The sequence below is a fragment of the Phaseolus vulgaris genome, chromosome 6 (assembly GCF_000499845.2).
Source record: "Phaseolus vulgaris cultivar G19833 chromosome 6, P. vulgaris v2.0, whole genome shotgun sequence".
In the NCBI taxonomy this organism is placed as follows: Eukaryota; Viridiplantae; Streptophyta; class Magnoliopsida; order Fabales; family Fabaceae; genus Phaseolus; species Phaseolus vulgaris.
Window position 1 is genome coordinate 10268160 of NC_023754.2, and position 72089 is coordinate 10340248.

Consider the following 72089-nt stretch of genomic DNA (forward strand, 5'->3'; position numbering starts at 1 on the left):
GACTAATAATAATAGTAATTGCAAAGAGTTTATACCTCTTTGATAATATTTATTTGTTTTACATGCATCAAACTTAACCATTGAAGTGTGAATGTATGGTATGAGGAGTTGAATAAGTTCAAGCTTTTATGCACTTATAAATAGGGAATGAAAGTTTAATCTTGCAGGCTGCTGGGAGTTGTGTCAATTTCTCAGGTTTAAACGACAAATTAGGCATAGTGGCAACCAAACAAGTACAAAGTTTTTGAATAGCTGCAGGATTGTTGACTTTTCCAAACACCTGAGCAGCTCCAGCACAACACCTTGGACTTGGAATCCCAAAGTCTGGATTAACCAAATAAGGCACACATGGTGAAAATAATGGATTATACTCATCACAGCTAGCAGGCATTTGACCTTCACTCAATCTTGTTGGCCAAACAATAACCCATAACAAACATCACCATAGCCAAAACCTTCATCTTTTCTCTTTATTCTCTATGCTTCTCTGCTTTCACTCTTATCAACACATCTCTTCATCATTCTTACCATCCCATTCCTTATATACACACTTAATAATACGCATCTTTTATAACTCATCAGTATTTTTTTATTTCCCTTTCCATCTTAACGTATAACTACTTTAGTCAAGCTACTCCTTTACTATTTGCTCAAGGCTTGCTTTTAAATATTAATTCAAATATATGTTAATTCATTTCTACTCTTATTTATTTTTTAACATATATATAACTGTTTATATATTTTTAAATCTTAAAATTAACTGAAAGTGACGCAAATCACAATACATACCAATGTAATTTTACTCTGTTAGTATGCGTTAACGTTGAAATTGGTCTAATCAGGTTTTACATGCTATCAACGTAATACTAGCTTAGTCAAATGTTGAAAATATATTAATTGTTAATAATACTTTTTAAGATATTTTGTTGTTGTTATAAATAATAACGAATTTTGTGAAGAGAAATTGAAGTTTGGGATGATTACCAATGTCATTTTATAACAAAATTATTATAAGTTGTCTTAAAAACATTGTCATAAAAGTTATTATAAAAGTAAATTAGATGAATATTTTTTATGCCATTAGTTAGTTACTAATGCATGTGTTATAAAAGGGTTAACAAAATGTATTAAGTAAAATCAACCTTTAATAGCAGAAATAATGAGTATAACAACAAAAAATTACAAAAAGATGTTGCTTAAATATAATTTTTATTTCATTCGATCCAAAAGGTAGTGCTACCAATATTTTTGGTGGACCACTTAAAGCAAAGTATACGATATTTTAAGCATATTTAAGCGTCAAATATGAACTCTCGCTAGGTTCATCATCCCTAACCTAAGGTTCTTAGAAGAAGAAGTCTTATGCACAAGGTTCCGTTGGAAGTTAAACTTTGTCCATAATTCAATCATTCCAAACGGTGGAACTTCTCCATAGCATGGACTACACTCCATACATTTACCTTATTTTTTATTTCTTGTGGATTTGGCGCCTCACTACTCCCTAAACCTTAAACACTAAACCCTAAACCCTACCTTTAACTTGTATTCGAAGTATTCCATGAAAATAAAGCTAGCTAGTCATATAGGTGCCAATTGAATTGGTGGTTTCACATGGAGGCTTTTACCTTTCAATGAATTACTATTCGCTACATAATTGGAATTTCAATTTTTAGATTTGCAAAAACAAAGGCAACAAAGTACCTTCATTGTAAACAAAGAAGTAAATGTCAGTTAAAATTTAAACAACCCCCTCCCACAAACCAAATATACATGAAAAGAAATAGGGATTAGGAAAAGGCAGAATGTTAAAGAGGAAGGGATAGAACCTGGAGGAAGATGACGGTGGACGACGAAGACAAATGGTGTTGTTGGCAGTGGAGGAGATCGGCAGATGGCACACAACACACACACATAGGTCTATTTTTTTTAGCGATTGAAAATAAATATGATGAGAAACTGAGAAGATATATTGATGTGAGTTGATTTTAGATGCTTTCATTTACGGTGACACTTTTACTTAAGATTGGTATTTTAACAATTAAGGCTGAGAACCTAAGGAAGATTCCCACTGGACATGAACTTAACCAAGTAGTTAAGTTTGAAGGTTCACTTCTATAGAGGCAAAGATCAAAGATATAGTGAGGATGAGATGCAATTGCATAATTCAAATGGGCACAAGGTAAACATCAATGGTGGACATAGCCTCCCAAATGATGCACCATACTCATGATTATGAGTGAAACCCAAGAGCAACTAATAAGAGAACTAAGAGACAAAAACATAAAATGGAATGGAGAAAATGGAAGGAAATGGAATGAAAAAACTTATGATGGGTGGGTGAGAAATGTTACGCCATTTGGAGGGTGATATGCTCCAAGATGAGTGTGTTGGCCGCCACTTGAGAACTTTCCAAATCACTCAAGATAAGACCTCAAACCTAAGAGGACATAAGCCTCACTAAGAGCTCACACAATTTGTGCAGAGTTTCTGGTGGAAACCGTCCAGTCTCACACAACCATATAATAAGGAGGATGAAGACCTAGAGGTTGTTTATTGATTTAATTGCAAATATGGGTCTAATTGTGCTTTTGTTTATTTTTGTAGGCCCAATCAAGAGGAAAAATCTAGGTTGAAGGAATGTACAAACATATCCAAGAAGACCTTCAACTCATCAAAATATAAACAACTACTAGAACAGGCCCAAGCACAAGCCCAAGTGCAAGCCCAACTACTAGCAGATCAGGGCCCACAACTAGGTCTATGGCGAACAGAATTGAACAATTGAACAAATGAACCGAACCAAAACAGAAATTAAAAACAAAAACAGAACATAGTGCTGGAAAATAGAAAAACCGAAACTAAACAACTCAAGAACACAAGGCAACATGAACAATTGAAGAAGAAGAAAGGAAGGAGAAGAGAATGCTCATGAAGATGGAAGGAGGATGGATGATCTTGCCACTAGAAGTGTGGAATGCTCCTAGATGAGAGTGATGCCGCCACTTGAGGACTCCATTGATCCATCAAGATAAGACTAGAGAAGAAGGCTCCAAAAGCTCTCCAAAGGTCACTCAAAATTTGAGTAGAGTTTTCTTAGATTAATTCCAATCTGAATTTTACAAAGAGAGCACCTCTATTTATAGCCTAAGGTGCTGAAATGTAAGCTACACAAATTCAAAAAAACTCCCTCCCAAAAAGCTTCTAGAATTTGCGCCTAAAACAAGGCATGAGGAAGGTGTGATCCTTTCTCTCACTTTGGCACCTCCTTATTTACTCCTACACCTATCTACTAATACACCCCCCTAAGACTCTTAACTAAAGACTAAAAGATGCTTTAACAATAGAGGTTTCTAATGTTTCCCTCTAAGCACCTTTCTAAACAATATTTATTTAAAACTTGGCCTTGCCCTTCATGGGATGGTCTTTGGGCTTTTGTGGGCTTTGGCCTTCTTGGGCTTGGGCTTGGGCTTGGGCTTTATCTTTTGCAAAGATTAACAAGAAAAACTTTAAATGTGAAGGCGAATGATCTTGTTCTTCATTATAAAAAGCCACCTTTAGTTGATTCTCATCAGGATACAAGAGGACTGGGATGCTGCTACTGATGGTAGAGAAACATTTCTCTACATGTTTGAAGAAGCCTAGATCTTAGTTTGAATAGTGTAGAGTAGATTTTATTTTCTTGTCAAAATTAGATTAGGAACTTTATTTGTAATTTTTCCTTAGATGAAATTTAGCACCTAAACACCAACCTAGGTTAAATAAGGGTTTCTAAAACACCTAATTTAACCAAGGCCGGTTATGATTAAGCCATGGAGAAGAGTACACATTTTCCACATGTTCCATATGATACATGTGCTAAACGTTTTCCATCACATGTTAAATATGCTTCATGTGCTCCATGTGCTAAGTCCAAATTAGGCGTCAATTTCAAATTCATTTTTATTTGAATATTAGCTCCAAAATGTTCAACACTCTCTCCTATACATTGAGGTGTTTGGCTGATGATTTGGCTAAGATTAATAAAGAGTGAATTGCTACCAAAATTGTGCCAATTTCACTCATTGTCTTCTATCTCCATAGGATAGACACTTGGTCTTCATTTTTCACCTATTCCAAGTGAGATGGCCTCACCACCCACTCTCCACACCTAGCATGCACCTCCAATGTAACCAAAACTCCATGGATCTCATATAGGCTTTGTTTTATCCCTATATAAACTTTTAGCTATCTATAATAGCTACTCTACGTGAGCTCCTTGTTCATCTTCCTTCATTGACACTTCTGCCATTCCTCCAAAGAAAATGCAAATCGGATGAAGGCATGCTCCATTAGTTTTTTTACTTCATTCAAATTCAACTTGTAAAATACAATGGGTATGCCTCCTATTTATAGGTGAAGGAGCGTTGGAAAACAAGCAAGAGGGGTAGGATGGGAAAAAGGAAAAAAAAAAAGCGGCAACCTTAGGGTTTGACTAAGTCAAACCCGCATCCTAGGCTTGTCCTTCTAGAAACTAGGTCAAAACTCATTCTTAAAAGGCTAGGAACAAGCTAAAATGATAACTACACCCCCTATTATGCTAAAGGCACCTTATTCTAACCTATCTTTGCTATTTGGACCCCTAAAGTGAGCCCAAAATTATTTACAACATATTCTATCTCTTAAGAAGATCAAAAGAAAGAACAGTTGGTGCTCTGGTTTATGCCCATCTTCTCTGGTCGGGTCCATGAGATCCTTGGTGGGGTCTTGAATTATTTGTTGAGATCACTGCTCGCCATGTGCTTTGTCTTTTGCTTCCTTGGTCATCTTCATAGCTACTTGGTTTGTATCATGCCCCCCAAGTTCGAGAGAATTCAACCTCGAATTTAGAACTCTTATAGATAACATAGTTAGTTTGTTCACATATAAGATAGTGCAAGGATTGAGATGTGAACTCAACTTATGTTCTTTAAGTGTGTGGAGTGCATAAGATGGGTTTCTATATAGAGACCAAGTTTGAAAAGAATGTTTGGGAATGACAAATCTTTGTGATGAAAGTCCTCTTAAAACGTGGAAATCTTTAGGAGGTGTTTGAAAATCATTCCTAAATGTCTTAAAGAAAGATGGTAAGTAGATAGAAACATTTGGTAATGAAAAAAAGAAGGAAGAAGTATATCGTGAAGGCACAATTATTTTTGCGAGGTCTAACAAGATGAGACCCTTTTTACTTTCCTCGGCTTTTTCATTTTCTCTTTTTGTTTTTATTTGAATTTGGTCTTGATTTACCTCTTGTAACATTATCGTTCTTTTACTTGGACAATTGACATCAATGTGCCCAAAACCTAAACATTTAAAACATTTTATGCTTGAAGTTTTAGTGGGTGACTTAGGGGTAGAGGTAGAAGGATTGTGTTGAGAAACTTTTTGGTTAGAGGTGATGTCTTTTGAAAAATGGGAAAGAGAAGTTTTTGTATAAATGTTGTTTGCACCCTTCCCGGAAGATTTGTAGAAACCATCATTAGGAGTGTTTTTGAAAATTGTTTTCTTTGAAATTTGTGATTCCACCATGATGGCTATGTGAACCAACTTCTTTAAGGAAGAGTACTCATATATTTCGACAACATCTCGAATTTCTCTCCTCAAACCACTCACAAACCGAGTTATCTTTGACTGATCACTATTAGGCATATTAAATTTAGTAAAAGTTGTTTCTAACTCTTCAAAATATTACTTTACCGTCCTAGGTCCTTGATGAAGCCATTGGAGCTTCAACAAGTGTTCATTCCTATGAGAAGGAACAAACCGCGCGCGCATACATTCTTTCAAATCATACCAAGAGACCACGACTGACCTCTTGTTTAGCCCAATGTCCATTACAGTTGTTGCCACCATTGGATGACATAGTCTAAAAAAACTAGGGAAGCTAACAAAACCTTTTGGTCCTCGGTGACATTATACACATTAAAGAGATGTTCAACTTTAGCTTCCCATTCTAAATACAAAGTAGGGTCAATTGGTTTGCAAAATCAAAAGAATGTTGTGGTTGTTGTAGGTGTTGATGATGCCGTTTGTCAAAATTGTGCACTCGCCAATCATGTTCTTGACTCCCATAGTGCATGGAATGTCTAGTTGTTCTTGGCGGCTACCGTTTCCTTTCTTGATTTTTCCTTGCTTGAGTTTCTTCTACTCTTTGCAATCTTTTCGCTAGTTGGCTTATTTCCTCATCTTTGTGGACCATTCGCTTCTTAACCTCCACAAGTTCTCCCAAAAAGTGGGCTTGGTGATGTGATTGCGGTTTTGAAGATTTACCTAAAGACAAATGACCCATAATGTTTGCACAAAGGAATTAAACAATTAGTGAAAAAGAAGCTAGAATACACTCTTTCAAGTTTGCGTCACTTTTGGTGAAAAGAAATCAAGAGGAGAACACTCAAAGCATTCAAAAAGAATTTTATCCTCTCTAAAGGTCTTTCTTGGTGTTAAAAAAAATTCTCAAGTGAAAGAGGACAAAGCCAAAAACACTGGATCTCAAAGAATCACAAAAAACCTTAAGAAATTTTGAAAAGACAATCAAGAAAAGCTCAAAACAAGAAAGCTAAAGCAAATTTGTGAAAAAAGATTATGACAAAACTTGAAAAGGAAGACAAGCAAGAAAAAGACACACAAAAAGACTTTAAGATACTTACTAAACTTTTAACAAAGAAATTCTAGAACTCCTAGAACATATAAAGAACATATGACTAAAGAACATATGACTCAAGGAAGAGAAGTAATAACAAAAGAAGACATAAAGGAATATTCAAAAAGTGAAACAAAGCTATTGAATAAGGTAAAATGCCGAATTTAAAAGCAAGAAAGTAAAGGGCTGAAATTAAAAGTGCTTGAAAGTAAAGACAATAATTTAAAGGTACTTGAATGTAAAGACAAGGAATTAAAGATGCAAGAAAGAAAAGTACCAATCAACTCTAAACAAGATAAGCTAAAATACAAAAGCTCTGAATAGAACATGATGTGAGATGATTTTAAATGTTTTCATTTATGGTGACACTTTTACTTAAGATTGGGATTTTAACAAGTAAGGGTGAGGACCTAAGGAAGATTCCCACTGGACACAAACTTAACCAAGTGGTTAAGTAAGTGTGAAGGTTCACTTCACAGAGGCAAATATGAAAAACAAGATATAGTGAGGATGAGATGCAATTGCGGAATTGAAATGGGCACAAGGTAAACATCAATGGTGGACATGGCCTCCCAAATGATGCACCATACCCATGATTATGAGTGAAACCCAAGAGCAACAAATAAGAGAAGAGACAAAAACATAAAATGGAATGGAGAAAATGGAAGGAAATGGAATGAGAAAACTTTTGGTGGGTAGGTGAGAAATGTCACACCAATTGGAGGGTGATATGCTCCAAGATGAGTGTGTTGGCCACCACTTGAAAACTTCCCAAATCACTCAAGATAAGACCTCAAACCTAAGAGGACATAAGCCTCACTAAGAGCTCACACAATTTGTGTAGAGTTTCTTTACTTCATTCAAATTCACATCCTAGGCTTGTCCTTCTAGAAACTAGGTCAAAACTCCTTCCTAAAAGGCTAGGAACAAGCTAAAATGATAACTATGTTAGAATATATGGCCTTAAACGAGAGGCGGAGTGAATTGTTTAAGAGAGGTTTTTGAAATCTTTTTAAAGTTTAACAAAATTCTTTGTGTGAATCCAGAACAAAAATCAGGTTATCCAAAAATATAAGCACTAAATCAGCAAAGCAACAGAAAAACAATCGGTTGTTTCTTCGAAACAATCGGTTGTTTATACCAAAAAAGTTTAAAACAAAATTTAAATGAGTTTAAGGTAAGAGAGAGATGCACCAAAAGTTTATACTGGTTCACTCTTAAGCCAAGAGCTACATCCAGTCCCCAAAAAACTACTGGGTAACCCACTAAGTAACCAAACCAAATTACAATATACAAACCACCAAAGTAGTGACCTTGAACCCTTCAAGAAACACACTCCCTTTGGAAAATCACACACCAAAAGTATTGATCTTGACCACCTCAAGAGCACACAACACTCATTGGCAACACAACACCAGAAGGTTGAGAAGGGATCACACTTGTTTACAGAGCAAACTGAAATCAATACAATTGCAATCCTATTCCACTCTCTTTGAAAACCCAAAGTTTGATGTGAATGTTCAAATCTTGAAATCAACTTTTTCTCAACTGAAAAACTCAAATCTATATTTTCTTCTTTGTTTGAAAACATAAACAAACTATTTATATTTTTCAAAGATTGGTCAAAGCATTTAATGAAGGAGCGTATTCAATTGAAAATCATTTAAAGCACATTCAACCACCAAAACAAAATTATGTTAGGATTTTCAAAGAAACAATCGGTTGAAACCACAAAACAACCGATTGTTTGGTTTGACAGTTAAGTCAACCAAACTAAAACAGTTTTCAACCTTTTCAAAAACTCCTAAGAGTAAAACAGCCGGTTGATTCGACAAAACAACCAGTTGTTTTTCACTTAGTTGGAAAAACACTTTATTTTCTAAAAGGTTTTAAATCACATTAGTTTTAGATTCAACAAAGGAGTGGATCACATTTTATTCTACCCAGATCTCTCCCAAAACATAGCAGCAACACCAGCCTTGCATCAAACACAAAGGATTTGGATTCTTCAAAGCACTTGATCACTCTTGATCAATAAACTCCCCCTATTTGATGAAGACAAATCCCTAGTTGCTTGTGTTGATCTTGATTGAATCTGAAACTGTACCTGCAAAACAAAAGTTATGCAATCCAGAACATCTTTCATAGCAGGTTATGATCATACATCAACTAGTTTTCTGCATAAACATAAGAGCAGAAAAACCAGCCCAAAAACATAGCAAAAACAACTTCATACAAACCAATAATGCATCATATATTAAAAACTGAATAAAAGCATAGTTATAGCAGTTTGTAAGACAGCACAAACACCATATTCTCCCCCTATTTGACTTCACAAATAGACTATAGGAAGAGACTAAACTAAAGTTCAAAATAAAGCAATACAAAGATAGAAAGAACAACAAAGCCTTGTCAGTCAAGCTTAACACCTCTAAAGTTTCTCTTTTAATTTATTTATTTTTTGCTGATAAAAAAAATAAAAAAATTTATAATACTAATACTAATAGTAGTAATTAACAATAATTAATATTATTAATAATATAATTTTTATAAATTAATAATAATATCAATAATAATTAAATAATATTAATATTTATAATAATTATATTATTATTGATAATAATAATTTAATAATAATATATTATTATTATTATTATAATTATTAATAATAAATTAATGATAATAATCATAGTAATAATAAAAATTATAATAAGAAAATAATAATTGTAATGTAATCACTAAGTTTATCTAGTGTGTGGTGGTGGTTAAAGATATTTTTTTATTTATAGATTTTCTTACAGTATAATTTAATTATAATAAGGATTTAATAATAATAATCATGAAAAAAACATGAAATTATAGTGTTTATGGGTAAAAATCCGTAAAACATTTTGTAGATAATTTGTGATTATCTATGAATTTTTGGCGGTAAATAAATACAATGTATTTAGTTTACAGATCCAACAAAAGTACCATCATTTTGACAAATTGTTTTCATCAGACTAATTGTTAAAAGGAAAATTTCAAAATATTTTATCATCAAACTTGCTTTTTATTTTTAGTAATCTACATTTACTATTTCAACCTCAAACATATTCAGATAATATTGTTAGAATTAATCACTTCATCTAAAATATTATTCGTTTTGGAATTCAAAATTATGTGAAAGTTTTATCCTTAAAAACATCTTAATGAATTAAGAAATATATATATATATATATAATTAATTAATTAATTAAATAAATAAACATTAAACTCGACTCCAAAACTATATAATACTATTAGTACCGGAACATTCATATTTTTCTATCACTTGATTAGACCATATTTAAGAATTGTTATTATTTTCTTTAACTTTCCACGTTTTTGTTCATAGTTATTCCTCTTATTATTCCTTGGCACAACAAATTAAAAGATGGATTAGATTTACTTATGTTTTACCAACTCAACTTGTCATAAATTATATAAGAAGTGTTAGAGGACACACAATTTTTCCTATAACATAAAGTCCTAAAGATTTATAAATTGGTATCTAAATTAATTATTAAGGTTTTAGTAATTAAAATTTAAAATTCTAAATTAGTGTTTAGAAGACTAGTAAAGACTAATTTAGAATATAAAGTAGTTAGTAGCTAATGGTTAAATACTAATTTAAAAATTATTTTATAAATTTTTATTAATAATAGAAGCTATTTTAAATAATAATAATTTTATAATTTATAAGACAATCTTTAATTTATTTAATATAATAACTAATTATTTTGGTATATAAAATTAGTTTTTATTTAATAACTTTTTTTTTGGTAGTATTCACTTACTTAACCTTCACCACAAAACATAAATATTTATTTTTTATTATTCTTATTTATCTTTTTGCAAGATATGATTAGTTTTATTAAATAGCCACACAACTAATATTTATATTTTTGCAAGATATGATTACGATTTGTTTGAGGTTATATATTTTTGAAAGTATTCACATATCTTACTTTGGTTGATTAGCTACCATGTACCAACTTATTAATCTTTACCTCAAATGTGATACCCATAAGACTATAACGGGTATCACTTCCCTTTCTAAAACTGTCCATCCAGAACAAACGACAAACAAAATCCAAAACCAAGAAGACCTTATCCTCAGAGAGCTTCTATACACTAATACAGTAACAACCTCCTGCCTTTGGAAACATGCAAGATATGATTATGATTTGTTTGAGGTTATATGTTTTTTAATTTTTAAGTATTTTCATCTCTTACTTTTGTTGGTTAGCTACTATGTACCAACTTATTAATCTTTACCTCAAATGTGATTTTATATGTAAGTGAAAACATCCAAAATACTTTATTTAATTTAATTAATCACACAATTAATCCACACAAAATGCATAAATAAATAAATAAATAAAAAGTTGTAGACTAATAATAATAGTAATTGCAAAGAGTTGATACCTCCTTTGATAATATTTATTTGTTTTACATGCATCAAACTTAACCATTGAAGTGTGAATGTATGGTATGAGCAGTTGAATAAGTTCAAGCTTTTATGCACTTATCAATAGGCAATGAAAGTTTAATCTTGCAGGCTGCTGGGAGTTGTGTCAATTTCTCAGGTTTAAACGATAAATTAGGCATAGTGGCAACCAGACAAGTACAAAGTTTTTGAATAGCTGCAGGATTGTTGGCTTTTCCAAACACCTGAGCAGCTCCAGCACAACACCTTGGACTTGGAATCCCAAAGTCTGGATTAACCAAATAAGGCACACATGGTGAAAATAATGGATTATACTCATCACAGCTAGTAGGCATTTGACCTTCACTAAATCTTGTTATGACCAAACCATAAACCATAACAAACATCACCATAGTCAAAACCTTCATCTTTTCTCTTTATTCTCTATGCTTCTCTGCTTTCACTCTTATCAACTTATCTCTTCATCATTCTTACCATCCCATTCCTTATATACACACTTAATATTATGCATCTTTTATAACTCATCAATATTTTTTTATTTCCCTTTCCATCTTAACGTATAACTACTTTAGTCAACCTATTTGGTCAAGGGTTGCTTTTAAATATTAATTCAAATATATGTTAATTCATTTCTACTCTTACTTATTATTTAACATAATATATTTTTAAATCTTAAAATTAACTGAAAGTAACGCAAATCACAATGTTAGTATGCGTTAACGTTGAAATTGGTCTAATTAGGTTTTACATGCTATCAACGTAATACTAGCTTAGTCAAATGTTGAAAATATATTAATCATTAAAAAATATTTTTTAAGATATTTTGTTGTTGTTATAAATAATAATGAATTTTGTGATGAGAAATTGAAGTTTGGGATGATTACCAATGTTATTTTATAACAAAATTATTATAAGTTGTCTGAAAAACATCGTCATAAAAGTTATTATAAAAGTAAATTAGCGATGAATATTTTTTATGCCATTAGTTAGTTACTAATGCATGTGTTATACAAGTTTTAACAAAATATATTAAGTAAAATCATTGACAACCTTTAATTGCAGCAAGAATGAGCATAACAACAAAAAATTACAAAAAGATGTTGCTTAAATATAATTTTTGTTTCCGTCGATTCAAAAGGTTTTTGGTGCATCAGCTAAGGATATGATATTTTAAGTATGTTTAATCGTCATATAGCCAATTTTTTTTTATCAGCAATGAATTAATGAATTAAAGGAACACTTTAGGGATGTCCCAACCGATATACAATTTTTTTTTATCAGCAATTAATTAATATAATAAGAGAGACACTTAAGGGGTGTCCCAACCCTGATACAAAAACCTCTCCTAGCTTAAGCAATCAGCATAGCAACAGAGTTAAAAGATAAAGTAGTTATCACAATAAAGCTTAAGGTACTTAGGAGCCCCATAATAGACTTGAACTGCATGTATACTAGAAAAAACCAAGATGCTGGTAGACACAACTACAATAAGCTACTGGATATTGAGGAGCTTGAGCCTCCTCCCTTCCCTTTACATCAGTCTGTTACCATCTATAACATAGGGATATGATGAGAAGTGCACCTGCTAGACATCTTCTAATCCTAGAGACACAAACCCTCCAGTCACAAGGGTGATCTCGCCCACCATGATTCCTTACAGCCAAAACCAAAACGAGTCCCAGAGCGTACTGCAGAATGCTCACAAGTGAGGCATCACATTTTGCATAACCCAACCTGGACATTAAAGTGAGCAGCTAACCAATCCATAAGAGGGAGGATCATTGCTATTCTGAATTCGCAAGGCCTGCATACACCCTGCATATAAGCACGCACAACCTAGGGTACCAATAATACATTTGCATCTTGGCACCCTTCGTAGCACCAAGACCATGTACCAACACGACAGAATCAGCTCCAACATTTCCTTTGTTCCACTACTATCCCCTTAGTGACCTTCATGAAAAGAACCACCACCACTCCAACTCCCTACTCCATTAGACCGACCTTACGATTTCATAGTCTAGGAGTCTTGACCACCCATATAACAGTTTTTGGCTCGACAAATGATGCCAAGCAACTAACAGAAGAAAAGGAGCGAAGGCCACCTCTTCCTTGAGCCACCTAGCTCTATACAGCCCTGCTGTAAAACAGTTATATTAGCCCTCACCTTCTTCCTCCTCTATTGCAGATTAAAACTTCCGATCCCCCTTACTTATAAATCTTGATGCAAGACATTGGATTCAAGATCCAATCCACGAATGAGTAGTTAAAGTTGTGTACCTTATGCTTCATCCACAACCACGATTTAAGTTGAGCTTTTTGGAACACCTCTTATGCGTCTACTACTCTTTGTTTGAACACAACCGAGTTCCTGTGCTCCCATATGCACCTTACAATAGCTGCCCATATACCTTTCCAAACCATGTTTTGTTTATTGTTGGCCTGGGCCAAGAAAAAACTCTCAAAGTGGTTCTTTAAGTCATTGTGTTGGACAACCAAGATACCAATCCACCTATAACATAGAGCCCACACGCGCAGAGCCACATCGCATGCCATAAAGAGGTGTTGACATGATTCAGTTTTGTCTTAGCATAAGACACATACGGTAGATTCCAGCGCCACCCTTCTCCTACAGATGACACTCCAAATTAAGCATTATCCAATGCAGGCAAACTAAGTGACAAACCACTTAAATCCATAATTACAGAGCTTTTAGGGAGTTACCTCTTCCTTTACTACCCCAAAACTGGTTCAAAAAAGGAAAACCAGCAACCATAGACCATTAAATGCCAACTAGTTCCCATCACCCTAATAACCCTATACAAAACCGTTATCATTATGCACCACTACAACACCTTCTTTTGAGAGCACGACCCTTCCAGCATCTCCTTTTGTATACAAGATCACATCTGATAGAGATACATACATACTTCTTTCCTTGACAAAGAAATGAATTCTAGGATTCATATACACATACATACGATGCCCCCAACAAACACTCAAGACCTGATCACAGATTTTGCTCTAGCACCTAAAACCCCTCTGATTCTACTTAGCTTTTGCTTAAATTATTCCATACCAGAACATTACACAACAAGAAAATATACCACCTTATCCACGTCTTATTTTGCATGCCTTCAAAGTGTTTCTGCAGTACCTCAGATGGTTTAGCTAGCAGCGCAACAACCCCTGACCACACCTTTTCCACCCTTTACCAGCACATCAAAACTTACCTCTGCATATAGGGAAAACATCCAGTGTACCTGTTATGCATACTCAAACTCACCTCTGGACCTTTGAGTCAGTTTATAATTCTACTTGTGCAACAATTTTATCCCTGAATAAGATTGCTCAATGCTTCGTTGCCAACAACCTATACACCAACAAACCCTTCCACTTCTACAGGTTCTCTTGTATGCACCAGCCAACATCCAATTACTTATAGCTGTTGAATCAAGTGTGATCAAAAGCTTTGAAGAATCCAAATCCTAGCATTTGATGGAAGGCTGAGTTGCTTGAAGTTGCTGTTGTGTTTTAGAGTAGGATCTGGGGTAGTTTATCTTTGTAATCCACTCTTTGTTGAATCTAAAGCTTAAGTGTTTTCAAATCTTTTAAGTTTAAAGTGTTTTTCAAACTAAGTGAAAAACAACCTGTTGTGATTGTTTTATACTTAAGTGTTTTTGAAAAGATTGAAAACTGTTTTGGTTGGTTGACTTGCTGTCAAACCAAAACTCATTGAGCATGTGAAATCATTGGTTAGTATCATTCTTCCTTTCCTTCCTTTCGAAGCATGAAGTTTCGTTAAAAAAAAATCTCAACAAGTAATAATAATAATTTAATAATAATAATATAATAATAATAATAATATTATTATTATTAATATTAAATTAATGATAATAACCATAGTAATAATAAAAATTATAATAAAAAAATAATAATTGTAATATAATCACTAAGTTTATCTAGTGTGGTGGTTAAAGATTTTTTATTTATTTATAGAATTTCTTACAACATAATTTAATTATAATAAGGATTTAATAATAATAATCATGAAAAAAACATGAAATTACAGTGTTTATAGATAAAAATCTATAAAACATTTTGTAGATAATTTGTGATTATCTATGAATTTTTTGCGGTAAATAAATACAATTTATTTAGTATACAGATTCAAAATAAATAAATAGTTTACAACTTGCATGATTTTTTGCAGTCTTCTATTTAGAATTTTTGCTATGATTTTGTAAAAATTGCCAACTAATGATATTGTCTAAAGTCCTCTAATCTAACAGGGTTAGTAATTTTGGGGATAATTTTGATGAAAGAGGCAGTACATTCTTTTGGTCATCTCCCTCATTTGTGAAAGCAACATATAGCTTCATATAACTCTATATTTATAATCTCTCAGAATTCTTTAAAATAGCTAAAATTAAAACCAACTGGACTTGACTTTTATATTAAGTTATCTTTCATATGATGAGACTTCAATTATGTTATGTTTTGAATTTGAAATTAAATGTGTGTCGGATATGTTAAATTATACATGTTTTAAAAAAGGCATCCATTTAAATGCATGAATAGACATTTTGATGGATGTACGATTACCTTCGAATTTACCCATGAAATACAATTAGTGGGTAATGTGTGTGTATATTTTGTTGTTACATACGGATTTGGTCTGTAGGTAAATCAATTTTTTTTTAGTGATTTTAGTAATTTTTCAAGACTTTGGATTTAAGTGTTTTTTTATCGATTAATTCATACTTTTAATTCATTAAAATAGTGTTAAACAAAATTTCAAATTTATCATAATTATTATATAGATATCGAGATTTAAATATATATATATATATATATATATATATATAAATTCCGTACTACATAAAAATTAGTACCCATAAATGTGTAGCTTCAGATAAATAAATTCAAAGGTAGATACAAATTTTACGTTCTAGATAAATTATCCAAAAATATATATCCGTAGATACATTTCATATTACATATATATTTCTACTTACAAATACAACAGTTTAATAATATTAAAAATAAAAAATAATATTAAAAATAATATTATTACTATAAAATATTAATAATAAAATTAATAGTAATAATAAAATTAATATTTATAATAATAATAATAATAATTAATAGTAAGAATTTTTATAATACTAATGTTAGTAGTAATAATTAATATTAATAATAATTAATATTATTAATAATATAATTTTTATAAATTAATAATAATACCAATAATAATTAAATAATATTAATATTTATAATAATTATATTATTATTGATAATAAATTAATGATAATAATCATAGTAATAATAAAAAATATAATAAAAAAATAATAATTGTAATATAATCACTAAGTTTATCTAGTGTGTGGTGGTTAAAGATATTTTTTTATTTATAGAATTTCTTACAGCATAATTTAATTATAATAAGGATTTAATAATAATAATCATGAAAAAAAAACATAAAATTATAGTGTTTATGGATAAAAATTATAAAACATTGTGTAAATAAATAAAAGACAGATTTGGAAATATTTTATCATCAGACTTTATATTCAACCTTTTATATAGTAATTTATATTTATTATTTTGATTTCAAGTATATTGAGATAGTATCGTTTGGATCCATCACTGAAGTTCAAAATTATGTTATAATTTTATCATTAAAAAAATATGAATTAAGAGAAAAATATATATAAGAATGGCTTTTATTAGAATTCATATATTTCTATCACTTCAATTAGAAAATATTTAAGAAGGGCTTTTATTTTATTTAACTCTCCACATTTTTGTTCATAATTATTCCTCTTATTATTACTTCTTCGCACAATCAATTAAAAGATGGATTAGATTTACTTATGTTTTACCAACTCAGCTTGCCATAAATTATATAAAGTATTAGAGGACACACAATTTTTCCAAAAACATAAAGTACTAAAAGAAAAATATTTATAAATTGGTGTTTAAATTAATTATTAAGGTTTTAGCAATTAAAATTTAAAATTCTAAATTAGTCTTTAGAACACTAATATAGACTAATTTTGAATATAAAGTAGTTAGTAATATACTAATTTAAAAATGATTTTATAAATTTTTATTAATAATAAAATCTATTTTAAATAATAATAATTTTATAATTTATAAGATGATCTTTAATTTAATTAATATAATAACTAATTATTTTGATAGAGATGGCTAGGGACGCACAAATCGGAGGACGGAGGATGGAGGACGAGCGTTTCGGAGGACGGAGGACGGAGGATGAGGGTTTCGGCATGAAGGACGCACAAATCGGCATAGAGATCGTGGGGCTGCAAATGACTATACCACTTTGTTCTTTTCGAACTTCCCAAACGATCACGGTGAGATTGAAATGTTTAAGGTGTTCCAAAGATGGGCTAGAGTGAAAGAGGTCTTCATTGCTCGAAGACCAAACAAATGGGGAAGGAGGTTTGGGTTTGTGAGGTTCTTTGGAGTGAGAAATGTGGGGCGTTTGGAGAGAGATCTGGATCAGCTCTATATAGGGAACAAGAAGCTCTTTGTGAATGTGCCAAAATACAGTCGACAACAACACGAACTAGGTAGGGTGGAGGGGAGGACTCTGAGGGAACCATACAGGGAGAGGAAGAATGAAACAAGGAAGCAAGAGCAGCAGAACTACGAGCCTGCTCGTGAACGGATAAGGGAGGAGAAGTGGGTGTCGAGGAATGGTAACAGTGTTGAACCAAGTGGTGTTCAATGTTTTGAAGAATCCAATCTTTTGAAGGATGATGAAGCCTCTGCTTTGCTTGATGCTGCTGTGCTGGTTTAAGCTTTGTTCTGGGGTAGTTCAATGTTGTAATCAACCCTTAGATTAAATCTCAAAGCAATTAGCATCTCAATTTTATCAAAGCAAAATGTTTTTCAAACTAAGTTGAAACAACCGATTGTTTTGTCGAAACAACCGATTGTTTACACTTAGGTGTTTTGAGAAAGTTTGAAAACTGTTTTTGAATGGTGAATTTTGTTAAGTAACAAAACAACCGATTGATTCGAGGAAACAATCGATTGTTTGTTTTGAAACCATAACAGAAAAACTGTTTTCTTTGACTGAGCTTTAAATGCTTTAACTAAATACGCTCCAGTCATTAAATGCTTTGACCAATCTGTTTTAAATGCAATTAAGAGTTTGTTAAGATTTCATAACAAACTATATTCTTAGATATATTCTAAAAAACTATTTTAATGTTTTTAAGAATCTTGATACAAAGTTTTAATCTAAGAAGAGTTTTTCAAAGAGTTCTGAGATTGCTTAAGAGTTGAGAGATTGATCAAGGTGCTGAATAGGATTTTACTTGTATTGATTAACAAGTGTAATCTTTGTAAACTGCTGAACAATTCGTTTGTGTGTTTTTGATGAGATTGGTTGTGTGTTCTTGAGGTGTTCAAGATCAACAATCTTAGTGTTGGCCAAGGAGAGTGTGTTTCTTGAGGTGTTCAAGGTCATTCTCTTGGTTGTGGTGTAAGTGATCAAGGTGTGATTTCTTAGTGGATATCCTCAGGGTTTCTGAGAAGACTGGATGTAGCTCTAGTTTGGAATGAACCAATATAAACAATTGTGTACAATCTCTCTATCCCTAACTTTTTAATTTCAGTTTGTTTGTTGTTTGCTGGTATAAACAACCGATTGTTTCGAAGAAACAACCGATTGTTTTTTCTAGTATTACAGTTTTGCTTGCTGTTTTGGGTAACTGAATTGCTGAATCAATTGGTTTCTGAAATAAGTTCATTCTAGCTTTGAAAAGTTTGCGAAAACCTCTTTAAACAATTCACCCCCCTCTAGTTTAAAGCCATCTTTTCTAACAATTGGCATCAAGAGTTTGGTTCTTGTAAGTCATTCAAGTTGATCCTAAAATCTTTCAAAATGGTTGATAGACTACCGTTTGGGGAAGGTGCCTCAATAAACAGACCACCCTTGTTTTGTGGTTTGAATTACCAGTTTTGGAAAGTTAGAATGAAAATATTTATGGAATCTCTTGACAAAGGAATTTGGGATGCAATTGAAAATGGCCCTTTTATCCCAACGTTTGAAAAAGATGGTTCTGTCATTGAGAAGCCATGGTCTCAATGGACTGATGCAGAAAGTAGAAAGGCCAAATTCGATTGCATTGCCAAAAATATTATAACCTCTGCTTTAAATTCTGATGAGTTTTTCAGGGTCTCACAATGCAAATCATCAAAAGAAATGTGGGATACTTTGGAAGTCACTCATGAAGGAACAAATGAGGTGAAAAGAGCTAGAAAGCATGCTCTCATCCAAGAGTATGAGATGTTTAGAATGCTGAAAGGTGAAACCATAGCTGAAGTGCAAAAAAGGTTTACACACATCATCAATCACCTTATGAGCCTAGACAAGACGTTTGATAAAGAAGAGCTGAACATCAAGATCTTGAAATGTCTTGATAGAGCATGGCAACCAAAGGTAACTGCTATTTCCGAATCTAAAGATCTAACATCATTAAGTGTTGCCTCTTTGTTTGGAAAGCTTAGGGAACATGAGCTAGAGATGAATAGACTCAATGTTCAAGAGAGTGAAGATAAGCACACAAGGAGCATAGCCTTGAAAGCATCCAAACATAAGGGAAAGCAAGATTCAAGTGATGATAGTGATGAGGAAAATCTTAGTTTGCTGTCAAGAAAATTCAGCAAATTCCTAAAAAGAAACCGCAACAAAGACAACAACAAGGATAGGTATGGAAACAAGAAACCCAATGAATTTAATTCAAATAACTATACTTGTTTTGGTTGTGGTGAGCAAGGTCACATAAAGGCAGATTGTCCCAACAAGAGCAAAGAGAAAAAGACAAGCTACAAGGAGAAGAAAGGCAAGACAAAAAGAGCCTACATAGCTTGGGATGAAAATGAAGTATCATCATCAAGTTCTTCATCAAGTGAAGATGAAAAAGCCAACATATGCTTAGTTGCTGAGGATGATGATGATGATTCCTGCAGTTCAAGTGAGGTAAGTTCATGTGCTTCCTTAAATGAACAAAAGTATAGTGAATTGCTTGAAGCTTTTCAAGAAACACATGATGAATCTAATAGATTGGTTCTTTCAAACAACCGATAGAAAGATCTTAACAATGGGCGTGAAAAGAAAGTTAAATCACTTGAAGAGGAACTTAGAAAAGCAAAAAGTGATTTTGAAAAATTGGAAAATCATTTGAAAAATGCCTCTTGCAAGTGTGATACTCTCAATTGCACAAATTGTGAAAATCTTGAGAAAAAGGTTCACTATCTTGTTGAAACTGTGGACAAGCTTTCAAAAGGAAAGTCAAACTTTGAGAATGTCCTAGCATCTCAAAGCTGTGTTTTTGGAAAGGCTGGTTTAGGCACTTCAATCCACAGAACAAGCAAGATAGGTTTTCAAAAAGCTTTTTGAAAAAATAAGAAAAACAACCGATTGTTAAGACGGAACAACCGGTTGTTACATGCTTTTACTGCATGAAGAAAGGCCACTCTGTTAGATTCTGCAAAATTAGAAAATATCATGTTCCTAAAGGTTTTATGAAATGGATTCCTAAGGGATGTGATGTTTCTAACAGCAAAGAAAAGCCAAATGGACCCAAATTTGTAAGGGGACCAAATCTTGCAACTTGAATCTGTTTATGCAGGAAAAATGAAGAGAAAAGGAAGAATTGAGCCCTCTGATCAAGCTGTTGGAGAAAAAGGCAGTCATTGAAGCTGAATCAATGCTATGCAAAAGGTCAAAACAGTGAAAAGAAGTTTTCTTGATCAGCAAGCAATTGGCTCATTGAAGAAACAACACAAGGATAAGATCTTCCTTTTATTTGTTCTCAATTTCTGTTTCAAAGTTCTTTCCTATGATTAAATTGTCTTTTAATCAATGTCATGTACTTTAATCTGTTTCTGTTTATGGTTAAAAATTACAAAATCAAGTTTTTAACTGCTGCAGAAAAACAACCGATTGTTTATTCGAAACAACCGATTGTTTTGAATCTGATAGCACTATGTAGAAATTAGTTTAACTGCTTTTTGAATTTCTAGCCGTTGCAGATATTTTTCAAAGGGAGAATCTTGGTCAAAGGATCTGTGTTGAAAGCTGATCACGTTCAGAAAGGATTTACAACAGTCATAAAGGAATATATTCCAAAATCTTGGAAATTCAAGATCCTTAATGACTAGTCAAAGATCACATGTGAAGACCATGTGATTTTCAGCTTTTTCTGACATTTTCAGTGCAGAACAGAGTCAAGTCCTCTCTCTGAAAAATCAGGTACCCATTGAATGTAATTAAATTCAAATTGATTCTCTTTCTACTATAAAATCAGGTGCAGATTTCTTTCATCAAGAACAACCAATTGCAACATCTCTTGCACCATCTCTTGCAAAAAAATTTTTCGTGAAGTGAGTTTTCGTCTCTGCTGTCATGGAATCAACCCCTCCCACCTCTAAAAGAATCAAAGCCAGAGCTGTAAGGTCTGGAGGAAGGCTTGAAAGCTGGTTTTCTGGTGACACCGATCTCATTGAGAAGTATAGATATGAAACAAGTGTCAAGAAGATAAACAACCCCAAGGTTGTATGCTTTGACTGGCTGAAAAGTCAAAAGCTTGACAATGTGAGGAGTCTTCTCAAGGATCAATCACTCAGAAAGTTTCTGGAGCTCAAAGGGAACATATATCCAGATTTGGTGAGAGTTTTCTACACCAACTTGAAGTTTCAGGGAAACAACTTAGTCTCTCATGTGAAAGGAGTGGAGATGGAGATAACCCATGAGGTTTGGGCAGCTGTTGCTGGGCTTAAGTTCTCTAGATTAAGAATCAATAAAGGAAACCTTGGTGTGGTGGAAGATTTCAACAAAATCCAGTTCTACAAAAGTTGCTTGAAGAACAATCAATCTCAAGTTAGCACATGCTCGGTTGGAGGTTTGAAGCTTGATGAGAGGTTGCTTGCTCTAATTGTAACTTGGATTCTAACTCCAAGGGGGATTAACCACTCTATGTTGACTGAAGAAGATCTGGTTTACATCTTCTGCATCACCAAGAAAGTGAAGATCAATTGGATTCACATAATCAAAGAACATATGCAAAAAGCCATGAGGTTAGGCGATTACCACTATCCCTATGCTGTTTTAATATCTAAGTTTCTACACTATTTTGAAGTTAATCTTGAAGATGAAACTTTTGAGCTGGTCAAGTCAACTCAAGAGTTGAACAATGGATCACTCAGCAAGATGGGCTTTACAAAAATAGGTGGAAAGTGGATAAGTAAGGATCATGGTGCATCTTCTAGAGGTGCTGCTCATCTTGAACAAGATGAACCTGCTGACATGGATGTTCAACATGAAGATCCAGCTGAAGATTTTCAAGATGCAGGTCCTAGTGCTGATGCTGAACATCAAGGAGAAAAAATGCAAACCATGTCTCCTTTTGAAAGACTCATGGTGAATAGGCTAGATACCTTTGCTGAAAATCAAAGGAGCCTTCGTGATCTATGTGTTAGTAACTTTGAGAGGATTGACACCAGGTTTGACAACATGGATGCAAGGTTTATGACTCTGGACGAACAGATTGAAGTTGTCCAGAATCAAATCTTTGATCTTCAGTTTGCTGATGAAGAAGATTGAAAGAAAAACAACCGATTGGTCATCAAAACAATCGATTGTTTTTGGCTGTTCTCTTTTCTGGTTTTAAAATTTATTTCCTTCTGCTGTTGCTGGTTTATTCTGATGTAATGGGAACAATGTCTTATTTTATCTCTTATCTTTGTCTATTTGTGAAGACAAATAGGGGGAGATATATGTTGTGTTTCCAATTTGTTTTAAGTTTCTGTTTTTCATATTGTTAAAAACAGTTTGAGTGATGTTATTTGGTTCTGATATTAGATGTTTTAAGCTTTAATTGTTTATCTGTATACTAACAGAATATCAGAAGTTCAATGTATTGCTCAAAGTTCTATTGTAGGAATTGCTTCAGATTTAATCAAGAACAACACAAGCATCAGGGATTTGTCTTCATCAAATAGGGAGAGATTGTTGAACCAAGTGGTGTTCAATGTTTTGAAGAATCCAATCCTTTGAAGGATGATGAAGCCTCTGCTTTGCTTGATGTTGCTGTGCTGGTTTAAGCTTTGTTCTGGGGTAGTTCAATGTTGTAATCAACACTTAGATTAAATCTCAAAGCAATTAGCATCTCAATTTTATCAAAGCAAAATGTTTTTCAAACTAAGTTGAAACAACCGATTGTTTTGTCGAAACAACCGATTGTTTACACTTAGGTGTTTTGAGAAAGTTTGAAAATTGTTTTTGAATGGTGAATTTTGTTAAGTAACAAAACAACCGATTGATTCGAGGAAACAATCGATTGTTTGTTTTGAAACCATAACAGAAAAACTGTTTTCTTTGACTGAGCTTTAAATGCTTTAACTGAATACGCTCCAGTCATTAAATGCTTTGACCAATCTGTTTTAAATGCAATTAAGAGTTTGTTAAGATTTCATAACAAACTATATTCTTAGATATATTCTGAAAAACTATTTTAATGTTTTTAAGAATCTTAAAACAAAGTTTTAATCTAAGAAGAGTTTTCCAAAGAGTTCTGAGATTTCTTAAGAGTTGAGAGATTGATCAAGGTGCTGAATAGGATTTTACTTGTATTGATTAACAAGTGTAATCTTTGTAAACTGCTGAACAATTCGTTTGTGTGTTTTTGCTGAGATTGGTTGTGTGTTCTTGAGGTATTCAAGATCAACAATCTTAGTGTTGGCCAAGGAGAGTGTGTTTCTTGAGGTGTTCAAGGTCATTCTCTTGGTTGTGGTGTAAGTGATCAAGGTGTGATTTCTTAGTGGATATCCTCAGGGTTTCTGAGAAGACTAGATGTAGCTCTAGTTTGGAATGAACCAATATAAACAACTGTGTACAATCTCTCTATCCCTAACTCTTTAATTTCAGTTTGTTTGTTGTTTGCTGGTATAAACAACCGATTGTTTCGAAGAAACAACCGATTGTTTTTTCTAGTATTACAGTTTTGCTTGCTGTTTTGGCTAACTGAATTGCTGAATCAATTGGTTTCTGAAATAAGTTCATTCTAGCTTTGAAAAGTTTGCGAAAACCTCTTTAAACAATTCACCCCCCTCTAGTTTAAAGCCATCTTTTCTAACAAACAGGTCATATGCTGAAGCTGTAATAGGAGAATCCCAAGAGCAGTGGAAGGGCCAAAATATCAAAGCAGAACAATGTATCATGCCGTGGATGGAAAGAAGCGTCGTGGGAAAGCTCTGGGATGACTTGGATGTTGAACAGCTATGGGAGGAGCTAGTGAAAGGAGGTATGAATATGGTTAAAATGAGGCCTCTGGGAGACAACTTAGTGCTACTTACGCCAAGAGCAGGGGAGAGAATGGAGGATGTTATTATGCTTAATAAGGAATGGATGGACAGTTTTTTTGATAGTGTCACTCCTTGGTCAGCTGCTGCTAGTAACCCGAGCCATAAGACGGTGTGGGTGAGATGTTATGGGTTGCCACTTGCATTCTGGAATAGGGATTGTTTCTCTAAAGTAATCGGTCTTATGGCTCCCTCAGCTACGCTTAAGGCGGTTGCGGATTCCACTATGTCATGGGAGTTACTGGAGTATGCTCGAATACAAGTGCGAATCCTAAAACTGGAGTGTGCGAAGATGGCGAAATGTGTGAGGGTCAATAATCAGTTGTGTAATATTCTTATTGAAGAGGAATCCCCAGAGCTTTATGAAGGAAGGCGTATGGACAAATATCCTTCATCTGAATCAACGGACAGTGTTTCTTTGTCAGAAACCTATATAGAAGAGACGGATCTCTCTGTCAACAATGACGAGGAGGTGACAGGGTTATGGGAGGTGGAGGGCATGGTAGAAGATGGTAGAAGAGAAAGGGAAGGAGAAAGGGAAGGAGAGAATGGTAGAAGATGAACAGTACCCACATAAGACAAAAGTACCTTTAGTGGGCCCTCTGTCGAAAAGAATAGAAGGTCAGAGGTCAGAAGGAAAAGTTTTATCTAATAAGGAAAGTAAGGGGCAGAAGGGACTGTTAGGAGTTGACTTGGGGGCTGGTTCTGAATTAGTCTGCGAAGCAGCTCTAGAGGGGTCAACTTTACAAGCTAACCTGGCAACGTTGGTAGTGGAAGTTGAGTGCAAAAATAATTTTAATGAAAATTCTGGGGCTGGGGTTTTGGGTCGTGAAGGAAAGTTGGAGGTTCCTTTAGTAGAAGGAGGGCCTGTTTATGCAGCCCAGCAAGTAGAAGAAGTGGGAGGGCTAGTGTCTAGGCCTTTTGGATAATTGTCCTATGTGCAAACAGTATGTACAGAATAGAGAAGTGTCCGACCACTACGCAGTAATGGTGAAGTCGATGGATAAAGACTGGGGTCCGAAGCCATTCCGTACCATTGATGCATGGTTTATGGAGAGGGGCTTCCGTGAGATGGTGAAGAACAATTGGAATTCCTACTCTGTCCAGGGGAATGCTTTTGTAAAGTTTAAAGAGAAACTGAAGTGTCTAAAGGGTGATCTAAAATTTTGGAATAAGGATGTGTTTGGCGACATTAATACAAGTAAAAAGAAGATTCTATAGGAAATTGAGGATCTTGACTGTCAAGATTGTGCTGGAACCCTTACGGAGTCTGGTAGGTTGAAAAGGTGTGAGCTGGTTAGTCGTCAAAGGGATCTTGATAAGAAGTTAGATTCTCTAATATGCCAAAAAGCCAGAGCAAGCTGGTTTAAGAATGGTGATTCTTGTAGTGGATTCTATCACCGACTCTGAGATGGAGAAGACTTAGAAATGATGTTAAGGGAGTCGAGGTAGGGGGGCTATGGTGTGAGGAACCTAGTACGGTGCGCGTAGAAGCAAAGAAGTTGTTTGAGACAAGGTTCAAGTCTACGAAAGACTTTGGAGTAAGGCTTGATGCGATTGAGTTTAAGTCCCCCTCGGCAGAGGATAGCCTGAGCTTGATAACTGATTTCACTGAGAAGGAAATTAGAGATGTTGTGTGGCAGTGTGAAGGCACGAAGAGTCCAGGGCCTGACGGATTTAACTTTAACTTCCTCAAGAAAAACTGGGAAGTTATAAAGGATGAAGTTGTGGCAGCGATGGTACTGTTTCACGAAAATGGATGTATTCCGAAGGGTTGTAATGCATCCTTCGTTGCCCTGGTACCCAAAGTTAGGGATCCTGTTAAGCTTGAGCAATATAGACCAATCTCCCTTGTGGGTGCTATGTACAAAATCATAGCAAAGGTGCTGGCGGAAAGGACCAAGAATGTCCTCCCCTATGTCATTGATAAAAGCCAATCAACATTCCTAAAGGGAAGAGGAATCTTAGACAGTGCCCTTATGGCTAACGAGGTGGTAGAAGACTTGAGAAGAGGAGGTAGGAGTGGGTTATGCTTAAAAATGGATTTCGAAAAAGGTTATGACTCAGTAAGATGGGAGTTCCTTTATGATATGTTGCAAAGTATGGGCTTTCACTATAGGTGGATCCTGTGGATTCGAGGGTGCATGGAGAGTGTGTCTGTATCAGTTTTGGTAAACGGAAGTCCAACGGAAGAGTTTACACCATCAAGAGGGTTGCGGCAGGGTGATCCTTTGGCACCTTTTCTCTTTTTGGTGGTAACGGAAGGCCTTGCTGGGCTAGTAAGGGAAGCTGTAAAGGCCAACTTATTAACTGGCCTTAAGGTAGGAAGAAAGGAGATTGTCATGAGCCTCCTACAGTTCGCAGATGACACCTTGTTCTTCTGTGAGGATTCCTTCACCAATGTGGTGACTCTGAAGGCGATTCTAAGGGGTTTTGAGCTAGCTTCAGGTCTAAAAATCAACTTTCACAAATCTAAGCTCGCAGGTCTAATGTCCTTGATAAAGACATTGACTGCTACACTAAGACCTTAAATTGCTCTACGATGGGAACACCGTTTAAATACCTGGGTATTGAAGTGGGGGGTAATCCAAGGAAGGAAAAGTTCTGGGAGCCTGTCCTAAACAAGCTGAAATCTAGACTTAGTGTGTGGAAAGGGAGATTTCTCTCTATGGCAGGAAGAATATGCTTGGTGAAATCTGTCATCACTGTTGTGCCACTCTACTACCTCTCCTTATTCAAAGCACCGGAGTCGGTATGCAAAAGAATCATTAGCATTCAAAGGAGGTTTTTGTGGGGATGGGGTAAGGACAACAAACCGATATCTTGGATAAGCTGGAAAAACCTATGTAAACCGCGAGAGGAAGGAGGTTTAGGCATTAGAGACATCCGTAAGTTCAATGTTGCATGGAAACTGGGGAAGGGAGACAAAGTAAGTTTTTGGGAGGATGTTTGGATTGGAAACGATAGTCTCAAAACTTTGTTTCCTAGATTGTTCTCCCTGTCACTAAATAAGGGCCAGAAGGTGGGAGAGGTTGGAGTTTGGGAGAAGTCAATGTAGCAGTGGAAGCTAAGTTGGAGACGTGATAGATTTGAGTGGGAGATCCCCCTTGAAACTGAGATTGGTATGCTTATTTCAAGGGTCAATGTAATAAAGGATGAACAGGATAAGCAGGTATGGAGAGGTGATGAATATGGGAGTTTTACGGTGAAGTCTGCATATGAATGCCTACAAGAGCCTGAAAGAGGAGCACCAATATCGTCTTTTGGTTGTCTTTGGAAGATCAAGGCATTCCATAATGTTATGATCACTGCATGGAGAGTTCTTTTGGGTAGAGTACCAACAAGGGAGTGCTTGAGTAAGAGAGGGGTGATGGTGAACACTATAGAATGTGCCCTTTGCCAATCTAAGGAGGAATCGTGTCAGCACCTCTTCTTAGAATGCAAGCATGCAATACGGGTGTGGGACTTATGCTCTAGATGGGTTGGTATCTGGTCTGTCCAACACAACAATATCTTGATCAACTTTGAGAGTTTTTATCTCACCCAGCACACTTTTAAACAAAACCTAGTCTGGAAAGGGGTGTGGGCAGCTATTGTACGATGCTTATGGGAGCATAGAAACTCAATCATCTTTAATCAAAGATTTGTAGACGCAGAAGAAGTTTTCCACAATGCCCAGCTTAAATCGTGGTTATGGTTGAAACACAAGGAGAATAATTTTAATTATTCCTATGCAGATTGGATCCTGAACCCACTGTCTTGCATCAGTAGTATCAAATAATAGGGGAGGCTTATAGCAGGCTTTACTGGCCGGTAGGTGGTGCTGGTAAAGGGGAGGAGCGTTTGGATTTTTAAGGTAGCCATGCCTGGCAGGTGTGTGGTGTGTGAAGGTCAAGGTGTCCCCATACCCGTATTTATAAAACAGTATAATGATAAATGATGTTACAGACTCTAACTCTGAGGGACAAATGCATCTGGTTCAATTCTGATATATTGTGCTGTAAGCTGGTTGAAGGTATGAGGATGGGCAGAGGGTCTGTGTGGCCACAGGTGCTGTTAAGGGAGGGGCCATGGTTGCAACAGGTGTCTGGTGACTGTGGTGAAATTAGGATTGTTTACTGCTATGGTTTCGAATATAGCTGTTACTGGGAAGAAATAACAAGGAAATGGAGGAAGAGCTAAACGAACGAAACAAGTTGAGCCAGCTTAAGAGTTGTGTTAGATGATGAATAAAATGTACATATTATTTGACAATGCCATTGCTGGACAACTCAAGCCAATAAAGAGTAGTTGCAGGGATAATTATGCTGATAGATCTTGCTGCTAAAAAAGAGCAGCTCAGCTATGCAGGATGCAATCCTCCTAGCAGTATGTTTTTGAGGCAGCAGGAAGCGTGTATGTACGGGGTTATGATCCTGATCTTGACAATAGTCACGTTCATGCTTTGGGTGTCCTGGTGTTGGATGCTGAATTGGAAGACACATAGGTTTGGTTACGAAATTACGTTGAAGGCTGATGTGGGGTGGTTCTAAGGTTGGGATGTGGGTGTTAGATGATGACCACAATTAGAAAATCTAATGACTGATATGATAAAAGTAGGGAGGTTTATTTGGCTTGTGAGCAGAGTTGCGATCTGTTTTTCTGTACCAGCTGCTGATGCGAGGAATAGTATTGGAATGAACTTAGTACGTTAGTGTTTCTTCAAAGAGGGGTGGTTGAAGCTGATAAAGAGTGGCCGTTGGAATATTTGTTTGTACCAGAATTCTGGTGTACTTCTCATTGCTACAAGATGAATATTAGGCTTTATGTGTAGTTGATGCGTCATGTATTTGTTATGAAGTCTATATTGGCTATGGTGTGGCGGTATGGTGTTGATGAGGGAAGATTCTTCCTTGGTGCATTCAGAAGTACTGTTGAAAGGAGGCAAGTGTATTTTGATCAAGGATTCATATTTCTTGCGGGTTGGCCACCAACTCCAAAGGTGAAATAAAGGTACATTGGGAAAAGTTTTAAAAGGTTATTGTGGCACTGGCAATAGAAACTAACAACACGAATCCAGCTGATATTAAAAGTGTCACACTTCCAAATCTACCTATGAAAGGAAAGCTGAAGGCGTTGTAACAAAATGGCCTCATGTAATCTGTTATAAGGACTGGACCATATCTCAAAAGGGATGGTAGGAGGTGTGAGGTAAGTCTTAAGTAATTGCAGGTTGGGCCCTTGTTCTGATGTAGATACTGGGTTGCTGGTCTTTTTTCACAATGGGTACCCCATCTTATAAGTTCTACATATCTAGGAATAGGGAAGTAATATTGTTATCATGATCTTTATGTCTTAAGTCTCTCTATTTTCTAGACACTTTATTCGTATGTAGTAACTATAGGGAAGTACGATGTTTCTTGTATAAGGGTTGGGATACCCCTGAAGTATCCTATTAATTTAATTCATTATTTGCTGATAAAAAAAACTAATTATTTTGATATCTAAAATTAGTTTTATTTAATAATTTTATTGTAGTGTTAACTTATTTAACCTTCACCACCAAACATAAATATTTATTTATTTTATTATTCTTATTTATCTTTTACAAGATATTATTAGTTTTATTAAATAGCCACACAACTAATATTTATCGCAACCCGTTTACAGAAAAAAAAAAACATGATACCCATCAGACTATAACGGGTATCACTTCCCTTTCTAAAATTGTCCATCCAGAACAAACGACAAACAAAATCCAAAACCAAGAAGACCTTATCCTCAGAGAGCTTCTATACACTAATACAGTAACAACCTCCTGCCTTTGGAAACATGCAAGATATGATTATGATTTGTTTGAGGTTATATGTTTTTTAATTTTTAAGTATACTCATCTCTTACTTTTGTTGGTTAGTTACTATGTACCAACTTATTAATCTTTACCTCAAATGTGATTTTATATGTAAGTGAAAACATCCAAAATACTTTATTTAATTTAATTAATCACACAATTAATCCACACAAAATGCATAAATAAATAAATAAATAAAAAGTTGTAGACTAATAATAATAGTAATTGCAAAGAGTTGATATCTCCTTTGATAATATTTATTTGTTTTACATGCATCAAACTTAACCATTGAAGTGTGAGTGTATGGTATGAGCAGTTGAATAAGTTCAAGCTTTTATGCACTTATCAATAGGAAATGAAAGTTTAATCTTGCAGGCTGCTGGGAGTTGTGTCAATTTCTCAGGTTTAAACGACAAATTAGGCATAGTGGCAACCAGACAAGTACAAAGTTTTTTAATAGCTGCAGGATTGTTGGCTTTTCCAAACACCTGAGCAGCTCCAGCACAACACCTTGGACTTGGAATCCCAAAGTCTGGATTAACCAAATAAGGCACACATGGTGAAAATAATGGATTATACTCATCACAGCTAGCAGGCATTTGACCTTCACTCAATCTTGTTATGGCCAAACCATAACCCGTAACAAACATCACCATAGCCAAAACCTTCATCTTTTCTCTTTATTCTCTATGCTTCTCTGCTTTCACTCTTATCAACTTATCTCTTCATCATTCTTACCATCCCATTCCTTATATACACACTTAATACTATGCATCTTGTATAACTCATCAATATTTTTTTATTTCCTTTTCCATCTTAACGTATAACTACTTTAGTCAACCTATTTGGTCAAGGGTTGCTTTTAAATATTAATTCAAATATATGTTAATTCATTTCTACTCTTATTTATTATTTAACATAATATATTTTTAAATCTTAAAATTAACTGAAAGTAACGCAAATCACAATACATTCCAATGTAATTTTACACTGTTAGTAAGCTTAAAATAATTCAAATTATGTTTACCATGTTTCATCTTTTTTTTCCTTAGCTTAGTCAAAAACTCTTATAACTCATCAATAATTTTTGTATTTCCTTTGCATCTTAACGTAAAACTAGTTTAGTCAAGTTAGTCTATTACTTTTTTAAACATTTATTTGGCCATGGTTGCTTTTAAATATTAATTCAAATTTGTGTTAATTCGTTTCTACTCTTTTTTATTATTTAACAAAACTGTTTATATATTTTAAAATCTTAAAATTAACTTAAAGTGACGCATATTACAGTACATATCAATGTAATTTTACTTTTTTTTATTAAAAATAAAAAATAAATAAATAAAATCTAGTTTAGAAGTGATTCAACCAGAATCACAGAAATGTAACGATGGCTGTTAGTATGCGTTAACGTTGAAATTGAATGTCAGTTACCACAAGCCATAACAAACGTTGAAATTGTACACTGTCAGTTTTGACATGGTACCAACGTAATTCTAGTTTTAGTCAAATGTTTAAAATATATTAATCATTAAAAAATACTTTTTAATACATTTTGTTGTTGTTATAAATAGTAACGAATTTTGTGATGATAAATTAAAGTTTCTGATGAATACCAATGTCATTTTCTAACAAAAATAAGTTGTCTAAAAAAATTGTCATAAAGTTATTATAAAAGTGAATTAGCTATGAATATTTCTAATGCCATTAATTAGTTACTAATACATGTGTTATAAAAGTTGCATTAAAATGTATTAAATAAAATCATTGACAACCTTTTATAGCAGCAACAACGATCATAACCACAAAAGTTAAAAAAAATGTTGCTTGAATATTATTTTTGCTTTAGTCGATCGAAAAGGTAGTGTCAACCAATATTTTGGTACATCACTTAAAGCAAAGCAATATGATATCTGAAGCATGTTTAAGCGTCATATATGTCTATTTAAGTATATTTAAGTAAGGTGAAGGACATTTTAATCGAGAGTATATCAAACTTAAGTTTTAAATTATTTTGTTCAAAGGTTCATGTATGAGCAACAAATTATATGCACTTAAAGGTATGTAAGTTAATGAACTTTACATTGTAGAATAACTGCTTAAAGTGGTATTTAATAGACACTTAGAGGGACCCAAGTTCTGATTTGGTGCTTCTACGGTGAGTTTAATGCCGTAAGAAGCCAAAGTGAAAGGAAAGGTGTAAGGGCAAGGGACAACCAGTCAAGCGAAATAAGAGATTTCAATTGCTTCATCGGCGCCAACTTTATGCTCGAGCTTCCTTATGTTGGTAAGAAATTTACCTGGTTCAACTCTAATGGGTCGGCTAAGAGCAGGCTAGACAGAGTGCTTGTCTGTGAAGAATGGATGCAAATATGGCCAATGTGTAAACAATACGTGCAACGTAGGGAAGTTTCTAACCACTGTGCGCTGGTTGTAAAGTCCATGGATAAGGATTGGGGTCCTAAACCTTTTAGAACCATCGAAGCTTGGTTGTCAGAGAAAGGTTTTATGGAGATGGTGAAGGGTAGATGGTCCTCATATTCAGTTCATGGGAGCGGGTTCATGAAAGGCAAAGAAAAATTGAAACACTTGAAGGGCGACTTAAAAGTCTGGAATAGGAATGTCTTCGGCAATATCGAGACTATTAGGAAGAGGATCTTGTAGGAAATTGAGGACCTAGATAGCCAAGACTGCAATGGTGTCTTATTGGAAAGCGAAAGGTTAAAAAGGGTTGAACTAGTAAGTCGGCTGAAGGAAACTAATATAAAGCTTGAATCCCTCCTCCGCCAAAAGGCCAGAGTAAGCTGGTTCAAGAATGGGTACTCTTGTACAAAATTCTTCCACTCTTCCTTGAGATAGAGAAGAATTAGAAATGAAGTAAAGGGAGTTGAGGTTGAGGGCTTGTGGAGTGAAGAGCCTAGCACAATTCGTACTGAAGCAAAAAAGTTGTTTCAGAACAGATTTGAAGCGACAAAAGACCTAGGTGTAAGACTTGATGGGGTTGAGTTCAAGTCTCTATCTATATCTGATAACTTGAGTATGTTAGAAGGGTTCTCCGAGGAGCAAATAAGGGATGCGGTGTGGCAATGTGAAGGTTCAAAAAGCCCCGAACCCGACGGATTCAATTTCAATTTCCTAAAGAAGAGTTGGGAGTTTTTGAAGGAAGAGTTCACAACAGTGATGACCCTTTTTCATGAAACAGGTTGTATACCAAAGGGGTGCAATGCGTCATTCATAGCATTAGTACCTAAAGTAAGGAATCATGTTCACCTAGATCAATACAGACCCATATCCTTAGTAGGTGCCATCTACAAATATATATCCAAGGTGTTGGCTTGAAGGATCAAGAAGGTTCTCCCCATGATTATTGACGAATGTCAATCTGCTTTCTTGAAGGATAAAAGGATTCTAGACAATGTGTTTATGGCTAATGAAGTGGTGGAGGATCTTAGAAGGGGCGGGAGAAGCGGGTTATGTCTGAAGGTGGATTTTGAAAAATCTTACGATTCGGTTTGATGGGAGTTCCTCTATGATATGCTACATAAGCTGGGTTTCCACAGTAAGTGGATTAGATGGATCCGAGGTTGTATGGAAAGTGCTACTATCTCAGTGCTAGTTAATGGAAGCCCGACGGAGAATTCAAACCTAAAAGAGGGCTGAGGCAGGGAGGCCCGCTTGCTCCATTCCTCTTTCTTGTAGTAGCTAAAGGGTTGCAATGTGGCGACCCTAAAGGCTATCCTTAGGGGCTTCGAAGATGGAAGAGGTAGGTGTGTGAGAAGGGTCAGTATGGCAATGGACCTTAAGCTGGATGCATGACAGATTTGAATGAGAATCGATGTTGGAAACAGATCTTGCAATACACATTTCAAGGGCCACTGTTAACAGGGAGGAGCAAGACATACGAGTGTGGGGGAACAATGAAAAAAGGTGTTTCACTGTGAAATCAAATATGAGTGTTTAGCTAAGAGTGGCGGAGGGCCTCATTGAAGCGTTTAAGCTCCTCTGGAAGGCCAAGGCCTTTCCCAATGTCACGACCACTGCATGGAGGGCTCTGTTGGGTAGACTACCAACTAGAGAGTGCTTCAATAGGAGAGGGGTGGTGCTGGAATCTACCTTATGCGCGTTATGCCAAGACAAGATCAAATCATATCAACATCTTTTTCGAATGTGGTGTGGCTTTGTGCATGTGTAAGTGTGGACTCTATGTTATAGGTGGATTGGTATTTTGTTTGTCCAACATAATGACTTAAAGAGCCACTTTGAGAGCTTCTTTTTGACCCAGACCAACAGCAAACAAAACATGGTATGGAAAGGTATATGGGCAGCTATTGTAAGGTGTATTTGGGAGCACAGAAACTCGGTTGTGTTTAAGCAAGGAGAAGTAGACCCAGAAGAGGTGATGGAGATCAAGCTCAAGAGGACATGGAGGCCAATCAACAAGATCAAGACGAGGTGGAGGCACAAATAGAAGACGCCCATGGAGGTCAAAGTCCACCTCAAAGGATTACAAGAAGCATGTTCAAAGCTTTGGGAGCTAGAGGACATTTATTTTCTCTTTTTGTAATTTCTTTAGTTGAAGATGCTTAGAGGGAAACATTAGAAACCTCTTTTGTTTTAGCATCTTGTAGGTTTTAATTAGGAGCTTTAGGGGGGTGTATTAGTAGATAGGTGTAGGAGTAGAATAGGAGGTGCCAAAGGATGCTTGTTTTAGGCGCCGGTTTCTAGAATAGTTTAGGAGGGAATTTTGAATTGTTTTAGCTTAGTTTTTCAGCACCTTAGGCTATAAATAGAGGTGCTCTCTTTGTAAAATTCAGATTGGAATTAATCTAAGAAAACTCTACTCAAATTTTGAGTGACCTTTGGAGAGCTTTTGGAGCCTTCTTCTCTAGTCTTATCTTGATGGATCATTGGAGTCCTCAAGTGGCGACATCACTCTCATCTAGGAGCATTCCACACTTCTAGTGGCGAGATCATCCAACATTCTTCCATCTTCATGAGCACTCTCTTCTCCTTCCTTTCTTCTTTTTCAATTGTTCATGTTGCCTTGTGTTCTTGAGTTGTTTTGGTTCGGTTCTTCTAATTTCCAGCACCTATGTTCTGTTTGTTTTAAATTCTGTTCGGTTCATATGATTAATTGTTCAATTCTGTTCGGTCATTCCAGTTTTAATCTCTTTGTTGATTCAATTTGACAATATTTGGTTCATCCAAATGAGTTTGGGATTTGGTACTAGTTTTTGGTGAGTTCTTGTCTTAGAACAATGATCCAACTCTAAGAAAAGTGCCTCTATAATGTCCAGCTCAAGGTGATTCCTAAGAATGTCAAGAATCATTCTCTATGTGGCTATTGGAATCACATCATGTGGTATCATGAGTCTTAGGTTCTTCTTGCTTAATTGTTGAGTTGTGTGCACTTTATTTTCAAGAGCTCTTTAATTTTTCTTGCAATTTAAGTTTCTGTTTTAGGAATTAATTGAGTTTTCTTGCTGTTTTTCTTTTACACCAAGTGCTTGTGAAAAGGTTTATGGCACTCATTCTTCTTATGAGTATGGTTGCTCTTTTGGAATGGCATTATCCTTCCTAGAGTTTACCTTAAGCTTCCTTTCACTTGTTAAAATTTGTGATGTGTCTTTTAATTTTTGAATCATGTCAAGTTTTGTCTTAGTCATGTTATTCCATATATGTCATTACTTCTAGTAGTACTTTTATTGCTTTGATTGTTTCTTGCTTTGGTGTCATATAATTTTCTGAATTGATGTTGATCCTTTGTGCATTTTCTTTTTAGAATTCAGTTCATACTTGTATTCTAGACCTATACAAGTTCCAATACATCATTTTCTATTATGTCTTTGCTAGTTCATCATCCTGTTTTTTATTCCTATTAGGATTCCTCTGTTTCTGAAAAAAGTGCTTACTGTTTTTCCTTATTGCAATTGATTTACGTACTGTAAAATTCTGAAATTCTGGATTTGAGATATTCAAAGTGTTAGAAAAGAATAGAAAAAAGAATCATTCAAAAATATGAAGTACACAAAAAATGATAAATAAAATAAAAAAAGTGTACATTCCTGCCAAAAAAAAATACGGTAATCTGGCAGCGATTTTAAAAAATTTATTTCTCTCAATTGGCTTACTGTTTTTAATTGATTCCAGTGCCATTATTGAGTTAACATCTTGAAGTTTCTGTGGTTTAAATTTCATAATCCAGTTCGCTCTACAACGTTCCAGTTAAATCAGTGAATATCAAGCACAGTTTGCATTTAAAAAAAAAAAAAATTTCCAGTAGCTAATTTTTTTGTTTTTTTCATCTACTCTAGTGCTTTTCCTTAGGTATTCTTTTGTGTGCCTACTTTTCTCATTGAGTTCTTTATTTTCTTGATTGTCTTTCATTCTTACTCTTTGAGTTTGTCTTACATATAGTATTCCTTTTGCAATTACCTTTCCTTGCTTATACCTTTTCTTGTTTGTCTTTATTGTTTCTTTGGTTTTGTGGTGGTTTGCTCTTAAGATTGGTGTGCTTGCTTTGACATATTTCATTTGAGGATTCCAAGGCCTCAAGATCAGATTGGTGCAAGAACATTATTTCTTTGAGAGTGATCTCTTTTTCAGCCTCATTTCACTTCGGCAGTTTCATTGCCAAAAGCTCACTGTTTTTGCTAATTTTTAACTTGTTTGCTGTTTTTGTGTGTTTGCTGTTTTTAATTACAAATGGATGGATTTTCAAGTGATGCATCCTACAAGCAGAATTCTCCTTCCAAAGCTTCAATTCTTGGTGAATTACATGAAGCTCAAAGAACAATTAGACGGTTGGAGGAGAAAATGCAAAAGATGGAGGTCCAACAAGCTAGACCATCTCCTTCTATCCATGATGGACATCATTCTCATAGACCATCTTCAAGAGCTTCTTCAAATGATGTTGGCCGTGAAGATGAGCATAGGAGAAGGAGACCTCCACCCCAAGTCCATGGACAAAGACATCATCACCAAGGGGAAATAATTCACTATGGCAATGGCTTCTATCATGATGCAAAGTCCAAGCTTCCTTCGGTCAAGCTACCTTGTTTTAATGGTTCTAGTGATCCAAATGTATATTTAGATTGGGAGGCTAAGTGTGAACAAATTTTTGAGATCCATGAGATCCAAGATGAGCATAAGCTCAAGCTAGCCACCCTAGAGTTTAGTGATTATGGCATGAAATGGTGGCATGGAATTGTAAAGGACATTATCTATCACAAGGGTCCTCCCGTGGACTCTTGGAACTCTTTAAAGGATCATATGCGCGCTAGGTTTGTGCCCCCACATTTTAGGAAAGACCTCATGTTGAGACTCCAACGGTTTCAACAAGGCACGCTAAATGTGGATGAATATTATAAGGAGCTTGAGACGCTTGTGCTTAAAATTGAATTAGAAGAAAGTGAAGAAGCCATGGTTGCTAGGTTTGTGAGTGGTCTTAGGAAGGATATTCAAGACATTGTTGAGTTACAAGAGTATTCATCATTGGGCTCTTTAGTTCATCTTGCAATGAAGGTGGAAGCCCAACTTGCTAAGAAAAACTCTTTTAAAAATGCTTCCAATGATGGATACTACTCCAAGTCTTGGAGAAACAAAACTTCTTTTTCTAAACATCCTTCCAAAGATTCTTCTTTCAAACCCAAGGAATCTAAGCCATCTACTTCTAGACCTAAGTCTCCCACTAGAACATCTAACACTAAATGCTTTAAATGTATGGGTTATGGTCATATTGCTGCAAATTGTCCTTCCAAACGAAGTATGTACATGCATGAGGGCATTGTAGTTAGTGAGCATGATTCGGATTCTCCAAAGCATTCATTGCATTCTCATGCATCTAGTGAGGAAGAGAGCGAATGTCCACTTGAAGGGGACTTGTTAGTTGTGAGAAGACTTCTTGGACAAGTTTCACAACCTTTTGATGAAAGTCAAAGGGAAAATATTTTCCATACAAGATGTCTTATTCAAAACAACATTTGTTCCTTGATAGTGGATGGGGGTAGTTGTGCAAATGTGGCTAGTACAAGAGTAGTAGATAAGCTTGGAGTGCCTACTATCTCTCATACAAAGCCCTACAAGTTACAATGGCTTAGTGAAGTAGGAGAAATAATTGTTAATAAACAAGTCCTCATCCATTTCTCCATTGGAAAATACAAAGATGAGGTATTATGTGATGTTGTGCCCATGGAAGCCACTCATGTTCTTTTGGGAAGGCCTTGGCAATTTGATAGAAAAGTTTTACATGATGGCTTTACCAACAAACTATCTTTTGAATTCCATGGTCACAAGGTTACTTTAAAATCTCTCTCTCCAAGAGAAGTCCATGAGGACCAAGTTATCATGAAGAAAAAGAGGGAGAGTGAAAAAGATAAAAAAGATAAGAGTTCTAAGCCTACACTCCTTGTGTCTAGGCGTGAAATTGAAAGGGAAATAGTGGCTCATCATCCTCTTTTTTTAGCCATCCCTAGAACTCTTAGAGTAGAATCACTTGTTGATAGTTCTCATTGCTTGGAAAATTTGGTAGAAGAGTTCCAAGATGTGTTTCAAGATCCTCCAAATGGACTTCCACCTTTGAGAGGGATTGAGCACCAAATTGATTTGATACCGGGCTCTTCTTTACCAAATCGTCCAGCATATAGGACCAATCCAAGTGAAACCAAGGAAATTCGCCAACAAGTTGAGGCTTTGATTGAGAAAGGGTGGGTGCAAGATAGCATGAGTCCTTGTGCTATGCCTATCATCTTAGTGCCAAAAAAGGATGGCACATGGCGAATGTGTTCGGATTGTAGGGCCATAAATAACATAACCATTAAGTATAGGCATCCCATACCTAGACTAGATGATTTGTTGGATGAATTACATGGTTCTAAAATCTTTTCAAAGATTGATCTTAAAAGCGGCTACAATCAAATCTGTATCAAACCGGGTGATGAATGGAAGACGGCTTTTAAGACCAACTTTGGTTTATATGAGTGGTTAGTTATGCCTTTTGGTTTAACTAATGCACCAAGTACCTTCATGCGCCTCATGCATCATGTTCTTAGACCTTTCATTGGTATGTTTGTTGTGGTTTACTTTGATGATATTCTCATTTATAGCTTATCTTTGAATGACCATAGGTTGCATGTTAGGCAAGTTTTGGAAACCCTTAGGAAGGAACATTTGTATGCTAACCTTGCTAAATGTATGTTTGCTCTTGATCATATAGAATTCCTAGGGTTTGTTGTGAGTTGTAAAGGGGTCCATGTGGACAAAACAAAGGTGGTGGCCATTCAAAATTGGCCTACACCGAAATCTTTGAATGAGGTCCGAAGTTTTCATGGGCTTGCTTCTTTCTATAGAAGATTTGTCCCAAACTTTGGTACCATTGCCGCACCACTCAATGACATAGTGAAAAAGGATGTGGTCTTTCATTGGGGAGAAGCACAACAAAATGCTTTTGATACTTTGAAAGAAAAATTGACTAATGCTCCCATCTTGGCCCTTCCTAATTTCACTAAGACATTTGAGATTGAGTGTGATGCTTCAAGCATAGGTATTGGGGCTGTTCTCCTTCAAGAGGGCCACCCCATAGCCTATTTTAGTGAGAAATTGAAGGGAAGTCATCTCAACTATTCCACCTATGATAAAGAATTATATGCACTTGTTAGGGCTTTGTTTACTTGGCAACACTATCTTTTTCCCAAAGAGTTTGTGATACATAGTGATCATGAATCTCTTAAATATTTGAAAAGCCAAAACAAACTTAACAAGAGGCATGCTAAGTGGGTGGAATTCATTGAGCAATTTCCTTATGTGATCAAACACAAGCAAGGCAAAATAAATATTGTGGCGGATGCTCTTTCTAGAAGATACACCTTGCTAAATCTTTTAACCTCTCAATATCTTGGTTTTGATCACATTAAGGAACTTTATCATGATGACCTTGATTTTTCTCCCATCTATCAAGAGTGTCTTAAAGGAGGACACAAAGACTTTTTTATTCAAGATGGCTTTCCTTTTAAAGGAAAACGTCTTTGTGTTCCCCAAAGCTCTATTAGATTATCTCTTGTTAGAGAAGCTCATGAGAGGGGTTTAATGGGACATTTTGGGGTTGCTAAAACTTTGGATGTGTTGCATGAACATTTCTTTTGGCCACATATGCATAAACATGTTCATAGTTTGTGTGATAAATGCATAGCTTGCCGCAAAGCTAAGTCTAAAATGCATCCCCATGGTCTTTATACTCCTCTTCTTATCCCTTCAATGCCTTGGGTAGATATATCTATGGATTTCATCTTAGGCTTACCCAAGACATCAAAGGGAAAGGACTCCATTTTTGTGGTAGTGGATCGTTTTTCAAAGATGGCTCACTTTATTCCTTGCCACAAAGTGGATGATGCATGCCACATTGCAAACCTCTTCTTCCAAGAAGTGGTTCGCTTGCATGGGATTCCTAGGTCTATAGTGTCCGATAGAGATCCTAAATTCTTGAGTCACTTTTGGAAGACCTTGTGGGGCAAGCTTGGAACTAAGCTTTTATTTTCTACCACTTGCCACCCACAAACTGTTGGTCAAACCGAGGTGGTGAATAGAACTTTGGGACAACTATTGAGATGCTTTATTTTGGGGAATCCTAGAGTGTGGGAGAATTTACTACCCCATGTTGAGTTTGCATATAACCGAGTAGTAAATTCTACCACCTCCCATTCTCCTTTTGAGGTGGTCTATGGGTTTAATCCCCTAACACCTCTTGATCTTCTTCCTATTCCCCTTCTTGAAGATGTCTTGTGCAAAGATGGAGATGAAAAAGCTTCTTTTGTGAAAACTTTGCATAAAGACATCAAGAAGAGAATTGAGAAGAAGGTTGGCAAGTATGTTGAACTTGCCAATAAAAGGAGAAAAGCATTGTTGTTTGATGAGGGCGATTGGGTTTGGCTTCACTTGAGGAAGGATCGTTTTCCTACTCAAAGGAAGTCCAAACTAATGCCTCGAGGGGATGGACCTTTCCAAGTCCTCAAGAGGATTAATGACAATGCTTATGAGTTAGATATGCCTGATACATTCTTAGGTAGTCATACTTTTAATGTCAGCGATCTAACTCCTTTTTCTGTAGGTAGTTTGGGATTTGGTACTAGTTTTTAGTGAGTTCTTGTCTTAGAACAATGATCCAACTCTAAGAAAAGTGACTCTATAATGTCCAGCTCAAGGTGATTCCTAAGAATGTCAAGAATCATTCTCTATGTGGCTATTGGAATCACATCAAGAGGTGTTCCAAAAAGCCCAACTTAAATTGTGGTTATGGACATAAGGTACAAGGTTTAATTACTCCTTCGTGGATTGGATCTTGAATCCAATGTCTTGTATCAAGAGTTATAAGTAAGGGGGACCAGAAGGAACTAAACCGCTAAAGAAGAGGAAGGTGGGGAGTGCTAAAGTAACTATTGACAACAAAGCTGTATAGAGCTAGGTTGTTCAAGAAAAGATTTGGGTCCTTGGGTGGTCCTTTTATCTACGAAGGTACTGTGTTTTACTGCAGCCATGTCTCTATTGAAGATGCAACCTTGTTTTCCTTGATGAGGTTTTCAGGGAGGTTTGGCGATCGAAAATGTAGTAGGAGTTGGGGTTGGTATGGTTGCATATGATACCTAGTCTATTGTAATTGGTTCCCTATGCCCAAATTGTTGTGCTAGTTGCCAGTTCCTACAACAGTTGTCGTGCCAACAGCTGCTGCTTCGGGTGGTCAGGACTCTTGGTATGCACTTTCTTTTGATGCTGATTGGGATGGTGTGGGGTTGCTCGTGTGGTTGCGGTATGGGCTGGGTTGCTGGTTTATCTGGCTTCTTCTGGGGTGGTTGTCGTATGGTCTAGGGATGATTTGTAGCTAAACTTCTGTTGTGTGGGTTGGTTAGGACATGATGTCTTAAGAATGGTCCAATGGATTTGGGTGCTGGAGTGGTGGTGTTTCTTGTGTTGTAAGTAACTAAGGGTGTAACAGTTGAACAAAGGAAATGTTGGAGCTGATACCATTGTGCTGGTATACGGTCTTAGCGCTGCGAAGGGTGACACGATGCAGATGTGATCTAGTTGGCCTTTGTTGTATGTGCTTATATGCAGGTTGTTTGTAGGCTTTGAGTATTCAGAGCAGCACTGATCCTCTCTTCAACCTATGGAAACGCTATATGCTCAATTTGAACGTCCAGGTTGGGTTGGGTTGTTGATAAAATGTGTTGGCTCATTTGTGAGCACTTCCCAGTATGCATTGGTGCTCTTTTTCTTGTAAAAACGGTTGTGAGGATTCATGGTTTGTGAAATCACTCTTTGTGTTTGGAGGATTTATACCCTTAGGAATTGAAGACGTCTAGTAGCTGTACTCCTCTTCATCAGAATCGTCCGTGTCCTTCTACTGCAACTAGCACTAGCTTCATATAAAGGGAAGGGAGGGAGGTCTTATTTCTCACCTATCCAAAGGCAGTCCAACAGTTTGTTACTACCAGCAGCTTGTCTTTTTGTTGGTTTTATGCAGCTCAAGTCTCTTGTGGGACTCCCAAATAGTTTGAGTATATGGGTTGGGACACCCCTTAAGTGTCCCATTTTATTTTATTAATTCATTGCTGATAAAAAAAAAACCTAAAATATTGTAAGAGTTTTCTCTTTATGGATGTTTTGGAGATAATTATGTGTGCTTAAGTGAATATATCATTATAAGAAAAAAATAATTTTAAGGAAACTTTTTTTACATTTATTTGGAATTGCAATTTTTCCCGCTAAACTACACTAAAAGTTATTTAGTTTTAATAGAGTTTTGTCACCGGAGGTTCTAATAACCTCTCTAAATATTTAGTTTTAACAAGGTTTTTACTTGAGTTTTCTAAACCCCTGACAAGTTTAGGATGTTTTTAAACCTAAACCTAAGACAAACTTTTATTATTTCCCTCTTTAATTTTTTTTTCGCGTTTTCTAAACCTTTCTTTTAGGAAAGTATCACTTTTAAAAACTTTATAGGCATACTAATCCTAAACATTGTCATCCCCATAGATTCTGCAGAGGAAGACAAAATTATAATTGAAAGTTGGCTTCATAAAGTTCGCAAGAAGAAAGGTCGAATCTACAAGGTTGGAGACCTGACTCATAAATTTAAACGTGGTAATACTCTCACCTATAATCAATCTTCGAATTCCTCTAAGGATTCACCAAGCGTTTTGTTGTTAAAGGAAGAAGCCCGAAATTATAAGGAACATAATGATAAACTCACCGGGCATGTGAAATCATTGGTAAGTATCATTCTTCATTTCCTTCCTCTTGAAGCACGAAGTTCCATTGAACAACAATATCAACAAGTACTGTCGCCACAAGAACCACCAAGGCAAAAGGAACCACCAAGACAACAACTAGACGATAATGATTATGCAAACTATTAGGATCATGTTTGTAGTTTTTTTGAACAACAAATTACATTACAAGTTCACTTGACTTTTGAATTAAGGATCTTTAGTTATGTTTCAAGTTTGTTTGGATTTTTAGATATTTCAAGTGGATTTTTTTTTTTAATCAGCAATAAAAATTTAATAAATAGGAGTACTTGGGGTACTCCAATCCATGTACAAAAATTCCCTATGCTAGAGGAATGAGATTTACCAGTAAAAATGATCAAAACCTAGCCATATTCTGCTCATATAATTCTGATAAGCTTAAAGCTCTTTAAAAACATCAGGATATCAATACATAAGTCAAATTATCTATCAAGAAATTCAGCAACTTAGTCAAATTCTAGAATATAAGCATATCTGCTCAAAAGAAATACTTTGCCACCTTGCTATCTACTGTAGTTTCCCAAGAATCCATTGTGACTATAGTTGTACTCCAAGAAAATTCCTCTCATGTAAATCAAGTATCCAGCCAAAAACAGATAAAGGGCGTTAATCATCAATGTAGTGATTTTTAACATTCATATACATTAATACACCAATCAGAATAAGAGAAATTTGACTTTGGAAATTTATAACTTACCCATGCCCACGCCTTTACTTGAGCCAAAGCAAAAATTTCAACAGGATCCACCACTGCATTATTGAAAATTATCTTATTCCTGTGGTTCCAAATTCCCCAAATAATGGAAATCCACATACATTTCCAAATGCAATTTCCCAAGTAGTTTAGACCCGTAAAACCTATTTGTTCGAAATGTTGAATAACATTATCACAATGTACAAAAGCTCTACCAACCTAAGCATTAGACATATACCATACTTTAGAAGCCACTTTACATGTGAAAAAGAAATGATTTACTATTTCAAGCTCAGACCCACACATGGTACACATCCCCGCCTCCAACCTAAATTCATCTATGTATTAATTTAGCATATGTTGCAATTTTACCAATTAAAACACGCCAGGCAAAGTAATGTGCTGATGGAAGAGTTTTTAGTCTTCAAAAAGAATCAAAATTAAAAGCAGAGAATGAATGTGGCTGCAAAATATTTTGGTGGCAAAGAATTTTATAAGCAAAGTTAACAGTAAAAGAATTTGAGGTATCACCTACCCACATCCACTCATCATTTCTACAAGCATCTATTTTGATAGTCTTCAATTCATCCATAAATTCATTTATAATTTCAGTTTCCCATAAAAACAAGTTTATTCTCCATTCTATTTGCCATACCCACTGGTTTTCATGTCATACCCCATATTTATCTATAGAACCCTCTTTAAGCACTGAGATTGAGAAAATTTTGGGATATCTATTTTTCAAAGTATCATTCCCTATCCAATAATCTGTCCAAAACAGAATATTACTCCCTGCACCGACCTTTCATCTTCTCTGGTTATCAAACCAAGAATTTGAGTTTCCTCCACACACCTTCTTGATATCTCTCCACCACCAAGATTCAGTATTTGACAAAACACTATCATCCAATCCTCTCCAAGAACCATATTTAGATTCCAGTACCTGTTTCCAAAGTCCTGATTTTTCACGACCAAGTCTCCATTTCCATTTCCCAAGAAGAGCCATATTAAACAGATTTACATCCTTAATTTCTAGTCCTCCTTCTGATTTGGATTGACACAGGAAGTCCCACTTGATCCATACTATCTTCCTTTTATCACTTCCTCGTCCCCATAAAAAATCTCTTTGTAATCTTGTGATTAATTTCTCAACTGTTGTATGCATTTTGAATACAAATAAGTAATATAAAGGGACAACTGAAATGACAATTTTTATCAAAGTAACTCTTCCAGCAAAAGATAAATGTTTTCCTTTCCAACTAGAAAGCTTACTTTTTATTTTTTATATCATGTCATTCCAAAACACTTTTTTCCTATGATTATCTCCGACAGGAACCCCTAAATATTTAAAAGAAACTTCCATTTGATTACAATTTAAAATCACAGAGTATCTTAGAATTTCAGTATGTTGTGCACCTATACCTGCGATTTTACTTTTTCCAAAGTTCACCTTCAACCCAGACACAAGTTCGAAACATCTTAGAGTACATTTAATTGTTGTCATGTTTTTCACATTATCCTCACATAAAAAGATAGTATCATCATCAAACTATAACATATTAACCTCAACCTGATCCAAACCCACTTTAATCCCATCATAGAGTCCTTTTTGTTGGGCCACTCTCATGACTCCAGCCAAGCCTTCAACCACTATAAGAAATAGAGATGGTGCTAAAGGGTCACCCTACCTTAGACCCTTTGTAGGTTGGAATTGTTCATAAGGGCTTCCATTGACAAGTATGGATATATATGACAATTCTAAGAAGCTCCTACTCCATTTAATCAACGTGTTTCCAAACCCCATCCTCTGTAACATATAAAATAGAAAATTCTAGTCCATAGAGTTGTAGGCTTTCTCAAAGTCAGCCTTAACAATGATACACTTACTCTTCTTCTTTCTTACCTCCTCTATAACTTCATTTGCCACAATTATGCTATCAAGGATATCCCTTCCTTGAATGAAAGTCAATTGTTTATGATCAGTGATTTTATGCATGATTTTCTGCAGTCTTCTACCTATAATTTTTTCTATGATTTTGTAAAAAATACCAACTAGTGATATTGGTCTAAAGTCCTATAATCTAACAGGGTTAGTAATTTTGGGGATAATTGTGATGAAAGTTGTAGACTAGAATGGGGGGCTTTTGCCAAGCAGTTGAAAGTTAATAGGTGGATGAAAGGTGGTCTCCTAAGCGTGCCATTATCTTTTTATTCCTGTAATCTGCATGATTTTGTAGGGTCGCTGCCTTCATGGGGATATGTAAGGTGCTTAGGTTGTAATTTTTGTCCAGCAGTTGTTTCACTAGTTTTAGCTTCTTGCCCCTTTTTTAGTCGTCTTTCATGTTAGAATGGATGGCTTTAAACTAGAAGGGGGATGAATTGTATAAAGAGGGTTTTCGCAAACTTTTAAGTCAAGAATTAAATTATCTTAAGAAACAATTGATAAGGAATCCAGTTTGCCAAATCAATAAGCAAAAACAGCAACACCAGAAAAACAATCGGTTGTTTATACCAGTAAACAAATATCAAAACTGAATTTAAAGAGATTAAGGATAAAGAGATTGCACACAGATGTTTATACTGGTTCACTCTAAACCCAGAGCTACATCCAATCTTCTCAGAAACCACTGAGGAATTCCACTAAGCAATCACACCTAGATCACTTACACCACAACCAAGAAAGTGACCTTGATCCCCTCAAGACACACACTTCTCTTGGCCAACACACCAACACTAAGAATGTTGATCTTGATCCCCTCAAGAACACACAGCAATCCTCAGCAAACACACAGAAGCAGATGTTTTATAGAATTCAAGAATTACACTTGTTACAGAAGTAAATCTGAAATCAATACAAGCAGAATCCCTATCTCACACACTATGATCAAATTCAATCTCTAAGCAATCTCAACTCTTTGAAAAACTCAAAAACTTGTGTTTAAAATCTTATTTCTCAAATCTGTTTTTCTGAATATATTCAAAGATGTTTGTTATCAAATCTTAACAAACTTATTAACTGCATTTAAAGATTGGTCAAAGCATTTAAAACTGGAGCGTAATCAGTTAAAACATTTAATGCTCAGTCAAAGCACAAAACAGTTTTTTTGTTATGGTACCAAAACAAACAATCGGTTGTTTCCTTGAATCAATCGGTTGTTTTGGTTTCAACAGCTCAACCATTTGAAAAACAGTTTTCAATCTTTTCTAAAAACATCTAAGTATAAAACAATCGGTTGTTTCAACAAAACAATCGGTTGTTTTTCACTTAGTTTGAAAAACACTTTTCTTTTAAAAAGATTGAGAATGCCTATGCTTTGGATTCAATCACAGAGTGGTTTACAAAACTCAAACTACCCCAAATCCTAACTAAGACACCTCAGCAACAGCAAGCACAGCCGAGCCTTCAACATCCTTCAAAGGATTTGGATTCTTCAAAGCTTGAACACCACTTGGTTCAACAATCTCCCCCTATTTGATGAAGACAAATCCCTGATGCTTGTGTTGTACCTGATTGAATCTGAAGCAGTTCCTGCAAGATACAGTTTTAAGCAAAGCATAGAACTTCTGATATTTGGTTAGCACAGAAACAAATACAGAAATTCAGAGCATAATATCAGAGTAATCAACAAACAAATATAGGAGCAAAAACCTATAAGGTTTCACTCATCCAAACTGTTTTGCAAAGATAAAAACTGAAATTTAAACACACAAACAACATAAATCTCCCCCTATTTGTCTTCACAAATAGACAAAAAGAAGAGATGAAAAAAAATTGTTTTCAGTACATCAGAATTAAACAGCAACTGCAGAAAGAAAGAAAAAAAATAGAAAACTGATACAACCACCAAAAAAACAATCGGTTGTTTCGATACATCAACCGGTTGTTTTTCTTCATTCATCATCATCAGCATATTGAAGATCAAAGATTTGATTTTGTACAGCTTCGATCTGTTCATCTAGAGTCATGAAGCGTGCATCCATGCTGTCAAACCTATTATCAATCCTCTGGAAATTGCTGACACATAGATCATGGAGATTCCTTTGATTATCTGCAAAGCTATCAAGCCTATTAACCATGAGTCTCTCAAAAGAAGACATGGTTTGCATCCTTTCTTCTTGATTCACAGCACCAGCACTAGGTTCAGCATCTTGATATGCTTCAGGTAGATCTTCATGTTGAAAATCCATACTAGCAGGTTCATCTTGTTCATGATCAGCAACAGCACTAGATGAGGCTCCAAAGTCGCCATCTTTGCTAACCCATTTGCCACCTACTTTGGTAAAACCCATTTTGCTGAGTGATCCATTGTTCAACTCTTGAGTTGACTTGACCAACTCAGATGTTTCATCTTCTAGGTTCACTTCAAAATATAGTAGAAATTTAGATACCAAAACAACATATGGATAGTGATAGTCACTTAACCTCATTGCCTTTTGCATGTGCTATTTGATGATGTGGATCCAATTGATTTTGATCTTCTTCATGATGCAGAAGATGTACACCAGATCCTCCTCAGTAAGCACTGAATGATTGCTCCCCCTTGGAGTTAGAATCCAAGTCACAATGAGGGCTAGCAACCTTTCATCAAGCTTTAGACCTCCAACCGAGCAAGTTCCAACTTGAGCACTTTGGTTCTTCAAGCAACTTTTGTAGTATTGGATTTTGTTGAAATCCTCCACTACTCCAAGATTTCCCTTGTTAATTTTGAGACCAGAGTACTTAAGACCAGCAACAGCAGCCCATACCTCATGGGTTATCTCCATATCTACACCCTTTACATGAGAAACTAGGTTGTTTCCCTCAAACTTGAGATTAGTGTAGAACACCCTTATTAAATTTGGGTAGATGTTTCCCTTCATCTCCAGGAACTTTCTGAGAGATTGATCTTTGAGCAGCCTCCTTACATTGTCCAGCTTTTGACTTTTCAGCCAATCAAAGCACACAACCTTGGGATTGTTTATCTTTTTTATGCTTGCTTCAAACCTATATCTCTCAATAAGATCATTGTCTCTAGAAAACCATCCCTCTAGCCTTCCTCCAGACCTTACAGCTCTGGTTTTGACTCTCTTTGAGGTGGGAGGAGTTGAGTCCATGATGGCAAAGAAGAAAACAGAGAAAAGCTCACTCACAGATTTTGCAAGAGATGTTGCAAGAGATGTTGCAATTGGTTGTTCTTGTGGAAGAGATCAGCTGCAACAGATTTTATAGCAGTAAAAGAATAAAAAAGCATTCAATGACATGAGTGGGTACCAGATTTTCAGAGAGAGAGGACTTGACCCTGTCCTGCATAGAAAACGTCAGAAAAAGCTGAAAATCACATGGTCTTCACATGTGATCTTTGACTAGTCATAAAGGCTCTTGAATTTCCAAGATTTTGGAATATATTCCTTTATGACTGTTGTAACTTCCTCTGAACATGATCAGCTTTCAACACAGGTTCATTGACCAAGGATTCTCTCTTTAAATTGATCTGCAACGGATAGAAATTCAAAATTAAATTGATTTCTTTACAATGCTGTCAGACTCAAAACAATCGGTTGTTTCGAAGAAACAATCGGTTGTTTTTCTGCAACAGTTAAAACTGATTTTGAATTTTAACCATGAGCAGAAAGAGTTCAAAGCAAATGAAGTTAAGCATTTTAAAGAAGATATTTAACCATGAGAAAGAACTTTAAAACAGAAATTAAGAACAGAGAAAGGAAGGTCTTATCCTTTATATTATTCTTTCAATGAGCCATGTGCATTATGATCAAGAAGCCTCTTTTAACTGTTGAGGACCTTTGGACAGATGCAAAGCATTGATTCAGCTTTAATGTTGGTCTTTTTCTTCCATAAACTTGATCACATGACTTAGTCCTTCACACTTCTTTAGAATTCCTGCACAAAAAGAATTCAAGCAGCAAGATTTGGTCCCCTCACAAATTTGGGTCCATTTGGCTTTTCTTTACTGTTAGAAACTTCACATCCCTTAGGAATCCACTTCATAAAGCCTCTTGGAACTGAATATTTCCTAATTTTGCAAAACCTAACAGAATGGCCTTTCTTCATGCAGTAAAAGCATGTAATAATCGGTTGTTTTTCTGGCTTTCTTGAAAAACTTTTTGAAAACTTATCTGTAAAAAAAGATGGCTTTAAACTAGAGGGGGGTGAATTGTTTAAAGAGGGTTTTCGCAAACTTTTCAAAACTATAATGAATTTATCTCAGGAAACAATTGATTCAGAAATTCAGTTCGCCAAAACAGCAAGCAAAAGCTGTAGTACTAGAAAAACAATCGGTTGTTTCGTAGAAACAATCGGTTGTTTATACCAGTAAACAACAAAAAATAAACTGAATATAAGAGTTAGAGATAGAGAGATTGTACACAGTTGTTTATACTGGTTCACTCCAAACCAGAGCTACATCCAGTCTTCTCATAAACCCTGAGGAAATCCACTAAGCAATCACACCTTGATCACTTACACAACAACCAAGAGAATGACCTTGAACACTTCAAGAAACACACTCTCCTTGGTCAACACACCAACACTAAGATTGTTGATCTTGATCCCCTCAAGAACACACAGCCAATCTCAGCAAACACAGAAATGAATACTTGTTCAACAGAGTACAAGGATTACACTTGTTACAGAAGATAATCTGAAATCAATACAAGCATAATCCTATTCCATACACTTTCATCAATCACAAACTATTAGCAATCTCAGCTCTTTGAAAAACTCAAAAATAAACTCTTAGGAAAAACTTTGTCAAAGATTCTTAAATCTCAAATCTGTTTTTCTGAATATATTCAAAGATGTAGTTTGTTATCAAATCTTAACAAATGCTTAAATTGCATTAAAAGATTGGTCAAAGCATTTAATGACTGGAGCGTAAGCAGTTAAATCATTTAATGCTCGGTCAAACAGAAAACAGTTTTTCTGTTATGGTCCCAAAACAAACAATCGGTTGTTTCCTCAAATCAATCGGTTGTTTTGGTACTTAACAGTTCAACCATTTAAAAACAGTTTTCAATCTTTTCCTGAAAACACCTAATTATAAACAATCGGTTGTTTCGATAAAACAATCGGTTGTTTTAACTTAGTTTGAAAACATTTTACTTTCACAAAGATTGAGAATGCTAATACTTTAGATTTAATCAAAGGGTGGATTACAACATATAAACTACCCCAGAACTAAGCTAAACCAGCACAGCAACATCAAGCACAGCCAAGGCTTCAACATCCTTCAACGGATGTGGATTCTTCAAAACTTGAACACCACTTGGTTCAACAATCTCCTCCTATTTGATGAAGACAAATCCCTGATGCTTGTATTGTACCTGATTAAATCTGAAGCAGTTCCTGCAATAGAACTTTTAGCAAAACATTGAACTTCTGATATTTTGTTAGCGCACAGATAAACAGTTAAAGTTCAAAGCATAATATCATAAACATATTACATAACCCAAACTGTTTTATCAACCCTAAACCCTAAACACAACATATATTTCCCCCTATTTGTCTTCACAAATAGACAAAGATAAGATATAAAACAAGATATTGTTTGGATTACATCAGAATTAAAGCAGCAACAACAGAAAGAAAGAAATTTAAAAACCAGATGTAACAGCAAGAAAACAATCGATTGTTCTGATAACCAATCGGTTGATTTTCCTTCATTCTTCTTCATCAGCAAACTGAAGATCAAAGATTTGATTCTGAACAGCTTCAATCTGTTCATCCAGAGTCATGAATCTTGCATCCATGTTGTTGAATCTGTTATCAATGATCTGGAAGTTGCTAACACACAGATTATGAAGATTTTTTTGATTCTCCCCAAAAGTATCAAGCCTATTCATCATGTATCTTTCAAAAGAAGACATGGTTGGCATTCCATCTTCCTGATCTCTAGCACCAACACTAGGTCCAACATCTTGATAATCTTCAGGTTGATCTTCATTTTGAACATCCATATCAGCAGGTTCATCTTGTTCAAGATTAGCAGCACCACTAGATGAGGCACCATGATCACCATCCTTGCTTATCCATTTTCCACCTACTTTTGTAAAACCCATCTTGCTGAGTGATCCATTGCTCAACTCTTGAGTTGACTTGACCAGCTCAGAAGTTTCATCTTCAAGATTAACTTCAAAATAGAGTAGAAATTTAGATATCAAAACAGCATATGGATAATGATAATCACCTAACCTCATGGCTTTTTGCATGTGTTCTTTGATGATATGGATCCAATTGATTTTGATTTTCTTGGTGATGCAGAAGATATAAACCAAATCTTCTTCAGTTAGCACAAAATGATTACTCCCCCTTGGAGTTAGAATCCAAGTTACAATGAGAGCAAGCAATCTCTCATCAAACTTCAAACCTCCAACCGAGCATGTACTAACTTGAGCATGTTTATTCTTTAAGCAACTTTTGTGGAATTGGATTTTGTTAAAATCCTCCACCACACCAAGGTTTCCCTTGTTGATTCTCAGACCAGAGAACTTAAGACCAGCAACAGCAGTCCATACTTCATGAGTTATCTCCATTTCTACACCTTTCACATGAGAAACTAGATTGTTTCCCTCAAACTTCAAGTTTGTGTAGAACACCCTCACCAAATCTGGATAAATGTTTCCCTTCATCTCCAGGAACTTTCTGAGAGATTGATCCTTGAACAGCCTTCTCACATTATCAAGCTTTTGACTTTTCAGCCAATCAAAGCATACAACCTTAGGGTTGTTTATCTTCTTGATACTTGTTTCATACTTATACTTCTCAATGAGATCTTTGTCTCCAGAAAACCAGCCTTCTAGCCTTCCTCCAGACCTTACAGCCCTGGTTTTGACACTCTTTGAGGTGGGAAGAGTTGATTCCATGATGGCAGAGACGAAAACAGAGGAGAACACACTTCACAGATTTTTGCAAGAGATGTTGCAATTGGTTGTTCTTGTGGAAGAAATCTGCAGCAGATTTTATAGCAGTAAGAGAATCAATTTGAATTTAATTTCATTCAATGGGTACCTGGTTTTCAGAGAGAGATGACTTGACTCTGCTCTGCACAGAAAATGTCAGAAAAGGCTGAAGATCACATGGTCTTCACATGTGATCTTTGACTAGTCATTAAGACTCTTGAAATTCCAAGATTTTGGAATATATTCCTTTATGACTGTTGTAACTTCTTTCTGAACATAATCAGCTTTCAACACAGATTCTTTAACCAATATTCTCTCTTTTAAATTGATCTGCAACAGATAGGAATTCAAAATAGCAATTAAAACCATTTCTTTATAGTGCTGTCAGACCCAAAGCAAACGGTTGTTTCAAAGAAACAATCAGTTGTTTTTCTGCAGCAGTTAAAAACTTGTTTTTGAATTTTAACCATGAGCAGAAGCAGTTTAAAGCAGATGACATTGATTATAAAAAGATTGTTTAACCATAAGAAAGAGCTTTGAAACATAAATTAAGAACAAATAAAGGAAAGTCTTATCCTTATGTTGATTCTTCAATGAGCTATGTGCTTTATGATCAAGAAGCCTCTTTTCACTGTTGAGGTCTTTTGCATAGCATTGATTCAGCTTCAATGACTGCCTTTTTCTTCAACAGCTTGATCAGATGACTCAGTTCTTCCTTTTTTTTTCTTTTTTTTCCTGCATAAACGATTTCAAGTAGCAAGATTTGGTCCCCTTACAAATTTGGGTCCATTTGTCTTTTCTTTGCAGTTAGAAACATCACATCCCTTAGGAATCCATTTCATAAAACCTCTTGGAACAAAATATTTCCTTATTTTACAGAACCTAACAGAGTGGCCTTTCTTCATGCAGTAAAAGCATGTAACGACCGGTTGTTTCGTCTTAACAATCGGTTTTATGATTTTCTTGAAATTTCTTTTGAAAACTTATCTTGCTTTTTTTGTGGATTAAAGCCTAAACCAGCCTTTCCAAAAACACAGCTTTGAGATGCCAAGACATTCTCAAAGTTTGATTTCCCCTTTGAAAGCTTGTCCACAGTTTCAACAAGATAATGAACCTTTTTATCAAGATTTTCACAATTTTTGCAAATGAGAGTATCACACTTGCAAGAGGCATTTTTGAAATGATTTTCCAATTTTTCAAAATCACTTTTTGCTTTTTCCAGATCCTCTTCAAGTGATTTAACTCTCTTTTCAAGCCAACTGTTAAGATCTTTCAATCGGTTGTTTGAAAGAACCAATCTATTAGCTTCATCATGTGTTTCTTGAAAAGCTTCAAGCAATTCACTATAATTTTGTTCATTTAAGGAAGCACATGAACTTACCTCACTTGAGCTGCAAGATTCATCATCATTTTCAGCTACCAAACATATGTTTGCTTTTTAATCTTCACTTGATGAAGAACTTGATGATGACCCCTCATTTTCATCCCAAGCTATGTAGGCTCTTTTTGTCTTGCCTTTCTTCTCCTTGTAACTAGTCTTTTTCTCTTTGCTCTTGTTTGGACAATCTGCCTTTATATGACCTTGCTCACCACAACCAAAACAAGTATAGTTATTTGAATTGAATTCATTGGGTTTCTTGTTTCCATACCTATCCTTGTTGTTGTCTTTGTTGCGATTTCTCTTTAGGAATTTGCTGAATTTTCTTGACAGCAAGCTAAGGTTTTCCTCATCACTATCATCACTAGAATCTTGCTTTCCCTTGTGTTTGGATGCTTTCAAGGCTATGCTCCTTGTGTGCTTATCTTCACTCTCTTGAACATTGAGTCTATTCATCTCTAGCTCATGTTCCCTAAGCTTTCCAAACAAAGAAGCAACACTTAATGATGTTAGATCTTTAGATTCGGAAATAGTAGTTACCTTTGGTTGTCATGCTCTATCAAGACATTTCATGATCTTGATGTTCAACTCTTCTTTATCAAAGGTATAGTCTAGGCTCATAAGGTGATTGATGATGTTCGTAAATCTTTTCTGCACCTCAGCAATTGTTTCTCCTTTAAGCATTCTAAACATCTCATACTCTTGGATAAGAGCATGCTTTCTAGCTCTTTTCACCTCATTTGTTCCTTCATGAGTGACTTCCAAAGTGTCCCACATTTCTTTTGATGATTTGTATTGCGAGACCTTGAAAACCTCATCAGAATTTAAAGCAGAGGTTATAATATTTTTGGCAATGCAATCGAATTTTCCCTTTTTGCTTTCTGCATCAGTCCATTGAGACCATGGTTTCTCAATGACAGATCCATCCTTTTCAAACTTTGGGATAAAAGGACCATTTTCAATTGCATCCCAAATTCCTTTGTCAAGAGATTCCATAAATATTTTCATTCTTACTTTCCAAAACTAGTAGTTCAAACCACAAAACAAAGGTGGTCTGTTAATTGAAGCACCTTCCCCAAAAGGTAGTCTATCAGCCATTAAAAAGATTTTAGGATCAACTTGAATAACTTTCAAGAACCAAGCTCTTGATGCCAATTGTAAGAAAAGATGGCTTTAAACTAGAGGGGGGTGAATTGTTTAAAGAGGGTTTTCGCAAACTTTTCAAAACTAGAATGAATTTATCTTAGGAAACAATTGATTCAGAAATTCAGTTCGCCAAAACAGCAAGCAAAAGCTGTAGTACCAGAAAAACAATCGGTTGTTTCAGTAGAAACAATCGGTTGTTTCAGTAGAAACAATCGGTTGTTTCAGTAGAAACAATCGGTTGTTTATACCAGTAAACAACAAAAAATAAACTGAATTTAAAGAGTTAGAGATAGAGAGATTGTACACAGTTGTTTATACTGGTTCACTCCAAACCAGAGATACATCCAGTCTTCTCAGAAACCCTGAGGAAATCCACTAAGCAATCACACCTTGATCACTTACACAACAACCAAGAGAATGACCTTGAACACCTCAAGAAACACACTCTCCTTGGTCAACACACCAACACTAAGATTGCTGATCTTGATCCCCTCAAGAACACACAGCCAATCTCAGCAAACACAAAAATGAATACTTGTTCAACAGAGTACAAGGATTACACTTGTTACAGAAGATAATCTGAAATCAATACAAGTAGATTCCTATTCCATACACTTTGATCAATCACAAACTCTTAGCAATCTCAGCTCTTTGAAAAACAAAAAAACAAACTCTTAGGAAAAACTTTGTCAAAGATTCTTAAATCTCAAATCTGTTTTTCTGAATATATTCAAAGATGTAGTTTGTTATCAAATCTTAACAAACTCTTAAATTGCATTAAAAGATTGGTCAAAGCATTTAATGACTGGAGCGTAAGTAGTTAAATCATTTAAAGCTCGGTCAAACAGAAAACAGTTTTTCTGTTATGGTCCCAAAACAAACAATCGGTTGTTTCCTCGAATCAATCAGTTGTTTTGGTACTTAACAGTTCAACCATTTAAAAGCAGTTTTCAATCTTTTCCTCAAAACATCTAAGTATAAACAATCGGTTGTTTTGATAAAACAATCGGTTATTTTAACTTAGTTTGAAAACATTTTACTTTCAAAAAGATTGAGAATGCTAATACTTTAGATTTAATGAAAGGGTGGATTACAACATATAAACTACCCCGGAACTAAGCTAAACCATCACAGCAACATCAAGCACAGCCAAGGCTTCAACATCCTTCAAAGGATTTGGATTCTTCAAAACTTGAACACCACTTGGTTCAACATTATCTTGTTGGTTCTATGGATTGAAACCTAAACCAGCCTTTCCAAAAGCACAGCTTTGAGATGCCAAGACATTCTCAAAGTTAGATTTCCCTTTTGAAAGCTTGTCCACAGTGTCAACAAGATAATGAACCTTTTTCTCAAGATTTTCACAATTTTCGCAAATGAGAGTGTCACACTTGCAAGAAGAGTTTTTGAAATGTGTTTCTAATTTTTCAAAATCACTTTTTGCTTTTTCCATATCTTCTTCAAGTGATTTAACTCTCTTTTCAAGCCAACTATTAAGATCTTTCAATCGGTTGTTTGAAAGAACCAATCTATTAGCTTCGTCATGTGTTTCTTGAAAAGCTTCATGCAATTCACTATAATTTTGTTCATTTAAAGAGGCACAATAACTTACCTCACTTGAGTTGCAAGATTCATCATCATTTTCAGCAACTAAGCATAAGTTTGCCTTTTCTTCCTTACTTGATGATGAGCTTTTATCATTATAAGCTCTTCTTGATTTACCTTTCTTCTCATGCTTCTTGAAGTTTCTCTTCTTTCTATTGGGACATTTAGTTTTAACATGACCCTTCTTTTTGGATTCTGAAGAGAGAGATTCAGCAGAAGATTCTTCTTTTTCCATCAATGCACTCCTTGGATTCTTGTGATGCTTTTCAAGGGTATTCCACATTTCTTTGGCAGAACTACATCATGAAACCTTGAGCAATTCATTAGAATCAAGTGCAGATACAATGATGTTCATAGCTATACAATTAAGATGTTCAGTTTCAAAGGAATCATTTTCAGATATAGGCATGAGATAGTTCTTTGTAATGACATTCCAGATTTTCCTATCTAAAGATTCAACAAAGAATTTCATTCTTATGCACCATAAATCATATTTCATACCACAAAACAAAGGTGGTTTGTTTAAGCATGCACCTTCCCCAAAAGAAAACTTTTCAGCCATCAAAAAAAGGTTTTTGGATCAACTTGAATAACTTTCAAGAACCAAGCTCTTGATGCCAATTGTTAGAATGAATGGCTTCAAACTAGAGGGGGGGTGAATTGTTTAAAGAGGGTTTTCGCAAACTTTTAAGTCAGGAATGAAATTATCTCAAGAAACAATTGATAAGGAATCCAGTTTGCCAAATCAATAAGCAAAAACAGCAGCACCAGAAAAACAATCAGTTGTTTCACAGAAACAATCGGTTGTTTATACCAGTAAACAAATATCAAAATTGAATTTAAAGAGATTAAGAATAGAGAGATTGAACACAGATGTTTATACTGGTTCACTCTAAACCCAGAGCTACATCCAATCTTCTCAGAAACCACTGAGGAATTCCACTAAGCAATCACACCTAGATCACTTACACCACAACCAAGAAAGTGACCTTGATCCCCTCAAGACACACACTTCTCCTGGCCAACACACCAACACTAAGAATGTTGATCTTGATCCCCTCAAGAACACACAGCAATCCTCAGCAAACACACAGAAGCAGATGTTTTACAGAATTCAAGAATTACACTTGTTACAGAAATAAATCTGAAATCAATACAAGCAGAATCCCTATCTCACACACTATGATCAAATTCAATCTCTAAGCAATCTAAACTCTTTGAAAAACTAAAAAACTTGTGTTCAAAATCTTATTTCTCAAATCTATTTTTCTGAATATATTCAAAGATGTTTGTTATCAAATCTTAACAAACTTATTAACTGCATTTAAAGATTGGTCAAAGCATTTAAAACTGGAGCGTAATCAATTAAAACATTTAATGCTCAGTCAAAGCACAAAACAGTTTTTTTGTTATGGTACCAAAACAAACAATCGGTTGTTTCCTCGAATCAATCGGTTGTTTTGGTTTCAACAGCTCAACCACTTGAAAAACAGTTTTCAATCTTTCTAAAATCATCTAAGTATAAAACAATTGGTTGTTTCGACAAAACAATCGGTTGTTTTTCACTTAGTTTGAAAAACACTTTTCTTTTAAAAAGATTGAGAATGCCTATGCTTTGGATTCAATCACAGAGTGGATTACAAAACTCAAACTACCCCAGATCCTAACTAAGACACCTCAGCAACAGCAAGCACAGCCAAGCCTTCAACATCCTTCAAAGGGTTTGGATTCTTCAAAGTTTGAACACCACTTGGTTTAACATTTCAAGATAGGCACTATATAAGGGTTGGAACACCTCTAAAGTGTCTCTTTTAATTTATTTATTCTTTGCTGATAAAATAAAAAGTAAGAATTTTTATAATACTAATATTAATAGTAATAATTAATTTTAATAATAATTAATATTATTAATAATATAATTTTTATAAATTAATAATAATATTAATAATAATTAAATAATATTAATATTTATAATAATTATATTATTATTGATAATAATAATTTAATAATAATATATTATTATTATTATAATTATTAATAATAAATTAATGATAATAATCATAGTAATAATAAAAATTATAACAAAAAATAATAATTATAATATAATCACTAAGTTTATCTAGTGTGTGTGGTGGTGGTTAAATATATATTTCTATTTATTTATAGAATTTCTTACAGTATAATTTAATTATAATAAGGATTTAATAATAATAATCATGAAATTATAGTGTTTGTGGATAAAAATCTGTAAATTAATACAATTTATTTAGTTTACAAATCCAACAAAAGTACCAACATTTTAACAAATTGTTTTCATCAGACTAATTGTTAAAGGAAAATTTCAAAATATTTTATGATCAGACTTTTTCTTTATTTTAGTAATTTACATTTACTATTTCTACCTCAAGCATATTGAGATAGTATCATTAAGATTAATCACTGCATCTGAAATATTATTCGTTTTGGAGTTCAAAATTATGTCACAATTTTGTCCTTAAAAAATATCTTAATAAATTAAGAAATATATATATATATATAAATAAATAAATAAATAAACATTGAACTCGACTCCATAACTATATAATACTATTAGGACCAGAACATTCATATTTTTCTATCACTTAATTATACCATATTTAAGAATGGCTTTTATTTTCTTTAACTTTTCTCATTTTTTTCATAATTATTTCTCTTATTATTACTTCGCACAACAAATTAAAAAATGGATTAGATTTACTTATGTTTTACCAACTCAGTTTGCCATAAATTATATAACAAGTGTTAGAGGACACACAATTTTCCTACAACATAAAGTACTAAAAGAACAAAATGATTTATAAATTGGTGTTTAAATTAATTATTAAGGTTTTAGTAATTAAAATTTAAAATTAGTCTTTAGAAGACTAATAATTTAGAATATAAAGTAGTTAGTAACTAATGGTTAAACACTAATTTAAAAATTGTTTTATAAATTTTTATTATTAATAGAATCTATTTTAAATAATAATAATTTTACAATTTATAAGATAATCTTCAATTTAATCAATATAATAATTAATTATTTTGGTATCTAAAATTAGTTCTTATTTAATAACTTTTTTATAGTGTTGACTTACTTAACCTTCATCACCAAACATAAATATTTATTTATTTATTTTATTATTCTTATTTATTAAATAGGCACACAACTAATATATATATTTTGAAAGATATGATTAGGATTTGTTTGAGGTTATATGTTTTTGAAAGTATTCACATCTCTTACTTTGGTTGGTTAGCTACGTACCAACTTATTAATCTTTACCTCAAATGTTATTTTATATGTAAGTGAAAACATCCAAAATACTTTATTTAATTTAATTAATCACACAATTAATCCATACAAAATGCATAAATAAATAAATAAAAAGTTGTAACTAATAATAATAGTAATTGCAAAGAGTTGATACCTCCTTTGATAATATTTATTTGTTTTACATGCATCAAACTTAACCATTGAAGTGTGAATGTATGGTATGAGCAGTTGAATAAGTTCAAGCTTTTATGCACTTATCAATAGGGAATGAAAGTTTAATCTTGCAGGCTGCTGGGAGTTGTGTCAATTTCTCAGGTTTAAACGATAAATTAGGCATAGTGGCAACCAGACAAGTACAAAGTTTTTGAATAACTGCAGGATTGTTGGCTTTTCCAAACACCTGAGCAGCTCTAGCACAACACCTTGGACTTGGAATCCCAAAGTCTGGATTAACCAAATAAGGCACACATGGTGAAAATAATGGATTATACTCATCACAGCTAGCAGGCATTTGACCTTCACTCAATCTTGTTATGGCCAAACCATAACCCATAACAAACATCACCATAGCCAAAACCTTCATCTTTTCTCTTTATTCTCTATGCTTCTCTGCTTTCACTCTTATCAACTTATCTCTTCATCATTCTTACCATCTCATTCCTGATATACACACTTAATACTATGCATCTTTTATAACTCATCAATATTTTTTTATTTCCCTTTATATCTAAACTAACTACTTTAGTCAACCTATTTGGTCAAGGGTGCTTTTAAATATTAATTCAAATATATGTTAATTCATTTCTACTCTTATTTATTATTTAATATAATATATTTTTAAATCTTAAAATTAACTGAAAGTAACGCAAATCACAATACATTCCAATGTAATTTTATACTATTAGTATGCGTTAACGTTGAAATTGGTCTAATCAGGTTTTACATGCTATCAACGTAATACTAGCTTAGTCAAATGTTGAAAATATATTAATCATTAAAAAAATATTTTTTAAGATATTCTGTTGTTGTTATAAATAATAATGAATTTTGTGATGAGAAATTGAAGTTTGGGATGATTACCAATGTCATTTTATACCAAATTATTATAAGTTGTCTTAAAAACATCGTCATAAAAGTTATTATAAAAGTAAATTAGCGATGAATATTTTTTATGCCATTAGTTAGTTACTAATGCATGTGTTATACAAGTTTTAACAAAATGTATTAAGTAAAATCATTGACAACCTTTAATAGCAGCAAGAATGAGCTTAACAACAAAAAATTACAAAAAGATGTTGCTTAAATATAATTTTTGTTTCCGTCGATCCAAAAGGTAGTGTACCAATATTTTTGGTGCATAAGCTAAGGATATGATATTTTAAGTATGTTTAATCGTCAAATATAGTCAAATTTCTTTTATCAGCAATGAATTAATGAATTAAAGGAACATTTTAGGGATGTCCCAACCGGTATACAATTTTTTTTTATCAGCAATGAATTAATATAATAAGAGAGGCACTTAAGGAGTGTCCCAACCCTTATACAAAAACCTCTCCTAGCTTAAGCAATTAGCATAGCAACAGAGTTAAAAGATAAAGTAGTTATCACAATAAAGCTTAAGGTACTTAGGAGCCCCATAATAGACTTGAACTTCATATATACCAGCAAAAAACCAAGTTGCTGGTAGACACAACTACAATATAGCTACTGGATATTGAGGAGCTTGAGTCTCCTCCCTTCCCTTTACATCAGTCTGTTACCATCTACAACATAGAGATATGATGAGAAGTGCACCTGCTAGACATCTTCTAATCCTAGAGACACAAACCCTCCTGTCACAAAGGGTGATCTCGCCCAACATGATTCCTCACAGCCAAAACCAGAACGAGTCCCAGAGCGTACTGTAGAATGCTCACAAGTGAGGCATCACATTTTGCATAACCCAACCTAGACATTCAAAGTGAGCAGCTAACCAATCCATAAGAGGGAGGATCAATGTTATTCTGAATTCGCAGGGCCTGCATACACCCTGCATATAAGCACGCACAACCTAGGGTACCTATAATACATTTGCATCATGGCACACTTCGTAGCACCAAGACCATGTACCGGCACGACAAAATCAGCTCCAACATTTCCTTTGTTCCACTACTATCCCCTTAGTGACCTTCATCAAAAGAAACACCACAACTCCAACTCCCTACTCCATTAGATCGACCTTACGATTTCATAGTCCAGGAGTCTTGACCACCCATATAACAGATGTTGGCTCGACAAATGCTGGCAAGCAACTAACAGAAGAAAAGGAGTGAAGGCCACCTCTTCCTTGAGCCACCTAGCTCTATACAGCCCTGCCGTAAAACAGTTATATTAGCCCTCACCTTCTTCCTCCTCTATAGCATATTAAAACTTCTGATCCCCCTTACTTATAAATCTTGATGCAAGACATTGGATTCAAGATCCAATCCACGAATGAGTAGTTAAAGTTGTGTACCTTATGCTTCATCCACAACCACGATTTAAGTTGAGCTTTTTGGAACACCTCTTATGCATCTACTACTCCTTGTTTGAACACAGTCAAGTTCTTGTGCTCCCATATGCACCTTACAATAGCTGGCCATATACCTTTCCAAACCATGTTTTGTTTATTGTTGGCCTGGGCCAAGAAAAAACTCTCAAAGTGGTTCTTCAAGTCATTGTGTTACCTAACCAAGATACCAATCCACCTATAACATAAAGCCTACACGTGCAGAGCCACATCGCATGCCATAAAGAGGTGTTGACATGATTCGGATTTGTCTTGGCATAAGACACATAAGGTAGATTCCAACGCCACCCCTCTCCTACAGATAACACTCCAAATTAAGCATTCATCCAATGTAGGCAAACTAAGTGACAAACCACTTAAATCCATAATTACAAAGCTTTTAGGGAGTTACCTCTTCCTTTACTACCCCAAAACTAGTTCAAAAAAGGAAAACCAGCAACCATAGACCATCAAATGCCAACTAGTTCCCATCACCCTAATAACCCTATACAAAACCGTTATCATTCCGCACCACCACAACACCTTCTTTTGAGAGCACGACCCTTCTAGCATCTCCTTTTGTATACAAGATTACATCGGACAGAGATACATACATACTTCTTCTTTCCTTGACAAAGAAATGAATTCTAGGATTCATATACACATACATACGATACTCCCAACAAACACTCAAGACCTTATCACAGATTTTGCTCTAGCACCTAAATCCCCTCTGATTCTACTTAGCTTCTGCTTAAATTATTCCATACCAGAACATTACACAACAAGAAAATATACCACCTTATCCACGTCTTATTTTGCATGCCTTCAAAGTGTTTCTGCAGTACCTCATAGATGGTTTAGCTAGCAGCGCAACAACCCCTGACCACACCTTTTCCACCCTTTACCAACACATCAAAACTTACCTCTGCAAACAGGGAAAACATCTAGTGTACCTGTTATGCATACTCAAACTCACCTCTGGACCTTTGAGTCAGTTTATAATTCTATTGGTGCAACAATTTTATCCCCGAATAAGATTGCTAATGCTTCGTTGCCAACAACCTATACACCAACAAACCCTTCCACTTCTACAGGTTCTCTTGTATGCACCAGCCAACATCCAATTACTTATAGCTGTTGAATCAAGTGTGATCAAAAGCTTTGAAGAATCCAAATCCTAGCGTTTGATGGAAGGCTGAGTTTCTTGAAGTTGCTGTTGTGTTTTAGAGTAGGATCTGGGGTAGTTTATCTTTGCAATCCATTCTTTGTTGAATCTAAAGCTTAAGTGTTTTCAAATCTTTTAAGTTTAAAGTGTTTTTCAAACTAAGTGAAAAACAACCTGTTGTTTTGTCGAAACAACCGATTGTTTTATACTTAGGTGTTTTTGAAAAGATTGAAAACTGTTTTGGTTGTTTGACTTGCTGTCAGACCAAAACTCATTGAGCATGTGAAATCATTGGTTAGTATCATTCTTCCTTTCCTTCCTTTCGAAGCATGAAGTTTCATTAAAAAACAATCTCAACAAGTAATAATAATAATTTAATAATAATAATATTATCATTATTATAATTATTAATATTAACTTAATGATAATAACCATAGTAATAATAAAAATTATAATAAAAAAATAATAATTGTAATATAATCACTAAGTTTATCTAATGTGGTGGTTAAAGATTTTTTATTTATTTATAGAATTTCTTACAGCATAATTTAATTATAATAAGGATTTAATAATAATAATCATGAAAAAAACATGAAATTATAGTGTTTATAGATAAAAATCTATAAAACATTTTGTAGATAATTTTTGATTATCTATGAATTTTTTGCGGGAAATAAATACAATTTATTTAGTATACAGATCCAAAATAAATAAATAGTTTACAGCTTGCATGATTTTCTGCAGTCTTCTATTTAGAATTTTTGCTTTGATTTTGTAAAAATTGTCAACTAATGATATTGGTCTAAAGTCCTCTAATCTAACAGGGTTAGTAATTTTGGGGATAATTGTGATGAAAGAGGCAGTACATCCTTTTGGTCATCTCCCTCATTTGTGAAAGCAGCATGTAGCTTCATATAACTCTATATTTATAATCTCTCAGAATTCTTTAAAAAAGCTAAAATTAAAACCATCTGGACTTGATTTTTATATTAAGTTATCTTTCGTATGCAGACTTCAATTATGTTATGTTTTGAATTTGAAATTAAATGTGTTGGATATGTTAAATTATACATGTTTTAAAAAAGGCATTCATTTAAATGCATGAATAGACATTTTGATGGATGTACGATTACCTACGAATGTACCCATGAAATACAGTTGGTGGGTAATGTGTGTGTATATCTTACCTACGGACTACTGTTCGTGGGTATTACCTACGTTTCGTTGTTATCCATAGGTTCATATTTCGTAGGTAAATTACATACGTCAACATTACATACGATTTTTTTTACATGAAAAATCCGTCGATAATACTGATTTACCTACGAATTTTTGCTGTTACATACGGATTTGGTCCGTAGGTAAATCTGTTTTTTTTTAGTGATTTTAGTAATTTTTCAAAACTTTGGATTTAAGTGTTTTTTTATCGATTAATTCATACTTTTAATTCATTAAAATAGTGTTACACAAAATTTCAAATTTATCATAATTATTACATAGATATCCAGATTTAAATATATATATATATATATATATATAAATATATATATAAATAAATTCCGTACTACATAAAAATTATTACCCATAAATCTGTAGCTTCTGATAAATAAATTCAAAGGTAGATACAAATTTTACGTTTTAGATAAATTATCCAAAAATATATATCCGTAAATACATTTCATATTACATATAAATTTCTACTTACAAAATACAACAGTTTAATAATATTAAAAATAAAAGTAATATTAAAAATAATATTATTACTATAAAATATTAATAATAAAATTAATAGTAATAATAAAATTAATATTTATAATAATAATAATTATAATTAATAGTAAGAATTTTTATAATACTAATGTTAGTAGTAATAATTAATATTTTTAATAATATAATTTTTATAAATTAATAAGAATATCAATAATAATTAAATAATATTAATATTTATAATAATTATATTATTATTGATAATAATAATATAATTTTAATAATAAATTAATGATAATAATCATAGTAATAATAAAAAATATAATAAAAAAATAATAATTATAATATCATCACTAAGTTTATCTAGTGTGTAGTGGTTAAAGATATTTTTTTATTTATAGAATTTCTTACAGCATAATTTAATTATAATAAGGATTTAATAACAATAATCATGAAAAAAAAAATGAAATTATAGTGTTTATGGATAAAAATCTATAAAACATTGTGTAAATAATTTGTGATTATCTATAAATTTTTTGCGGTAAATAAATACAATTTATTTAATTTACAGATCCAACAAAAGTACCAACATTTTAACAAATTGTTTTTATCAGACTAATAGTTAAAGATAGATTTGGAATATTTTGTCATCAGACTTTTATATTTAACCTTTTATATAGTAATTTATATTTATTATTTTGACTTCAAGTATATTGAGATAGTGTGGTTGGGATCTGAAGTTCAATTTTTTTTTATAATTTTATCATTAAAAAAATATAAATTAAGAGAAAAATATATACAAGAATGGCTTTTATTTGGATTCATATTTTTCTATCACTTCAATTAGACCATATTTAAGAATGGCTTTTATTTTCTTTAACTCTCCACATTTTTGTTCATAATTATTCCTCTTATTATTACTTCGCACTAATTTAAAAATGATTTTATGAATTTTTATTAATAATAAAATCTATTTTAAATAATAATAATTTTATAACTTATAAGATGATCTTTAATTTAATTAATATAATAATTAATTATTTTGATATCTAAAATTAGTTTTATTTAATAATTTTATTGTAGTGTTAACTTATTTAACCTTCACCACCAAACATAAATATTTATTTATTTTATTATTCTTATTTATCTTTTACAAGATATTATTAGTTTTATTAAATAGCCACACAACTAATATTTATCCCCACCCGTTCACAGAAAAAAAAACAAAAAAACATGATACCCATGCAGACTACAACGGGTATCACTTCCCTTTCTAAAACAGTCTACTCGGAACAAACGACAAACAACCTCCTGCCTTTGGAAACATGCAAGATATGATTATGATTTGTTTGAGGTTATATGTTTTTTAATTTTTAAGTATTCTCATCTCTTACTTTTGTTGGTTAGCTACTATGTACCAACTTATTAATCTTTACCTCAAATATGATTTTATATGTAAGTGAAAACATACAAAATACTTTATTTAATTTAATTAATCCCACAATTAATCCACACAAAATGCATAAATAAATAAATAAATAAAAAGTTGTAGACTAATAATAATAGTAATTGCAAAGAGTTGATACCTCCTTTGATAATATTTATTTGTTTTACATGCATCAAACTTAACCATTGAAGTGTGAATGTATGGTATGAGCAGTTGAATAAGTTCAAGCTTTTATGCACTTATCAATAGGGAATGAAAGTTTAATCTTGCAGGCTGTTGGGAGTTGTGTCAATTTCTCAGGTTTAAACGACAAATTAGGCATAGTGGCAACCAGACAAGTACAAAGTTTTTGAATAGCTGCAGGATTATTGGCTTTTCCAAACACCTGAGCAGCTCCAGCACAACACCTTGGACTTGGAATCCCAAAGTCTGGATTAGCCAAATAAGGCACACATGGTGAAAATAATGGATTATACTCATCACAGCTAGCAGGCATTTGACCTTCAATCAATCTTGTTATGGCCAAACCATAAACCATAAGAAACATCACCATAGCCAAAACCTTCATCTTTTCTCTTTATTCTCTATGCTTCTCTGCTTTCACTCTTATCAACTTATCTCTTCATCATTCTTACCATCCCATTCCTTATATACACACTTAATACTATGCATCTTTTATAATTCATCAATATTTTTTTATTTCCCTTTCCATCTTAACGTATAACTACTTTAGTCAACCTAATTGGTCAAGGGTTGCTTTTAAATATTAATTCAAATATATGTTAATTCATTTCTACTCTTATTTATTATTTAACATAATATATTTTTAAATCTTAAAATTAACTGAAAGTAACGCAAATCACATTACATTCCAATGTAATTTTACACTGTTAGTAAGCTTAAAATAATTCAAATTATGTTTACCATGTTTCATCTTTTTTTTTCCTTAGCTTAGTCAAACACTTATAACTCATCAATAATTTTTGTATTTCCTTTGCATCTTAACGTAAAACTAGTTTAGTCAAGTTAGTCTATTACTTTTTTAAACATTTATTTGGCCATGGTTGCTTTTAAATATTAATTTAAATTTATGTTAATTAGTTTCTACTCTTTTTTATTATTTAACAAAACTGTTTATATATTTTAAAATCTTAAAATTAACTTAAAGTGACGCAAATCACAGTACATATCAATGTAATTTTACTTTTTTTTATTAAAAATAAAAAATAAATAAATAAAATCTAGTTTAGAAGTGATTCAACCAGAATCACAGAAATGTAACGATGGCTGTTAGTATGCGTTAACGTTGAAATTGAATGTCCGTTACCACAAGCCATAACAAACGTTGAAATTGTACACTGTCAGTTTTGACATGGTACCAACGTAATTCTAGTTTTAGTCAAATGTTTAAAATATATTAATCATTAAAAAATACTTTTTAATACATTTTGTTGTTGTTATAAATAGTAACGAATTTTGTGATGATAAATTAAAGTTTCTGATGAATACCAATGTCATTTTCTAACAAAAATAAGTTGTCTAAAAAACATTGTCATAAAGTTATTATAAAAGTGAATTAGCTATGAGTATTTCTAATGCCATTAATTAGTTACTAATACGTGTATAAAAGTTGCAATAAAATATATTAAATAAAATCATTGACAACCTTTTATAGCAGCAACAACGATCATAACCACAAAAGTTTTAAAAAAAATGTTGCTTGAATATAATTTTTGCTTTAGTCGATCCAAAAGGTAGTTGGTTGACATCACTTAAAGCAAAGCAATACTTTTAATACATTTTGTGATGATAAATTAAAGTTTCTGATAATACCAACACTATAAGAAAATTCTAAAATAGAAATCAATTTTAGAGACACAAAATAATTAGTTGCTATAGTAACTAATTTATATACCATTTTATAAACTAATAAAAATTTGATTTTTAAATTAGTTTATATTATTGTTAAATGGTTTCTAAAATGATATTTAACACTACAAGAAATATCCTTGTTAGCATGGGACAAAAACAGACACTAGGTATAATAAACGGACGCAAAGGTGTAATTAGCGTGGGCTTAGCGTTTATTTAAATTTGGAAGCTAATATGCTCGACGTAAAAATAGTGGAGGATGTGTTGGACACAAGTGGTGTGTTTTTTTGCAAAGGCCTAGCTTACATGATGCCCACACAAAATTATATTTTATATTGGTTATTCAAATAAGCGTGAGCTAAGCCTACGCATGGCCACACAATTTTTAACCATGCGTGAGTTTAGCCTTCACATTGGCCACACAATTTTTAACCATGCGTGAGCTTAGCCTTCACATTGGCCACACAAAATTATATTTATATTTTAAGCAGGGGCTTAGCCTACACAGGCCACACAATTTTGAAACATGCGTGAGCTTAGCCTACACATTAGCCACACAAAATTGTATTTATATTGTTTATTTGAAGAAACATGGACTTAGCGTACATGTTGGCCACATAATTAATAAAAAAAACTTGGGCTAAGCCTTCACGCTGACCACATAATTAATAAAAAAGCGTGGACTGAGTCTACACATTGGTCACATAATTAATAAAAATGCGTGGGCAGCATGTAAGCTGAAACTATTAGCCAATATAACACCTCTATGGGTAGTGATATATAAGAATTTTCAAACAAAAAGTACAATACAAATACTACAAAAACCAGATCATTTAATATGAGTAACCGTCCTACCCGACCTCTCCTCCTAAGTAATAGGTATCATGCTTTTCAAAATTCACACTACCCCATAGCATTGAGTGCTTGTCAAATACATAGCATGAAATATACAAAAATACTAATTTTGATCGAGGAACTAGACCGTGTGTGTATAAAGATAAGAAAAAAAAGTAACTACTTCTTCTGTGTGTTACATTTTCCAAAATGTCGTATCATGCAAAAGAAAAAATAAAATAAAAATCATAAGCATAACGCAAAATTTCAAAATTGTTGGTAGTTGGTGTTAGAATATATGGCTTTAAACTAGAGGGGGAGTGAATTGTTTAAAGAGAGTTTTCGCAAACTTTTAAGCCTTGAATGAAATTACTTCGAGAATACCTTGATTGAGAAATCAGTTTTTCAAAACACAAAGCTAAAAGCACAGCATCAGTAAAACAATCGGTTGTTTATACCAGTAAACAAATATCAAAACTGAATTTAAAGAGTTAGGGATAGAGAGAATGCACACAGATGTTTATACTGGTTCACTCTAAACCCAAAGCTACATCCAGTCTTCTCAGAAACCACTGATGAATTTCACTAAGCAATCAAACCTAGATTACTTACACCACAACCAAGAAAGTGACCTTGATCCCCTCAAGACACACACTTCTCTTGGCCAACACACCAACACTAAGAATGCTGATCTTGATCCCCTCAAGAACACACAGCACTTCTCAGCAAACACACAAACAAACTTGTTCAACAGAATTCAAGGATTACACTTGTTACAGAAGCAAATATGAAATCTATATAAGCAGAAATCCTATCTCACACTCTTTGATTAATCTCAATCTCTAAGCAATCTCAATTCTTTGAAAAACTCAAAAGCTTGTGTTCAAAATCTTCTTACTCAAATCTGTTTTTCTGAATATATTCAAAGATATTGTTTGTTATCAAATCTTAACAAACTTATTCATTGCATTTAAAAGATTGGTCAAAGCATTAAAGACTGGAGCGTAAACAGTTAAAACATTTAAAGCTCAGTCAAAGCTAAAACAGTTTTTCTGTTATGGTACCAAAACAAATAATCGGTTGTTTCCTCAAATCAATCGGTTGTTTTAGTTTTAACAGTTCAACCATTTGAAAAACAGTTTTCAATCTTTTCTAAAAACATCTAAGTATAAAACAATCGGTTGTTTCGACAAAACAATGGGTTGTTTTTCACTTAGTTAGAAAAACACTTTTCTTTTAAAAGATTGAGAATGCCTATGTTTTGGATTCAATCTTGAGTGGATTACAAAACTCAAACTACCCCAGATCCTAACTAAGACAACTCAGCAACAGCAAGCACAACCAAGACTTCAACATTCTTCAAAGGGTTTGGATTCTTCAAAGCTTGAACACTACTTGATTCAACAGTTGGTACAACCGGAAGTTGAACAATAGCATGTCCTAGGACAAACCTTCACAAGTATTGGCTTTAGTGGCAACTGGTCTCCATATAGAGTTCATTTTTTTCTGTTCCATGGTATGGTCTTCAAGACATATTTTCTTCTTCCTACCCCTCGTCATAAAATTGCAGCTTAAACAATGATAAGTACTCTTGTTGTAAAAAGAAATAACTTTAAGATGAGAAAGGAGTTCAAAACTCTTAAGGACCAAGAGAAATAGAAAATTTGATACAATCACAACTCATTGAGACATCATCTCAGTCCAGTATGTATAAGTAGACGCAACATAACCAGTGTAAATCAATTATTTGCGAGCGTAAAACTGAGTCCAGTAAAATTTGATCAATCAATAGATATATCTAATTGCAATGTCCCTATAATTTCACTAGGAACACTTACTAAAGAAAAGAAAAATTGAGAATCAGTGACT

At 34.1% G+C, this 72089-nt stretch overlaps 4 protein-coding genes across 4 annotated transcripts; 1 reads left to right on the forward strand and 3 right to left on the reverse strand.

Annotated features, from left to right (window-relative positions):
* Nucleotides 1-11188: 11188 nt before the first annotated feature.
* LOC137833350 (non-specific lipid-transfer protein AP10-like) lies at nt 11189-11518 on the reverse strand. Its single transcript, XM_068641702.1, has one exon. It carries the CDS (start codon nt 11516-11518, stop codon nt 11189-11191), a length of 330 nt encoding a protein of 109 aa, XP_068497803.1.
* Nucleotides 11519-30683: 19165 nt separating this feature from the next.
* LOC137833352 (non-specific lipid-transfer protein AP10-like) lies at nt 30684-31028 on the reverse strand. Its single transcript, XM_068641703.1, has one exon. The coding sequence runs from the start codon at nt 31026-31028 to the stop codon at nt 30684-30686; it is 345 nt and encodes a 114-aa protein (XP_068497804.1).
* Nucleotides 31029-31744: 716 nt separating this feature from the next.
* LOC137833353 (uncharacterized) lies at nt 31745-42493 on the forward strand. Its single transcript, XM_068641704.1, has 6 exons — nt 31745-31750; nt 32473-32871; nt 33214-33606; nt 33751-33864; nt 42033-42151; nt 42457-42493. The coding sequence occupies exons 1-6, from the start codon at nt 31745-31747 to the stop codon at nt 42491-42493; spliced, it is 1068 nt and encodes a 355-aa protein (XP_068497805.1).
* Nucleotides 42494-67737: 25244 nt separating this feature from the next.
* Nucleotides 67738-68082, reverse strand: LOC137833354 (non-specific lipid-transfer protein AP10-like). The gene has a single exon (XM_068641705.1). It carries the CDS (start codon nt 68080-68082, stop codon nt 67738-67740), a length of 345 nt encoding a protein of 114 aa, XP_068497806.1.
* Nucleotides 68083-72089: the final 4007 nt, after the last annotated feature.

Excerpts from the sequence above, each read along its gene's own strand:
- LOC137833353 (XM_068641704.1), top strand. Across the intron at positions 33,865-42,032 it reads TTGAAAAATCTTACGATTCG|TTGCCAGTTCCTACAACAGT; the intron begins GTTTGATGGGAG and ends TTGTTGTGCTAG. Across the intron at positions 42,152-42,456 it reads GGGTTGCTCGTGTGGTTGCG|GTTGTTTGTAGGCTTTGAGT; the intron begins GTATGGGCTGGG and ends GCTTATATGCAG.
- LOC137833350 (XM_068641702.1), bottom strand. The coding sequence starts at position 11,518 with ATGGTGATGTTTGTTATGGTTTATGGTTTGGTCATAACAAGATTTAGT.
- LOC137833352 (XM_068641703.1), bottom strand. The coding sequence starts at position 31,028 with ATGAAGGTTTTGGCTATGGTGATGTTTGTTACGGGTTATGGTTTGGCC.
- LOC137833354 (XM_068641705.1), bottom strand. The coding sequence starts at position 68,082 with ATGAAGGTTTTGGCTATGGTGATGTTTCTTATGGTTTATGGTTTGGCC.